This window comes from Phacochoerus africanus, chromosome 11, assembly GCF_016906955.1.
Source record: "Phacochoerus africanus isolate WHEZ1 chromosome 11, ROS_Pafr_v1, whole genome shotgun sequence".
Taxonomy (NCBI): Eukaryota; Metazoa; Chordata; class Mammalia; order Artiodactyla; family Suidae; genus Phacochoerus; species Phacochoerus africanus.
Genome location: NC_062554.1, coordinates 118,988,677 through 119,060,765, shown reverse-complemented (window position 1 = coordinate 119,060,765; position 72,089 = coordinate 118,988,677). Strand labels below are relative to the sequence as shown.

At 44.1% G+C, this 72,089-nt stretch overlaps 2 long non-coding RNA genes across 3 annotated transcripts; both read left to right on the top strand.

Annotated features, from left to right (window-relative positions):
• The first annotated feature begins 7,525 nt into the window (after nt 1-7,525).
• Nucleotides 7,526-14,744, top strand: LOC125110597 (uncharacterized). Its single transcript, XR_007130673.1, has 4 exons — nt 7,526-7,640; nt 9,413-9,485; nt 12,792-12,877; nt 14,684-14,744. It is a non-coding gene; the product is annotated as an uncharacterized LOC125110597 (long non-coding RNA).
• A 25,213-nt stretch (nt 14,745-39,957) lies between these two features.
• Nucleotides 39,958-46,540, top strand: LOC125111032 (uncharacterized). 2 transcript variants are annotated; one of them, XR_007130808.1, is made up of 5 exons: nt 39,958-40,328; nt 40,729-40,872; nt 41,286-42,179; nt 42,316-42,452; nt 45,771-46,540. It is a non-coding gene; the product is annotated as an uncharacterized LOC125111032 (long non-coding RNA). The 2 variants fall into 2 exon arrangements; XR_007130807.1 differs by lacking the exon at nt 39,958-40,328 and having other exon boundaries at nt 40,450-40,872.
• The last annotated feature ends 25,549 nt before the right edge of the window (nt 46,541-72,089 follow it).

Here is a 72,089-nt window from a genome sequence, read left to right as displayed (position 1 = left end):
CTGAGATTCTGTTAATTGGCGAGTTTCTTTTTGCCCCCACTCCTCATGAAGTATTTGCTTGGAGGAAGAATAGTTATAGGAAATCAAGAGGCTACATTCTCTTTAAAAAAACTGAGTGGTAATGTGCGAATTTGCGATCCTGCTATACACATACAATTTAATATTTATATAGAAACATTTAAACCTAATGTTCAGTAATTTGGAGGAGAATAAACCGTTAAATTCCACTGAAGTGTCTTTATCACATATCAGCATTCCTGCCTTCTGCCTAATCCCCTTACACGGCTATAAAACGGCAAACAAGCCTTGATTCCTCGGTCACCTATACACACCCCTCTTTCAGCCCTAACACAGGCTTCAGGTTGCTCAGGATCAGTGTCTCTGCTAACTTTTTTTCTTGCCCTAGAAATCTCCTTTGTCTTTGGTCTCTTCCTCTGAGCAACCAAGAAGAGCGAGAGATGGCATCCACCTCTTCCCTCAAATCAGAGTATTTGCTTCCCTAGAGGGAATATGCAAACCACTCCTGTGCTTGAAAAGAATAATAGGTGCGTTATTTGGGTCTCTCCATGGATGGGGGTTTCTCTGACACTTTTCTGCCAAAAGCGTGGAATGGAGTGCCGTTCCCCCTCTTCCATTTGCCATCTTAAGCTGGAAATTGCATATGGCCTGATCTGCATGTAATAGGATGTTAGGTACTTACCTGAGGTTGCCTGTAACCTGGCCTCCAACATTGCCTGCTCTCATGAAGCACCATCCGTTCAGATCCTTCAGAAATGGTTTCTTAATGAGATTTGAAGTTATTTTGAGTGAGGATTAGGAGCGTATTAAACCATTTTCATTGCAGTCTCACTCAGTAGCGGAATCTGCTTCCCACACTTTCTTCCTTTTTACATGTATCTCTAGGTAATGGTCCTTTGCGGGACCTAGGTCAGCCGTCATCTAACTCAAACTTGACTGACCCATGCAGACTGCTTATTTTTAATGTGAGATATTTCTTGGTCTTTATCTTGGAGCTAATTAAGGACCCCATTTTTTGAGAATCTCAAGAGAGGAGGATTCCATGGCTTCCCTTGAGGTTTCAGCCTAGGGTTTCACACTCTCAAACATGAGGAAGCTATTCCTAGGACTCTATACCCAAATCACTCACACGGCTCTTTAAGACTCTCAGCTGGTCCTCAGCGGAGATGGAAAACAGCTGCTCACCACCACCTGTGCCTGGAACGCTTCCATATTCTGGAAGCCCATGAAATCATGTCTCAGCTCATGAAATGAAGGCTTACAAAATGGGGTTTTCTTTTTTTTTCTTTCATCCCGCTGTACAGCATGGGGATCAAGTTATTCTTACATGTGTACATTTTCCCCCCACGCTTTGTTCTGTTGCAACATGAGTATCTAGACATAGTTCTCAATGCTATTCAGCAGGATTTCCTTATAAATCTATTCTAAGTTGTATCTGATAACCCCAAGCTCCCGATCCCTCCCACTCCTTCCCTCTCCCGTCGGGCAGCCACAAGTCTATTCTCCAAGTCCATGACTTTCTTTTCTGTGGAGATGTTCATTTGTGCTGGATATTAGATTCCAGTTATAAGTGATATCATATGGTATTTGTCTTTGTCTTTCTGACTCATTTCACTCAGTATTAGAGTCTCTAGTTCCATCCATGTTGCTGCAAATGGCATCATGTCATTCTTGTTTATGGCTGAGTAGTATTCCATTGTGTATATATACCACCTCTTCTGAATCCAATCATCTGTTGATGGACATTTGGGTTGTTTCCATGTCCTGGCTATTGTGAATAGTGCTGCAATGAACATGTGGGTGCACGTGTCTCTTTTAAGTAGAGTTTTGTCTGGATATATGCCCAAGATTGGGATTGCGGGGTCATATGGAAGTTCTATGTATAGATTTCTAAGGTATCTCCAAACTGTTCTCCATAGTGGCTGTACCAGTTTCCATTCCCACCAACAGTGCAGGAGGGTTCCCTTTTCTCCACAACCTCTCCAGCACTTGTTATTTGTGGATTTATTAATGATGGCCATTCTGACTGGTGTGAGGTGGTATCTCATGGTAGTTTTGATTTGCATTTCTCTTATAACCAGCGATGTTGAGCATTTTTTCATGTGTTTGTTGGCCATCTGTATATCTTCTTTGGAGAAATGTCTATTCAGGTCTTTTGCCCATTTTTCCATTGATTGATTGGCTTTTTTGCTGTTGAGTTATGTAAGTTGTTTATATATTCTAGAGATTAAGCCCTTGTCGGTTGCATCATTTGAAACTATTTTCTCCCATTCTGTAAGTTGTATTTTTGTTTTCTTTTGGGTTCCCTTTGCTGTGCAAAAGCTTTTCAGTTTGATTAGGTCCCATGGGTTTATTTTTGCTCTTACAAAATGGGGTTTTCTTGACTAGAGTGGGAGACTAAACCAGTTAAATGCTTGGAGACTTTTGGTAGCTATGATGACCAGACATTCTGAATTGCAATAGTAATAACATATTTATGGAGTACCTTGTGTCAGGCACTGGGATATACATTCTGTGAAGTATGTAGTATTATTGCAGCATTTTATAAGAAATCTGAAAATTCAAGAGAGAGATCAAGCAATTTGTTCAAAGGCACACAGCAAGTAAGGATGGAGCTGGGATTGGAGTCCAGATAGTCTGGTCTTTCAGCCATATTGACCTTGGCCATACATTTATTTATTCACTTATTTATCAAATATTAATGGAATGAAGTGTCAGGCATTGTGCAGCTTTCCCAACAAGATGGTATTCACACTTTAAGTAGTCAGTGAGGAAGACAGACCTATGAAAACAGACATAACTGCCTAACATGAGAACTGTTATACTTAAAAATATATTCAAAGGACTTAGTGCCTTTGATATCCCTTAATAATGTGGGAGTTTCATCTATTTATATAATTTGGGGGCTAATATGTTCAAGTTGTATTGCCTCTTGTAGGTTAAGATCAAGGTTAAGTTTGTTGCTAGGGTGTAGGATAGCAAATTTAAACTTTTGAGCCAGAGTGTACAGTAGTGTTAAGCTGCGGTGGGGGGGGCATGAAGTCTTAAGGAATAGGGTCATGGTGCATTCTGGTCCCAAGGGAGCAGTGGCATCTGAAAGGAACATGATCTAATCTACACCTGCCCAACTCCTGTCACAGAATCCCTGCTTGTTGCTTCCTGCTTTTCACAGGATTCTGAGGCGGAGAAGGACTGACTCTTGCAGGGGAGCTCTCCAAAAGGAAGGGTCCAAGCTGGGGAGTGTGTGTGATATTTGCGTGTGTGCAGATACACAGAGGCCATCGAGGGGGGACCCCTTCCCAATGTATCTCTTTTCACCTAAGCTCCACCGATAGACTTATTCCCTCTTCTTCACAGCTATCGTTGGTCTGGAGGACAGCCTCTCCAGTAAGCACCTTCCAAGTGGCTAATGCCATATATTTGTCTAGGGAATTCCATTATCAGAAGAGGCGATGACAGATCCTAGGTCAGTACAGCCAATCTTTGGCCTAGAAAGTTTTAGCTAGTTTATTATGCTCCCTCAAACTGGGTTCTTAGAAATCATAGACTTTGACTTTTGAGTTCTATGAGCTTATTTTGGAATCCAAACGAGAGTCACTATTTCCTTTTCATCCTTCCTGTTCTACAATCATGATTTGGGATCACAAGGAGACTTCCTTGCCCTGGAGTGGAAATAATTGGACCTGGGGGCTGTCAGATGTTATTTCCACTTCTCTGGGCATTTGGATGAAGACCCATGAATTAAGAACAAATCAGAGCCTCACTGTCGTGACTTCTTTATGTAATTTTTCAGCTTCTTCTCCTTGCAAACAACAACAAACCAGCCCCCACCCCCCAGATGGTGGCTGTCATCCTGCTAGCTAATGCACCTCAGAGGGTACCTCGAGTTGGGATCCAGCCGCGCTTGCTTGGTGCAACAGGTATTCAAACGACAAGCTGCAGATACACTGACATTTGAGAAATCAAATTAGTTTTTAAACGTACTGGAGTGGCTTGCCATTTAAAGGTAATTGATGCCAAGTCCCTAAAATAAAATCATTTACAAAGAAAACGATCACTTCCAATCTATCAGTCGCCCTGTAGTGGCGACTTTGCTGTGCTGGGGAACATACTGTAGGGAGAGCTAGGAGAGTGCTTTCCAGGCTCACATTCCCCAGTGGCTAAACTGGTGACTTGAGGTAAGTTCATTGAATTTCTCAGCGCCCCCACACTTCTTGGGGAAAAACTTGGATTTGCTCATTGAACAAATGAACTAGGACCTTCCTTGGGGTAGATAGGTGGAAACAAGCACTCGCTTTCCAAGAGCCCGCAGATGAGATGGGAGATGAAGGGACCAAGTATATCCCAGGGTAGCTATTGCTCCAGGAGCCAGTGATGTGCTGCAAAGGCCCCTGATGCTGCCTACCAGGGAAAGAGGTGATTGGAAGGTTCTGGAAGAGGTAACTTTATTGATGAAAAGACCATGGACCGGAGAGGTTAGTCAATTTTCCTAAATCCCCTTAATTAAAGTTTTGATGTTCAGGCTGATGGTGTTTTCCTTGGACTATAAGAACATAATTGAAAACATAATGCTTTTTTATTGTTACATTGGGAGAGTGTGTGTAGTAATAAAAACATCAATAATAATAACTAAGATTTTGTGCTAGGTATTGTTTCAAGAGTTTGCATGTGGTTAGTCAATAAATTCTCTTAATATACAATGAAGTGGGTATTTTGAAGAAAGTAAGCACAGAGTTCAAATAACTTGCAGAACACTGCACAGCTAACGATGAAGCCAGGAAAGCATTGTGTTGGGTGCTTCACATCTGCTGTTTTCTTTAATCCTTAAAACAACTCAAAGATGTGGCTTTATTAGCCTCACTTCACAGATGAGAAAAGGAAGGCACAGAGAGTTTAAGTAATTTCCCCTATGCCACACAGTAAGTGGAGGAGCTAGAATTTGAACCTATTTAGTCTGGCCCCAGAGTCTAGACCCTTACCTTCTGTTTACTTAGTTTAAAGTGATTGTATCTGTTCTGCCAACCCAGGCAGGACCACTAAATCTTTTTTTTTTTTTTTTAATTTTTTTGCAATGTAGTTTATTTATTTATTCATTTTGCTTTTTAGGGCCTCACCCGCGGCACATGGAGGTTCCCAGGCTAGGGGTCGAATTGCAGCTACAGCTGCCAGCCTATGCCGCAGCCATAGCAACTCAGGATCTGAGCTGTGTCTGCAGTCTACACCACAGCTCATGGCAACATTGGATCCTTAGCCCACTGAGCGAGGCCAGGGATCAAACCTGCAACCTCATGGTTCCTATTCGGACTCATTTCCACTGCGCCATGATGGGAACTCTCAAAATATAGTTGATTTATAACGTGTTGATTTCTTCTGTAAAGCAAAGTGATTTAGTTATACACATATATTCTTTCTCATATTCTTTTCCATTATGGTTTATTTACAGGATACTGAATACAGTTCCCTGTGCTATACAGTGGGACTTTGTTGTTTAGCCTTCCTATTACTAGTTTGTATCTGCCAATCCCAAAGACCCTCTCCTTCCCATCTCCCACCCACCTCCCCCTTGGCAGTCACAAGTCTGTTCTCTATGTCTGTGAGTCTGTTTCTGTTTTGCAGATAAGCGCATTTGTGTCATATTTTAGATTCCATGCATAAGTGATGTCATATAGTGTTTCTCTTTCTCTTTCTGACTGCAGGACCACTGAATCTTATTCCCAGGCTTATACTGCTGTCTCAGCTGGGCTGAGTCTCTTTTCCTCTGTTTCCTATAATGGGGAATATTACTCATTAGCTTAAGTGTTTATTCATATGTCTATTTTCTCCCATTAGACTTGTGACTTCTCAGGGACAGGAGCAAGGCAATTTACTCATCTTTAAGCTTCTAGCACCTTGCGCAGTGCCTATGCCTAATGAGAGCTCAGTATTCAAAATAGACGTGAAGGAATAGTTTCCCATCATGAAGACTTGAAAACTGTTGGTAAGGAAATATCCATAAATTATTTCTAGCCTAGAGCTTGCCTTGTAGGTCATCCTATTGTTAGAATTTGATCCATTTTTGTATCTTTAAAAGTTGAGACAAGTTGGTATATAGAAAATGCCCCCCCCCCAATCCATGAATGAATGAATGGCTTAGTAAGGGAAATATGGGGCCCACATTAGAATCATTGCAGTGTTGGGGAACCTGTTCATGGGAAAGATGATAGAGATTTTCAGAAGAGGGAGCCCAGGCTCCTTGAAGAGACCCCCAGGCAGGCAGCCTTTGTGGCAGCTAATGGAAGGGGGGGTGCCCGCTGGAGGTCATGGCAAGTGATATTCTGCATTGACAGCTCCTCATTTGACCCTCAGGGTCGCTTATTTCTGGCAGAAGCATTTCTTGGTTTTAGAAGGTCCTTCGCCCCTTTGCAATCTGTGTAATTGCTATTGGAATGCTTTGCCCTGGTAGTGGCCTAACTGGGTCACGTTTTATATCAAGGGCTTTAAGTTTTTTTTTTTTTTGGCTTTTTTTAGGGCTACACCCATGGCATATGGAAGTTCCCAGGCCTGGGGTTGAATCAGAGCTGTAGCTGCCGGCCTTCGCCACAACCACAGCAAAGCAGGATCTGAGCCACGTCTGCAACCTACACCATAGCTCATGGCAATGACAGATTCTTAACCCAAGAGCAAGGCCGGGGATCAAACCCACGTCCTCATGGATACTAATCAGGTTCGTTACCGCTGAGCCACAAGGGGAACTCCTCCAAGGGCTTTTACTTAATGCTGCATTTGCAGTTTTAAGGCTCCTACTCTTGGCACTGCCAGGAAACATTCTCATTTTCTGGACTTGGGGACGCCCTGACCCAGAGCTCGTTTTTTTTTTTTTTTTTTTTTTTTTTTATTCTTCCATTGTGTGGGGTGGAGATGGGATCCAGGGAGCCAGGGGTGTGTGTGTGTGTGTCAGGAGAGTCATCTAAATGCCTCTAGAAAGAAAAGCCCATCTCCAAGTTACCCTGCTCCAAGCACTGCTCGGATGGAGATTGCTCGGATAATTGCAGGATCCAAGGCTGTTTGCGTTTAGTTAAATTATATAGTCTTGCTCTCTGTGGGTTTTACAAAAAAGCCACCTTTTTATTATCTGCCTTTTATCAAGCAGAACACGCCCCTAGAGTTACACCCTTCCTCTCCCCACCACGCTACCCCAATAATGAGAAGGAAGCCATCTGCCAAGAAAACAAACACAATATAAAAATTACACAAATACATAATCCCCAACCCAGAAAGGAAGGAGCAGCTGCCACCTGGTACCCAACAGAAAACAGTTTTAATATTTACCCAGAAGAGAAGGTTCCCCAAATGGCTGTAATTCCTCCGTGGGGTGGGGGCGGCTGAGGGGAGGTCACGGATGGGAATCACCTCCACAGGATGAGTCTAAATAGGGACACGGTGGCAATCAATTCAGTGAGCTCATTGTTGCTGTCCCCTGTCACACGCTGCATTTAGGAGGCACTTGAGGAGGCCATCAATCTGTCACCAGGAAGGGGAGAGGCAGGGGGACAAAAGGAGGTAATTGGAAATCAGCGTCACTGGGGATGTTTCCTCCAGCTGGAAGTGTCGCTAGAGAAATATGAAGCGGAGCCATCCCCAAGGTAAGGTAAATGGGGGCTTTGGCCCCTGGCCTTGGGGAGTGGTGCCCGGGAGAGATGAAAATCTGCTCTGTCGGTAACATTTCAGACAAGCCTCTTTTCTTACTCCCGATCTGGTCCTCAGTTGGGATAAAATTTTCCTCCTCTTGCCTGAGAAATGCACCTTCTATTGGTTCAGTCAGGGCTTGCACCGATTTCTATATAACTTGTATCTAATTCCTTGATCGAATGCTCTCTGAGTGAATAGAAATGCAGTTATTAGAAATTGTGTGGTGCATAGAAGTGAGTCAAGCTTCCGTTTTATTGATACATCGGAGTGTTAAAACATCGATGCCAGACGATATGGCAGTTCTTTCTAAGGAAAAGGCAGTTTCCAGGGCTCTGTAAATCACAAGTGTCCTTAAACTGTGGTTGGGGAGACATGATATGGCAAAATGTCTACCAATAAAATGGAGTATTACAGCAAATTACCCAGTTTACACATGCAGGCAAGGCTGCGTTTCTCATGCCATGTTCGAGAGCCAATAAAGCTTGCAAATGTGAGGGGAGCCACTATTTCTGCCTCTGTGCAGCTGTTTATCAGCAGCTTTTAAACACATTTTCACATATTAATGAGGTGGCAGAGCAGTTCCAGAATTAGAACAGTGGGATGTATCACTGTCTGCCTTATCTGAAGAGGTGCCTGCTGTCAGCATTGTTACTGGGCTGTGTACCACGGAAGATGGAGATTTTCGTGGAAGCTGCATGGGCACGTGACTCCCTCCTTCCCCATGCCCCCAACCCTCTTCTCTCTGACTGCACCTGCAGGAGCCCTGCCCCTGCTATTGGCAGGGGGTCTTGTTGCATTTTGCAACTTTGTCTCTTTGTTTCATAATTTTTTCTTTTCTTTTAATTCAAGTGTAATGGACTTACAGTATTATATTAGTTTCGGGTGTTAAACGGTGATTCAGTATTTTTTACATGGTAAAATGTTCTCCACAGTAAGTTTAGTTACTGCCTGTCACTGTACAAGGTTATTCTGATATTCTTTACTCTATTTCTCATACTGTACATTACATGCCTGTGACTCATTTTATAATTGGAAGTCTGTACCTCTTGATCTCCTTCCCCGTTTCACTCATCCCCCTCTCCCACCCCCGACTCCAGGAAACCATTGGTTTGTTGTTCTCTGTATCTATGGATCTGTTTCTCTTTTGTTTTCTTTTTAGATTCCACATATAAGTGAGATAATAGGTTATTTATTCTTTGTCTAACTTATTTCGCTTAGCAAAAAGCCCTCTAGGTCCATCCGGTTTGTTGCAAATGGCAAGATGTCATTCCTTTTTTATGGAGGAGTGATATTCCATTATATCTGGCTATCTAATCTCACATCTTCTTTATCCATTCATCTATTGATGGATATGTTAGTTACTTTCATATCTTGGCTATTGTAAATAATGCTACAATGAAACTTGTTTCATGATTTATGTGTCCATAGGGTTTGATAATTCTTTGCTTCTCCATTTTTTAAAATTGTCTTTAGCATTTAGTAGTACAACATAAATGTTGAATGAATGAATGAGGGGGTAGGTTGATGGATGAAAATATTTGTTTCATCAAAGATACCCTTTGCAGGCACAGTCTACGTGTCTCTGTGGCTTCAAGGAGCAAAATAGGTAGGAGGCATGGTTTTCCTTGAATGTGCATAAAAAATGGTAAAATGGCAAGTAAGATCTCTAAACGAAGAACCATCTGAGATCTTACAAAGCATTTAACCCAGAGATTTCCAAACACAGGTCTGCAGCTGGGGCCAGAACATTGCAAAGCCTTTGCCAGTTTGCAATGAGATGAGAAAATACGGATAATGTGGTGAGTATTCCTGGATCCACATGAATTCTCTGCTAGAGTTCTGGGATTAGGCTCTTCCACTTTATGTGGCACTAAAGCGCTCTTTCTTTTACAAAAGGATGAGAATAGAGGATGATAGCATTTAAAAAAATGTCTTTACTTGGCAAAACAAAAAGATCCCAAGTCCTTCACATTTGGGGAGGATGGGAGGGGAAGTTTAATTAGTCTGTGAAATCTCAAAAGTCTGGAGTCATTGGATTAACTCATCTATGTTTTTTGAAAAAAAAACTCACCTGAAATCACCTGTTGGCTTTAAGTGAGACACTGAGCTGCTTAAAAGAATTAGCTCAGTTCAGCAAATGATAAGCTCCTCAAGCCCTACACACACCTCTCTGTCTGGTCTCTTCAGAGCAAGGATCCAGGCTGGACCACCTAAGTCTTGCAGTAGCGCCATCACCAGGCTGTAGGAGATTTCTTAAATCCAGGTCAGTCCCTATAGCAGAAGCACAGAAGCCAACACACTAGTGTCTAATACAGTCTTTTCTGCTGCAGATGTGGTAGCTGTTTGTCTATAGGTAGGCCATATGTGTGCTCCGACAACTGTGTAAACACAGAGTGCCTCTCTGAGCTATGAGAATGCTAGTTGGTGTGAAACATGGAGAAAAAAAAAAAGACTCTGCACAATCACATCTTTTTTTCTCCAAATTCCCACAGCTCTTACTGTCTATGCCACACAGCATAGCCCTTGGTTTTTACATTGTCTTCTGGGCTCTGGTTATTATTCACAAGTCTTATCTCCCCTAAAGAATGGGAACACTCTATTTGAATCCTGGTATTAATTGATGAGCTTTTTTTTTTTTTGGGGGGGGGTTACACAATCTCTTTTGGAGGCTGTTGGCCTCTCACGGTTCTACATATGTCACAGAGATCAGAGATTCTGTTGACCTGGTTTCCAGCCCTCGCTCTGTGACTGATGGGTGACAAGTTTGTGATTGAGCGTTGAATCCCCCAGCACCCCCTGTCGCTGCAATGAAATAAAGTACTGACTGCTTCACAGAGAGAAGTGTCATAGGCATTAACTGCCTAATGATGGTAAAACTCTTTGAGAATATAAACGGGAAACAGTATCATTATGGTTAGTACTAGTCTTCAGATTTTAAAGTTTTTTTTTCCTCAAAGAGGAGAGGCAGAAAGATTTTCTAAAAAAGAAATAGTGAATAGAAGGCTATAGTTTGTTCTTAATTCATGACTGACTTTGATCAGAATGGCATAAGCAGTGGGAATGCGGTTGTGAAGTCCTGAAGGTAATTATTTCTACTTCAGGGCATCGAGCCTTCTCTTTCTCCTCCTCCCATCAAGGAAAAGAGAAAGAAAGAAAAAGTAGGAAAGCTAATGCTCTTAAAAAATAAGATTTCCATATGTCAGTTCTAGAAATAGTGTTTCCTAAAAGCCCCTGCTACAAAAGAGGCCAAGCTGGGCAGACAGAACTGGCCTCAACCTTGAACGTCTTGCCATGGAAAGATCCAGAAGGAGAAGAGGCTGCAAGGATTTTTTAAAGCCCCTCCACTTTCTTAGAATTTCAAGAGTGAAAGGATTCATGAAGATTCAGTAATCCTTGTCCAGTGTTCTTTCCATTTGTGACAGGCATTGGTGGATCCCCAGTTTTATTAGTTTCCTGTTGCTGCTGTAACATGTGACTCAAACTTAGTGGCTTAGATCATCACACATTTACTATCTCAGTTATGGAAGACAAAAGTCTGAGAAGAGTCTTATGGAGCTAAAATGTAGGTGCTAGCAGAGCTGGTTCCTTCTGGAAGATCCAGGAGAGACTTTGTTCATTGCCTCTTTCAGCTTCTGGTGGCTGCCCATATTCCTTGGCTTGTGGCCACATCATTGTAGTCTCTGCTTCCATTATCACATGGCTTTCTCCTCCTCTCTATCAAATCCCCCTCTTCCTCCTTCTGATAAGGAGTCTGTTGATTACATTGAACCCACCTGAATAACCTAGGATAATCTTCCCATCTCGAAATTCAGGTCAAAGGAATAGCAAGTATAAAGGTCCTGAGGTAGAGATGCTTGGTGTGTGAGTAATAGCTATGAGATCAGCCTGCTGGGAGTAATGCAGGGGGAGGGAATAGGAGGAGAGTAGCTCACTGAGGTAGGGCCAGATCATATAGGATGTAGAGGCCAAGGTCAAGACTTGGGCCTTTACTCCAATTGAAGGGGAAACTACTGGTGGGTTTTTAGCAGTGAAATGGCTGACATGATCTGACTTACATTTTTTAAGGATCATTCTGGCTTCTAGGTAGAGATGAGACTGGGTGGGAGACAGGAAGTTCTTGCCATAATCTAGGCAAAAGGTCATGGTGGTTGGATCAAGGTGGTGGGAAGTGGTAGAATTCTGGATATATTTCCAAGGTCTAGCTATTGGAATCTTCTGATGGATTGGCTGTGGGGTGTGGGAGAAAGACAAGAGTAAACAATGGCTCCTAGGTTTTTGGTTTTAGCAGCAGGAAAATGGGGAAAACAGCAAGAAGAGCAGATGTGGGGAGAAGATGGAGAGTATGGTTTGGATATGTTAGGATTTGAGATGTGTATGGGAATTGCAAGTGGAGAGGTGCCAAGCTGTGCAGCTGGATTTGCTAGTCTAGTGTTCAAGGGAGAGGTTTGGGAAGTTTTCAGAAAATACTCAAAACCTATAATGTCTGGTTACTTGTTCAAGGACAAAGCCAAGCCCTTTATTATGACATTTAAGGTTTTCTATGGGTTGCCTTCAATCTCCTCTTTCATGGAGCTCCTACATCTAAGGCTTCAATCACTGACATTTTTCAAACCCCTTGCCTTTTCATGCTTCATTGTCTGTACTTGTGTGGTTCCCTCACTCTAGAATATGTATTGGTCCCTTGCCGTCAAGATCCTGTCCATCCTTCAAGGCCTGTGAGCCTCTTCTGGTTGCCATCATTTCCTCCTCTCTGCTGCCAGTAGACAGATGGTGTGTTCTCCACTCCCTTGTATCTGAATACTTGTGTTTTTGTCTGTATCTCTACAAGATTGTAAGTTCTACAAGATTGGAAGGACCATAGTTCATCAATTCTTATATCTCCAGAATGTCTCCAAGATGGACATAGACATGGGTGGGATCCTGAAAGACAGAATCGTCAACCCGTCAGTTTAGCCCTACTGGTTTTGAGGTAGAAATGCATGGGGAACATGGCCAGGTAATAGTACACTATTGATTACAACAAGGTGTTGGCCAAACCCCCATGTGAAATCCATAGCCTGGTGAGCTGGCTTCATTTGTGTGAATCATAGTTTCTTTGCTTACAGAAATGCTCAGGGACTCGACTAAAAACTGGCTTCCTTGATCCTTTTCTCTGAGGCCCACAGCCAAGACTTGACCACACTGTGTGGAGGTAAGAGGGCAAGGAAAATTGAGTATAATAGAGAGAAGGTCCAGGGAAATACAGGCTGGAGCAGACGCTGGCCTAAGTTAATCCCTGAGGCACTGGGGGACGGGGGTGGTAGAAAGTCAAAGGCTTAATTTATCCTACTAACAAAATATAAGGACATGATCTGTAAATAAAATCAGGGACTAAATGAGAAGGGGAAAGAGCAGGAAGGCATGAAAGAGCATTTGACTTGCTTATTGCACAGAATCTCCCACCTTGCCTTATGGTCCCCAGCACTCTAAGCAATGTCCCACTGCAGCACACCCTCTCCTTGGCAGTGAAGTGCAGTGAGGAGAGCTTGATCCCACCACCAGGGGGAGCCTGCCCCTACATCTAGCCCTGATTTTCACCTAACACATGCTGAATAAGGGATCACTGGATTTGCTGAATTGGATAAATCCCCAGGAATGCACATATGTCCCCAATGGAAAGACTTAGGGGTTACTGTGTGCCAATGGGAGCAAGTGAGATAAAAATCTACGATTCTCCTGGGATCCTCATTTAAGACATAGTACGTGTAGTGTGTAAGAGTGAGGGCTCTGGAACTGAGTGACCTTGGACAAGTTAACCTTCTAGGACCAAGATATGGTCATCCTCATCTGTAAAGTGGTGTGATGATAGAGCTCACCTCATAGAATTTTTTTTGCATTGACTAAATGAGTTAACACTTGCAAACACTTATAACTGTTCTGGTCACATTGTGAATGTTGGGTATATTCTAGCTATTTTATAAGGGTGGGTTAGTTATAGAATGGCAGAGAGTCATATGTCAGAGGATGTCTCTAGGTCTTTGTTCTTAAGAAGGTTTAAAATTTCTGAGGAAGAAAATCTAGATTTTACCACTGACAGTCTCTCTTACCTGAATATTTTACCTGAACATGCAGCCCTTATTCTGGCAGCAAAAATGACTCTTCTTATCTAGAGGGATAATCTTCTTGGAGCTGGTTTTGGGACTGTTATTTAGACAGCTGCATTTTGGCATGATCCCAAGTGAAATGTTTGAGCTGGCTCTTCCCTCAGGCTCGGAAGTCACCTGGTTAACATGAACTTCAATGGTCCTGGGATGCTCAGCTGGAATCTCTGGCATGTGTCATATCAAGCAGGTGGTCTGGGAGTAAAGGGACTGTAATTGGCAACAGTGATTGTTGGAAGGTTACCAAGGCCCAAGAACATTCTCATCAGCTGTGTGTGTGTGTGTGTGTGTGTGTGTGTGTGTGTGTGTGTGTGGTCTCTCTAGATGAGTAAAGGTGTCTTTTTTTTTTTTTTGGTCTTTTTGTCGATTTAAGGGCCACACCCATGGCATATGGAGGTTCCCAGGCTAGGGGTCTAATTGGAGCTGTAGCCACTGGCCCACACCAGAGCCACAGCAATGCAGGATCCGAGCTGCGTCTGTGACCTACACCACAGCTCAGGGCAATGCTGGATCCTTAACCCACTGAGCTAGGCCAGGGATTGAACCTGCAACCTCATAGATCTAGTTGGATTTGTTAACCACTGAGCCACGATGGGAACTCCTAAAAAATGTCTTAATAGGAATCTTTGTAGCAGTATTTTCTTTTATCAACTCTCCTGGCTTTCATTGTTCATAAATTCAATTTTGTCTTGGTCATTTGGGGATCTTTTTCATTACAGCCTTCTCCTCTTTTCTCTCTGCCATTACTGTTTGACCAGTTAGAAATGTGACCTGGGAATCCTACATGCTTCTCTGATGGTGTCCTTCTCACTTTTTTATTTATCTTTTTATACCTCATTTCCCCTTATTTCTATGAGGATCATCTTTAAGCCGTTAAAACCGTTCATGATAAGAGGATCTGGCAGGAGCAGAAGAACTCTTGGGTAAATAAAGATTTTGTTTTGCTCTCTGATTAATTCAAACCTCCCCTCTCCCCATATTCCAGTGTCAATAACTCCCATCACTTTCTGAATTCCAAGAGGAGGATTTACTTTTGAAATCAGAAAAAAAATCAATGCTGGAAAGCTTCTCTTTTTGAACCCTATTTAGGTAGATCCGTTATAATCTTTTATTTCCCATGAGAGATCTTACGAATATTCATTCGACAAATATTTACTAAGTGTCTTTTGGGGCAAGACCTAGTTCTAGTGCTGAAAGGGAATATCAAATATATAGTACATTTCGATCTCCCGTTCTATACATATGATGTAGGGTATAATCTAATGACGGGACCACAGGGAAGACAAAGTTGAGAAACAGTGCTCGAGGACCTCATGACTTCTGCTTGGTTTGTTGTAAAGAAACATCTTTTTCTTCTTACAGGGAGGAGATAAATTCTGATGTCACTGCAGTGTGTGAAGATGCACCCCTCCCCCAGGGTTCACGTTCAAAGGGGCGCCCACACTTAATGCTCTATCGAGGGCCTTGTGGCTCCCTGGCCAGGAACCCCGTGGGATATATTTTGCGGCTGCCTGTGGGGTCGCATGGCCCCTTCTGAGAAAGGGCAGCTGAGTATGAGGCATATCCAGGTTCCATTCCTGCTCCTCCACCTGCTGTGGACCTTCAGGTGAGTTACTCGATGGCTCTGAACCTGGTTAATCATGCGAAAAACAGAGAGAGTAGCACCTACCTCATGATGTAAAAATTCAAATGAGATCACATATGTACCATACATGGTACATAGAAAATGAGGAGTTCACATGAATTCCCTCTGTTCTTATACCACGATTTTCTTTTCTTCTCTCGGTTTCTCCTCTTTTTAATTTCCTTTCCTCTTGTAGTAGATGGTGAATGCCCAAATCATTTCAACAAGTCCTTCTGGGTTCCAGGCACATCTGGGGTTACTATCAGCCAGAACCTATCATCATTGCCAAATCGTGAGCTCCGCAGGCTGACACGTGGACCACATGAAGGGATTTTTTTTCTCTGTGCTAGGTGATGCTAATTGCCATCTGATCTGAAGCCAGAGTTGCTCTCCTTTGTTTAATAATTGATATCTTCTCTGAGAACACCAAGCTAAAGTTTAAAATTACAGAAAGGGATGATTTATCTAAATGCCAACACAGCTAAATGCAGCAAAATCACCCCAGTTCCCTTTGTGGGCTGCCACTCACTCACCACCCCAAACACCAGGTGGCAATTGAGGCGTATACATGTGGGACAACAAGAGAGCTCAGCTCGTGAGGTGTTAGGTCTCAGTCCAGCCTCACTCTGTGGGTGTCACCAGCTCATCCTGGCTGAGCGGCGATCAGGACTCACTGAAATGAGCCTATTACAGTCCCAGGTCTCACCTGGTGCTGCTCTGTTTTTTCCCGTTTACTCTTTCATTAAGCATTTACTGAACACCTACTGTGTGGCAGGTTGTCTGCTGGGCATTGTACACAGTTACAAAGCTTGAGATGGCTACTCTCCTGCCGCTCACAGTCTGGTGCAGAAAATATCCGTCAATATCAGTTATCCCGTTCCTTCTCCTCCCCATCCACGCATCCTAAGAAGCAACAACACCCTCTGATATTTTGCCTCCTTTGTGGCATTTTAGGAGGGGGGGGAGTAGAAAGGGTGAGGGACCATTTAAAGCATTTACAATGTGCAAGATATAGCACCAGGCATCTTATATCAAATATCTCATTTAACTGATATATCCAGAAGGAAAAGAGATTTATGATTTATAGATAGAAAGACCTGAAATTGTCAGGATTGAGACCTGCTCCGATTGAGACCCAGTTTCTCTCTACAAACACCTATTAGTTAACCAAGGACTGTTGCTGTTTGGTTGTGCTCTGGCTGCATGGAAAACTGAATCACGTAAGTTGACCTTGACTGCTCCCACGCCGAAGGAGACCTCTCCAATTCGGGAAGGCTGTGACAGCTGTCACTGAGGTGTCACAGTCAGAGCACAGTGAACATAAGCTAAACTTTGCACATTTGGGTCCCTCTGATAGGAAGGCTCTTTCCCTCCCTCGGCCTGGCCAACGCTCCCCACAGGAGAGGACCCTTGCTGCAGGACCCCCTTCTCTGGCAGGTGTCCCTCAGCCCTGTGATGACTCGGAGCACCCCTGCTCCCCGACATTCTCTTCCAGCCTTTCTGTGAAGCACAGGTCATCACCAAAGAGAACATATTTTTACACGCTTTTTTTTTTTTTTGCTTGTCTCCTGCCTCCCCCGCCCCCCATAAAAAATGAGCTCCTCAAGCCTGGGAATCTTGCCATTTCCGTTCCCGTTTATAATCTCAGCACCCAGAATGTTACCTGGCCTAGAGCAGGTGATCAATAAATATATGTTAAATGAATCAATGACCTGGTGCATGCAGTTAGGAAGAAATGACTGCATAGCCCGAGGATGGAGTGAGGTTTTCCTACTCTGGCAGGATCGGGGAACGTGCTATTTATTCGCTTGGCGTTTACTGTGTAGCTAAATTGTGCCTGGCGCAGTGCTAGGCTTTGGGGTAACAACTGTAATGAGACACGGTTACTGCTTTCAGAGGACTTAGTCTGTCGAGGGCAATGGACCCATAAATAATATTAAGGGCGATAATGACAATAGTTCGCATTTAATGGAGCGTGCTGCGGGCCAGGTGCTGTCCTGAGCATGTTTATGAATATTAACTCTTCTAATTCTTATAACAAAATGAGGTAGATAGGACTCTTACACCCATTTTGCAGATGGGCAAATAGAGGCACCAAGAGGCCACACATTCTGAGGCACGAATGGGGTGTGTGAAAACAGCTTACATTTTAACTGGGCACTTCCTTAGGGTGGAGGGGGCACAGGGCAGCTTTGACAGGCTTATAGGTAGTAGGTGCTCTCCCACTTCCATCCTCCTTGACTTTTTTTTTTGTTGTTTTTTAGGGCCACACCCGAGGCACATGGAGGTTCCCAGGCTAGGGGTTGAATTGGAGCTATAGTTGCTGGCCTATGCCACAGCCACAACAACACAGGATCCGAACCACATCTGCAACCATCACCACAGCTCACAGCAATGCCAGATCCTCACTGAGTGAGGCCAGGGATCAAACCCACATCCTCATGGATACTGGTGGGATGCATTTCCCCTGTGCCACAACGGGAACTCCCCCCTTGACCGGTTTTTATAATTGCTGAACACGTCCACCTGCCTCACTTCCATCCTCGCCGCTCTGGGCCTGGGCTCCCCTGAGTTCGCAGCAAATACTCTGCTTCTGACCCTCGTGACCCCTGCCCTTTTGCTCCTGGGTCTGCAGGCCCCTCCAGGCTCTAAAACAGGCAGGGTGGCTCAGCCCAGGCATCCCAGTTCCCCACGTGGTGTTCTCCAAGCGGTGACCTTAGACATCCCCCGCTGGGTCCTGCTGTCCTCTGCAGGAGGGGTGAGACTGTGACCAGCCCCAGAATCTCCATAAGGAGAAAGTTAACCCCAGGACCCTGCTCACCTCATCTGCTCTCATCCTACCCTCTCTTGAATTTTGGGTGACCACCCTTTGTGCGTCAGAACCCTAGGAGGTCACTTGTCTTCCTTGCCTAATGATGTGTTACAGAAAACAAGCTTCCATTACTTGCAAAAGTGTGACGGGAACATGAATATGAATAACTCCCATGGGTTTCCTGCAAACATCCATCACCATGGCTTAGAAGGCTTGTTCTGACTTGCTTGGCATGGGGGTAACTGCTCAGCAGAAAAATAATAAAGCATTCATGAACCCGGCTTAGGCAGAGCGCTTCCTGGGGCTTTGCATTGTGGTGCTCCTGCCAGGCTGAGGTGGGGAATGTGCTCCCTTCCACTGAGGTTTCATTGGGAAGATGTTTGACTTCGGTCCGGGACAGGACGTGGCAGCTGTACCAGGACCCAGTGCAGCTGGAGCAGGGATTTCTTTTATCGAAAAGAAAGTTCTCCTTGGTGACAGTGGCCTGGGGAGCAGGGGCACTAGATCTAAGCCAGGTCAGGTCAGGTGATGCTAGAATCCCAGGCTGGTCCAGCACAGATGCATAGAACTTTAGGGCTCAGAGATCATCATTTCGGATGCACCGAGGCCACAAAAGGCAAGAGAAAAATCAGCAGCAGGATTGGCCAAGAGGAGAGAATCGGGAGATGGCTGTTCCTTGGGGGAAGCTAGAGCATGGGCTATCAAGACAATGTCGCCTCTGTCCTCTGTTTAGGATATCCACTGACATTTGCTGACATAGTCTTCCCAGCAAAAGTCCCCTTCTCCTGGAAGTCCCCAAGTATCTGCCATTTTCTGCTCCTTGTGTCTCTTGATGCCTCTTAAGGATCTCATATTGTTGACTCAAGGCTGTGATGGAGCTCATTGGTTTCCTATCTCGGGCAGTGCTGGGGAATGGGTAGATTACAAGGATCCAAAGGGGATTCCTGGCAGGGCTGGGGAATGGGTAGATTACAAGGAGACTGGGGTTGAGAAACAAGATAGCCCTGTTTCTTGGGTTCTGTTGCCCTAGGAATCCCAGGTGATCCTTAGGGGTAGAGCTCCTGGTTCGATGGCTGTTCTAGAGCACTACACCCCAGGTCCCCAGTTGAAAAGGCATTTGTTTTAAGGTATATTCTAGTTCACAAAAATGAAATAAGAATCATTTGGATTTCCTAGAAAAGAGATCTTCAGTGTGATCAAGGTAGCATCTCTTTTGCTCAACTTTAGGTCAATCATTACATCTATGATATTCACTTTTTTTTCTTTTTAGGGCCACACCCACAGCATATGGAGGTTCCCAGGCTGGGGGTTGAATTGGAGCTGTAGCTCCTGGTCTACACCACAGCCACGGCAATGCCAGATCCAAGCCGTGTCTGCAACCTACACCACAGCTCATGGCAACACCAGATCCTTAACCCACAGAGCGAGGCCAGGGCTCGAACCTGCATCCTCGTGGATGCTAGTCACATTCGCTAACTGCTGAGCCATGATGGGAACTCCACATCTATGATATTAATGAAAAGGCTCATTTTCTGGGGCAGTAGCCTGTAAAATCTCCCTGTTATAAAATTAACAGCAGTGGGAAAATCTCTGCCATTTCTTCTAGCTGTCAGATTTTCTTGTAGTTGGAATGCCAGTATCTTGCCTCAGAGCAGGCTATGCAGGTGAAAGTCATGGAAATAGTCGTGGCTTTCTTCCTGAAATACTTTATTGCAGGTCATCCCCCGGCAGAGTTCTGACATAGGATGTGTTGGGTCACAGGGCTTCTGCCCAGGGCTATTTACTGGAGTGCAACTTGGTATCACCATGGAAAGAGTAAAAGAATTGAAGCCAGAAGATCTGCACAGTGAGCCCTAGCTCTAAAATTTGCTGGCTGTGTGATTCTCCCCTTTCTCAGCTTCAGTTCTCCCATCTGTAAAATGAAAATAAAAATTAAAACTGCTCGTTCTACTTTATGGAATTATCCTGAGGATAATATGAAACCCTTTATGGGAAATCATTTTAAAGACTGCACTGCTAAAGGGTTGTTGTTTCTGTTGGATATTGTATAGAAAGAGTTAGTTAAACTTTTTCTAAGAACATGCAAAAACATCCTTTGAACTATGGGCTTGTGCAATAAAGGTGTATAATCTAGGAAGGCTACTTTTCTGATTATAGCAGATAAACTTGGCTCTCTATTCACCATCTATTATTATTTTTTTTCTTTTTTGGCTACCCTGTAGCATATGGAGTTCCCAGGCCAGAGATCAGATTTGAACTGCAGTTTGTGACCTACACTGTAGCTGTGGTGACGCTGGATCCTTAACCCACTGTACCAGGCCTGGGATCAAACCTGTGTCCTGGTGTTGCAGAGATGCCACCAATCCCTTTGCGCCATAGCAGGAACTCCTCATAACCTATTCGGACACCCCTCCTTTCTCCTTTGTATTTATTTATTTATTTTTATTTTTGTCTTTTTCCCTTTTCTAGAGCCGCTCCCACCTCATATGGAGGTTCCCAGACTAGGGGTCCAATTGGAGCTGTAGCCGCCGGCCTATGCCACAGTCACAGCAACGCGGGATCCGATCCGCGTCTGCAACCTACACCACAGCTCATGGCAACGCGGGATCCTTAACCCACTGAGCAAGGCCAGGGAGGAAACCCCGCAACCTCATGGTTCCTAATCGGATTCGTTAACCACTGCGCCACAACGGGAACTCCTCCTTTCTCCTTTGTAAAAGAACCTTATTTTGCTGTGGATCCACCCTCATCAAAACCACATATTTTAGGGGAGGCAGGCTTTAACCCAGAATCAGGCCTTGATTGGTCTAAGCCAGTGGTTCCTAAACTTTAATGTGCATCAGAATCACCTGGAGGCCTTGTTCAACCATCAGTTGCTGGGCTCCAGCCCTGGAGTTTCTCATTTAGTGGTCTGGGTGGTGGCAGAGAATTTGCACCAGGTGATGCTGATGCTGTTGGTCTGACGACCATACTTTGCGAGGCACTGTCTGAGCCAATCGGGGTGGATCCATCCTCCTTGCCAGTGATTGGTTCGTTACAGATACAAGACAGCAGCTCTGCCCAATGAGATGTGAGACGTCTTCTGGGGGCTTATGGGAAAGGGTTTACCGCCCTTCCAAAGAGACACAGGAAAGGAGCTATTTTTCTACTTCTGAACACTGTCTCTGGATGGAACCCCTGGGACTGCTGTAGGTATTCTGGGACTCCGAAGGGGGCAAACCTAAGGACAAAGTGGACCCTCTGAGAATGACCAAGCAAACACGATGTCAAACCCCTGGGTCCTTAATGATGTCACTGGGTTATCAGGTTAACTGGGAAGCTGTGCAGCCTTTATTTGTTGAGCCATTTACTTTCAGTCAAAGGCAACTTAGTTGATAAAGAGATGTTAAAATTTCTGTTATGGGGACATGGGTGTAAGTTATGGGACAGGATCCCTGAGCCTTACTGGAGGCAATGGGAGATGCCTGGCACAGGAGATTGCCCTCAGCCATGACCCCTATACCTACCTCAAGGTCTACCTATAGGGAGAAGATTCAGGAAGGACCAATTAGGAATGGCTGGTGGCGGTGCGCCAGTCAGGGTGTGAATGAAGAGTTCTCAACCTGGGAGACGTGATGTATTAGAATAGACTGAGAACACGTACTGGGAGGAAAGGCATGGCAGGTGCCTAAAGAACAGCAACTTTTGGAGGGTTTTGTGCTCTGACAGGTGGGAAGTGAACCCAGGACTGGAAAGAACAGCTAAGGAAAGACAGGCTAAGAGAATCAGATCTGGGAAGAAGAAAATAGACATCAAGGTGGCTTGGGAGCTTGTGTGCCGATTGTGACATTATGACAAATGATAGATTGTTTTCTACTATTTGGACACCAGGAAAGCTGTTCTCAGTTAAAAGGCAACACGGGGGAGTTCCATTGTGGCTCAGCGGTAACAAACCAGACTAGTATCTGTGAAGATTTGGGTTTGATCCCTGCCTCGCTCAGTGGCTTAAGAATCTGGCATTGCTGTGAGCTGTAGTGTAGGTTGCAGACATGGCTTGGATCTGGTGTGGCTGCGGCTGTGGTTGTGACTGGTAGCTGCAACTCCAATTTGACCCCTGGCTTGGGAACTTCTGTATGCTGTGGCTGTGACCCTAAAAAGGGAAAAGGAAAAGAAAAACAGGCAATTTGGGTTCCTGAAATGGCCTTTATCCAGTGGTTTATATGCCATCAGGACCAGCCAGTGATTTCACAATAATTACTAAGAACTCTCTTTTCCTCAAACTCTAGGACTGTTGCAACTGTGTTCTTCCAACACCCATGGGCCTGATCTGTGACTTTTTCAGTGTTCATCCTGTTGCCTTCCTGTTACCCTCCCGAGTGTCTTCAATGGGCCGGTATTCTACCAACCCCACCTGCAAACCTTACCTTCTGTGGTGCTGCCTCTGCCCCTCTGCTCAGTGCTAGGTTCAAGGGCCCCTGGTCTCAGCATTGGTGATGCAACAGTGAAAAGGCAGAGCCTTGATCTCCTCCTTCAAAAGAGACACAGGAAAGCGGCTTGGTCTAGGGCAGTGCCATCCAACAGAAATACAAGCCACAAATGCAATTCCCATGTAGTTTTAAGTTCTCTAGTGGCTATATTAAAAAAAGTAAAATGAGGGGTTCCCATGGTGAGTCAGAGGCTTAAGAATATCACTGTGGTGGCTTGGGTGGCTGCAGAGGTGTGGGTTTTATCCTGGGCCCAGGACAGTGGGTTAAAAGATTGGTATTGCTGCAGCTGCGACAGTGAACACAGCTGTGGCTCAGATTCACTCTCTGGCGTGGGAACTTGCATATGCTGTGGGTACGGCCATAAAAAATGAAACAGTGATATTAATTTTAATGATATACTTTATTTATCCCAGTGACTCTCAACCAGGGGGGATTTTGCCCCCTAGGGGCATATGGCAATGTCTAGCAATGTCACTTGACAAAGTTGTTAGGCAATTTTTATTGTCACACCTGGGAGGGTGTTAGTGGCATTTAGTGGAGGGTAGCCAGGGATACAGCTAAACAGCCTATAATGCAGAAGAGACAGCCTCCCACAACACAGAACTGTGTGGCCCAGGGAGTTCCCTGGTGGCTTGGGGGGTTAAGGATCTGACATTATCTCAGCTGTGGCTCTGGTTACCACTGTGGTGTGGGTTCCATCCCTGGCCCTGGGACTTCAGCATGCTGTGGGTGTGGCAAAAAACCCCCCAAAAAACCCATACTTATGTAGCCCAAAATGCCAGTAGTACCAAGGTTGAAAAACCCCTATTTAACCCAGTATATCCAAAACATTTCATTTTAATATGTAATCAGGAGTTCCCATTGTGGCGCAGCAGAAACAAATCCAACTAGGAACCGTGAGATTGCAGGTTTGATCCCTGGCCTCACTCAGTGGGTTAAGGATCTGGCATAGGTGTGAGCTGTGGTGTAGGTCCCAGACTCGGCTTGGATCTGGCGTTGCTGTGGCTGTGGTGTAGGCCGGCAGCTGCAGCTCCAATTCGATCCCTAGCCTGGGAACCTCCATATGCTGTGGGTGTGGCCCTAAAAAGATAAAAAGACAAGAAAAATGTAATCAAATATGAGAGTTCCTGTTGTGGTGCAGCAGAAATGAATCCAACTAGTATCCATGAGGATGCGGGTTGGATCCCTGGCCTCACTCAGTGGGTTGGGAATCCAGCATGGACATGAGCTCACAGACGCGGCTCATACCTGAGTGGCTGTGGCCAGCAGCTGTAGCTCCAATTCAACCCCTAGCCTGGGCACTTCCATATGCCTTGGGTGCAGCTCTAAGAAGCAAAATGTATATAAAAGTCATAAATGTGATATTTTGCATTTTTTAAATTGTTATTTCCCCAATACAATTTTTTTTCCTACTGTACAGCATGGTGACCCAGTTACACATACATGTATACATTTTTTCCCCTCTCTTTTGCATTTTTTAAAATTCTAAGTTTTAAGGTCTGGTGTGTATTTTACACTCATAACATATTTCAATTGAGGCCAGCTACGTTTCACTTCCTGAATTGCCATGTGTGGCTAGCTGCTCTAGCACAAACATACAACCTCAGTTTCCTGGGCACGGCCAACATGGTGAGATGCAAAGTCCCACTACCTTTGTGAGACCCGCAGGTTGCAGATTTGGGATAAAAGCCTCTCACTCAGCCCCTCTCACTTCATTCTTAGGTAAGAATGAAGATACATTCCAAACAGCATCTATCCAGACTCTTGCATTATTTCTCTGCAAAATGTCATCAAGAGGTTGTAGCTTTGTATTCTCTTGAGGCAAAGGTCAACATACCCCCCTGGGAAGGTTATGGAGAGAGACTTGGCTTCATGCAGCCTTGAGGATTTAGATATTGATCACTAAGGCTTTCATGTAGTTAAACAAACAACCAGGCAACACCCTTTGCCTCCCCTGAACACTATGATTTTTCCCTTTTGAAAAAAGAGAAATAAAGGTTTTCAAGTTAAAAAGAAGCTGATCGTGCAGTAATCAGGGCTTCAGAACCATCCAAACTGACCTTGGTGCAACACAATGCACTTCGTAATCCCCCATTTGAAGGCTTTGCAGCATCTCATTAGTCTGGAGTCGCAGTACAGATAACTCTGTATTGAGTGAGTAATTAAATGTGACACAGAAGCAGGCAGATGGATTAGCAACACACCCAGGGGTCCCTCTGAGGGGCCTTTCCTGCCTCTGCTCCTGAAGGAGGGTCTAGGCAGGCTTAGCAGAGCTCTTGCCAAGGTGATCCTGGTGCAAAGGCGGAGCAAGGTTTCTCGCGTTATCTGTGGGTGCCAGGGCCACCTGCCAACGACAGGATCTTCTGGAAGCCGAGCCCTGCCTATGAAGCCACAGGGTCACCTCTGCGGTGCTGCTGATCCTTTCTGAGCAAAGGCTGGGAATCTGTCCTCGGCGTTCCTGAGCAAACTGCTCATTCTGTCTTTAGCAGGACAAGGGCCTGCCGTGCTTACTTGAAGTCAGAGTGAAGAATGCTTGCCATCCTTCCAGAGCCTTCTGAAACAGGAGCATATCTGACACAGCCAGGCTTTGTCTAAAATGAAGGAAGACAAAAAGAGCATTTTCTCATTTTTACAGTGTCAACATGACATTTTCATAGAATCGAAGGTCTGGAGAGAGACTCACGTTGAGAGAGACTGCTTTGTTTCTAGAAAGGCTTTCATTCAGTTTTCCCACACACCTGAAAATCTACCCTATATTTCAAAGTCCACCAGGGAAGGAGTTTATACAAATCTTTTTGGAAACAAATTCAGAGTCTCGTCAGCCCTCGGTGAACATATATTGAGCAGTGACTTTGTGCGAGGAATTATTTAGGAGCCAAGAGATTAAAGGAAAGAGAAGACAGCTTCTCTTTTTAAGGAGCTCATGAAAGAGACATAAAAGATGGGGTAACAAATGCCAGAGGAGTGGCACAGCCACAGAGGCCCATAGGAGTTGAGGAGAGGAAACAGATTTGGGGCTGGGATTTTTTTCCCGGAGTAGGGGACATTCAAGTGGGTCTTCCGGGGTTGGAGACAGAGGAAGAGCCTGGGGCAAGGAAATGCTAGCTCATGCTCCCCCATCCCCTGCCCCCCTTTTAAAGTTCAGTCCCTGCCGTGTTTCAGCAGCAATGCGAGGGACCACAGCTGCAAGTTGCATCAGACTCGAGCCCAGCCTCTAGGAGCTCATAATGGACTAATATACATTTGCAGCAGCTGGATCTTCTGTAGTCTTCCTCCCTTATTCAACAAATATGTACTGAGCATCTGTTCTGTGCCTGGTCCTGCTCTTGATGCTAAGGGTACAGTGGGAAACAAGACAGACTCAAGCCCTGCTTTCTGAAGTTGATGGTCTAGCGGGGTGGGAATGAGCAATCAAATAATTACAATGTGATAAGAATGATAATACGGGGGCTAACAGGTGCTCTGTGGGTATATAGCAGGTATTCTTCTCGTCCGGGAGGGAAGGCTTCCCTGGAGAAGTGCTGTTAAGCCAACAGGTGAGTGCAGAATTGAGCAAACCAGGTGAAGCAGGAGAGTGGTGCAAGGGGAGAAGAATGTGCCTGTCAGAAGGAAAAGATGCCACGCTGACAGAAGGTGGTGCTTTTGAGGAACAGAGAAATGCCCAGGATGATGACAGCAAGGAGGGAGATGAAGACTGAGGGTTAAAGCAGGCCCTTCCTGGGCTGGAACGTGACCCCAGGTGCCTCTGGCATGATGGTCAAGCCAAATCGAGGCTGGAGTTCCCGCTGCGGCTCAGCGGGTTAAGAACTTGACATAGTGTCCATGAGAAGGAAGGTTCAATCCCTGGCCTTGCTCAGTGGTTTAAGGATCCAGCGTTGCTGCAAGCTGTGGTGTAGGTCGAAGATGTGGCTCAGATCTGACGTTGCTGTGGCTGTGGTGTAGGCCAGCATCTGCGGCTCCTATTCGACCCCTAGCCTGGGAACTTCCATATGCCGCGAGTATCGCCTTAGAAAGAAAAACAACAAAAAACAAGTCAAAGCTAAAACGAACAGCCTCCCTTCTCCCCCAGTGACAGGTGTTGAGAGGAAGCTGCCACAGGGCACAGTTTTGGAGGGCAGGCGAAGACCCTGTGGATCCTGTCTAAGGGTCCCTGCCTGACCCCCGCACCTGCTGCCACCCCTTCTCCCCCACCAGCCTCTCCGCCCAGGACTCATGGGTGCCCTCCTCCTCCAAGTTCTCCTCCCCTGGACCCTGGGTTTCTTCTGACCGTGAAGGAAATGCTATCAGACCTTGGATGCCTGGCACCCAGTCCTTTCAGTGAGTAGGTTTCTGCGGTGCCAGGAGGGGTGCCTGGGATCAAGTCTTTCTTCTGGTGGACTGAGCCTCGAACACCTGGCAGTCACAATGCCATGAGTTTCTTCATAACTTGGCTTCTGCCTCAGTTTCCCTGCTTAATATTCCCGTTAACCTGCTCAGGCTGGAGGTCTGCCCAGAAACTCCAGTCCCCAATATTCACTGAGTACCTGAAACAGTGTCAGGTGGTGAGGACGGCATAAAAAATAAAAAATAAACACCCTTGAAGACCTGGCCCATGATTGCCTACATTCAAGTGTTTGTAATAATTTAATGTGTTGAATTATCATTAGTATTTTGAAAGTGTGAAAGTTGTCTTTTTCCTTACTTCAAAGGAGAAGATGATTCTGATTATAAATATGACACAAGTAATTTCATCCTGTAAAAAAAATTTTTTGATCTTGTAGGTGCCAACAATTGCTTCTTTCTTTTTCCAGTTGACAGAGTGCAGTTTTAATATTCATTACATTTTTATGTTATGAAATCCACATTAGGTAAAAACTGGCACTGATTCCAGAGATGGAACAGAGTCTAAAATTCTTTCCTTTTTTTTTTTTTTTTGGCAGCACATGCAGCTTGTGAAAGTTCCAGGGCCAGGGATCAAACCCGCACCACAGCCGTGATAACCCTGGATCCTTAACCCACTAAGCCACCAGGGGACTCCCAGAGTGCAAAGTTCTTTATTTGACACTGAAAGCCTCTCACCATCCAGCTCCAATGTCTTTCCACTTCTTCCCACGTTCTCTACCCTTAGGCTTTCTCCTCTATGTCAAGCTTAGCCGTCCCCTCCACCTGCAGCATCCTTCCCCTTCATCTTCACGTGTCTTCCTCTTGCACAAAGACCTCTTCTCTTGCATTTCCACTGGCTTGCCCCTTCCCTCCTCCGGCTCTGAATTCTTCCCCTACCCCTGGTTCCTCATTGTCCATCTTCTTTATCATCTTACACTTGGACTTGTTCTCATAAATCAGTATGTATAGCTAACATCCATTTTTGCTTTTGTTTTTTATCTTTTTAGGGCTACACCTGCAGCATATGGAAGTTCCCAGGCTGGGGCAAATCAGAGCTGCAGCTGCTGGCCTCACCACAGCCACAGGAACACTGGATCCTTAACCCACTGAGCAGGATCAGGGATCAAACCCACATCCTCATGGATACTAGTTGGGTTTGTTACCGCTGAGCCCCTACGGAAACTCCTAACATCCATTTTTGAGGTTTAGCCTAGAGCTCTGATGATAAAATATCCTCCCGATATACAATTAAACTGGTTCCTTTTAAATTGGGGAAATATGGAAAGTATGAAAAACACAAAGGTCTCCACCCACTATGGAGGTAGGGTCAAGAGTGCAGGCAAGTTCCTTTGCCTCTCTGAGCCTTAGTATTCTCATCTGTGAAATGGAAACGATATACTCTGTCTCACTGGCTTATTGTGAGACCAGGACCCATGTGTAAGATGCTCAGGAGAGTTTCTGGCAAGCACTCAGCAGTCCATACTTGGTAAGTATTGTTATTATAATAACCATGGTAACATTTTCAAATGTTATTTTGTCCTGATATTGCCATTAAAAAATTCTTTGCAAATTCCAAACCAACGATCTTTGAGGCAAAATTTGGACCTATTCCCTTTTCAAGCTATGGACCACTTCTTTCTCAGGGTGGAGAAACCTCTTCTTTTATAGTCGAGAAACATTCACAGGTGTTACCAGGATGTGGCGCTAATGTACTTGGCTCTCTTGTTTGTGTCTTCAGAGCTTGCAGAGCAGCTGAACACAGTCATTTTGCTGTGAAACCTCGGGTTCAGTCACTTGACTCAGTAACAGGTGTTGTTTATAGCACTCAAGTTCTTTCCCGGAATCTTTTCATGTTTGTGCCGTGGACCATGTGCTAAGAGTCCACACGCACCACGTTCGGTCACAAGCGGCAACCAGTGGTAGGCACGGTCTTTGGTGTAGACAACGAGGTGGAAAGTCTGGGTCGAGTGAGGACTGCTTATGTCACCCAGCCTGGGCCACCGAGCCTGTCAGGATAACTGGCTCACATCCCGTTAGGGAGAATCACCATCCTAATGGGTAGTTAGGGATGGCGTTCCAGTTTAAAGGCTTTCATGGGCCGTGAAACCTAGTGAATAAATAATCATTTATCAGCCAGTCACTTAGAGGATGCTGCACGGAATGACGTTCCAGCACTTCGAAATGCACAGAAGCCATATATCATAATGGAGCATAAAAGCTACGTGCGAACAGGCCGTAAAACTGCACAACTGTTTACCTCAGTGAAGGTTTTATTTACATGCCCTCCGGCAGATACTTACATGTGTTTCACACAAGGCTGCTGATCACGGCTTCACGCCAAGCCTACATTGAGTAGATGTGTCTTGGGTAGACACCAATTGCAGTGTGATTTCAGGGGCTCACGGAAGGCCTCTCTGGCTCCCTCCAAAACTCATTTTGCCTGCTCGATGCTGAGAATTTCTTGAAACCAAGGCCTTAGTTCTACAATTACAGAAAATTCAATTTGACAGGTTCAACACTGGATTCGATACAAAATACCACGGGATGCACACATAGCCAACATTTATGGTACTGTGTTCTTTACAGGGCACTCCCACCTGGGGAATCGCCTTTTTCGTCAAACAACCCAGGAAATTGAATCATTGCCTCCAGCAATAAGCTGAGATCTGTAACTTGAATCAGTAACTGGAGTCTGATGCTTCTGAAGTTGCTTCCTTAGTGCTCTTTCCACGAAAGCAGGCTCTTGCATTAAATGCCCTACAGAAGAAGTTCTTGACTTAAACTCACACCGTCCCGAGATCCGGTTTTGAAAGGTGGAGACGTGGACGAGAGTCGGGTCAGCGGTCTCCCCGGGCCCTGTTCAGCTGGGGCAGACCTGGAGGAGCCCCTCCTCTGCAGCAACGCCCCCGCCGGCTCCTGGGATGGTCCTGCCCAGGCTGACTGGTAAGTAAGTGCGCACACACTTCCTTTAAGCTCTGCGGAGTTGTTCCCCTTCCACCCTCCATTCCCTGCTGGGATTCAGGTGATTCACAATGTTGTGTTAGTTTCAGGTGTGTAGCAGTGATTTGGTTATATATATTATATTTATAAATATAAAATAATATTATAATTATTACATATCAAAATTATTATGTATTATATTTATTACTATTATATCTATATTATGTATTATATTTATTACTATTATATCTATAATATTATATTATATTATACTATTACTGTTATATAATATTTATTAGTGATTATATAATTATAGAATATTAACTGTGTATTATATGATCAATTATACAATGTAATTATATTAATTATATATTGATATAATTGATATATATTTGAATATAATCGATATAATATATTTATATTATATTGTATAATATATAATATACATATTATATGTGTATATTAATAAATAATACATTAATATATGTGTATATTAAATATAATTATATTAATATAATATTAAAATATACTATATATTATATTTATATAATTTAATATATATATATGCACATATACATGTACATATCTGTATGTCTCTCTATATTGTTTTTCAGATCCTTTTCCATTTTAGGTTATTACAAGTTTTTGAACATAGTTCCCTGGGCAATACCGTAGGTCCTCGTTATTTATTTTATATGTAGTAGTGTGTATGGAGCCCTCTTTGGATCTGCACTCTCCTTGGCTGAAGTCCTGGAAACCTGCTACTTCCTTGCTGGTCCCCTGCCCCAGGAAGCTGTGCCCTGTCCCTTTGGGTTCCACCCTCAGCTGGGGTTTTGTTCCTCTGCAGTGCCCTGCCAGAATTGGATGCTGATTGTTGTTGCTTTTTTCTCTGACTCCTGCTATTGCGGGAACTGTCCATTGTTCATTATTCCTTACTCATTGAACATATTTTTATAGAGAACCTACAACGGATAAGACAGAATCCAGAGTCGAGTCCCCTCAGCTTTCAAGGTAGCCCTAATGTTGCCTTACAGCTGGGCCTTTTTTCTCTAAATCTCCCATCCACTGTCAGCCACAAGAACTGATGGCTTAGTCAGGGCACTGAAGGGGCTGGAGGTGAGGCTAGGTCAGGGTCAGAACATGGGAAGTGGTTTCTAAGAGACCTTTAAGATGACATGAGAATTTCTTCATATCACAAGGCCTGGCTGGCCCTGATTCCAGGTGAGTCTGGGAGTGAATGACTCTGCTGACTGACAGCCAATGAGCCAAAGAGGAAGTGGGATAATTTGCAGAAAAGGGTGACAAGGAGTGACCTTCAGAGTCTTTGTTTAATGACATTATCTTCGCAGGCTGCAATCCTTCAGTTTCACAGATACCTGTGGCAAGGCTTGAATGGATTTTATCTAAATTTCTGCTTTATTTATTTCCCTGCTAGCTTCATTTCTAAAATCACCTTTTCTAAATGACAACTCAATCAATTCAATAACATGCAATTTTACCCAGTAGGAACCTATTCCTGTATCCCCCCTCCTACTGGTACTTGTCGGTTGCTTCCATGAATAGCCTGTGTGTGTTTCAGAGTCAAGATAGTTTCATCCTAGACTCCCTGAGGTGGAATGATGCTGAGAGATGGACACAGTTCTGACCTGAGCCTGAAGATGCTTGCTTTCCATTCTTTTCTCTCAAGCATCTCTCGTTCATCACAGCCTGAGCTGCTAGCTCACGTTCAATTTCCCATCAGTTCAGTTGTGTTAAGGAATCATTGGCTTGATCAGCTTCATTTTAGCAGCTTTCTGAGATGCTAGGATTTTTTACTTTGTTTCTTATGCCTTTGGAACCTTGCCAAAGTAAATGAAAGTAAAATACACATGTATATTTTGGCTTTGTTTTCCAGGGCTGGGTAGAGCGATGGACAGGATTGTATTATTAGAGGAATTAAGGAGGAGATGGGCTGCACACATTGGTCGATCCGCAGAGTCTGTGGGTAATGACCTGGAAAAAAAACCTGCTGATTGAAAATTTGAAACATTAAAAGCTTTGAAATCAACGGCATCTTTTAGAATTTCAATCTTCTGTCATTTGCTCAGAGTCCAGGCGGCAGTGGTCTGAGCACAGGCCAAATTATCAATCACAATGAATGGGGTTTGCTCATGGCCTCCGTTGTTTCAGAGATTAAACACTTAAAAAGGCTGCAGTAACTCTTCCTGGGCACCAGAGTGGTCATCATGGTAGAATACTCCCTGGACTTTCATTGATTTAGAATTTGCATTTCCCATTCTTTGCAAATGATCCTCCAGGTTCAAAGTATACTGTAATTCATATTCTTGTTGAAGCATGAATTAGAATTGCACTGGCTGGCTGGGATGCTGGGGTGCAGTGTGGATTACATGGCTGGTCTGACACTGCCCCCCCACTACTCAAAGAAGAAACGTTTTTCCCTCATTGTATATACATATTATGGGGGAAATGATGTGATATAGTGGTTCTTTGTGAATTGGGGGATTCATAAAGATATTTACTCATGAGTGTCTGGCTGTACTGTCGGTGTATCTTATTGTAATGAAGCAGAGTACAGGTAGGCTTTTCTCCTCTGTGGATGACTTATCTGGACATTACAAAATAACTTATTTTGTAATCAGTATGTAAAGAAAAAGGGCTGCTGAGCAGACAATATAGATGGCCCATGTCTTATCTGCAGTAAAACTCATGCTCTTAGCTTGAAGGTGGATCTCCTCAAGCCCTTCTTGAGAATAAGCCTCTCCCCTTTTTGCTGTAGAGTCAGCCTCAGGTACAGAGTTGAAATCACCATCCTAGGGTGCTCATGGCCTCTGCCTGTTTACTATGGCCCATGTTGGTTATTTCATTTTATTTTAGTCTTTTTAGGCTGCACCTGCAGCATATGGAAGCTCCCAGCCTAGGGGTCAAATCCAAACTGTAACTGCCAGCCTATGCCACGGCCACAGCAATACCAGATCCCAGCTTCGTTCGCCGCCTATACCACAGCTCATGACAAGACCAGATCCTTAATCCACTGAGGGAGGCCAGGGATCGAACCTGCATCCTCACGGATGCTAGTCAGATTCGTTTCCGATGAGCCACAATGGGAACTCTGGTTAGTTTATTTTAGTATGTTCCCCCTTAATGCCCATCCCTACACTTACCATCTCCCTTCGTGTGTAGAAAACATGTGATATGCATACCAATGTGTTTAGAATATGCTATTGAAATGTATGACGTTTAGAATTATATAATGGTATTTAAGTATGTATACTTCTATATATACATGTATATTTTGCTTTTTACTATTTCCATTCATCATGATTTTTCAGGATTTCTCCACATTGGTGAATGTGCATGTGGTTAATTCTGCTGCTGCATCTTCTTCCTGAGCATGTGTCTGCCGTGTTTTGCTTACAGACTCAGTTACAGACACGATTGTTGGCTCGATGCTTTGCTACCACAAACAATGCTGGAAGGATCCACCTTTATTTTGCTCCCATCTGGTCCTGGGTGAGTGTTCCTGGTGAAAGGTGACAGGGTTTTAACCTTAGAGTAGTTTATAGGTCATAGGATTCTTGCATATCCTGTATCATCTCACAGTCCTGCTACCTTACTCTCTGGTGACTGTCAACTTCCGTCTTCTACAGGAGTGAACGAGGCTTCCGATAGCCCCACGTTCTCATCCATCTAAATTGGCATATTTCTGGGTATTAATGATGTCAAGCATCTCTTCATACATTTATTAGTTATTTGGATTTCCCCTTCTGGGAATTGTCTGGTCATATCCTTGTTCATTTTACTATTGGGTTTCTTGCCTTTCTCATCAATTTATTGGAATGACATATGTATTTTAGACATTGATTTTTGTCGTTTTTAGTTGATAACAATTTTCTTCTGAAATCTTTTAGCGAAGAGAAATGGCTTTTGATATGGCATATGTTTTATCTTGGAATAATTTTAGATTTATAGAAAAGTTGTAAAGATAACCACAGGGTATCCCCATGTCACTTTCTCCCTAATGTTAACATCTTATATAACTTGACGCATTTGTCAAAACCAAGAAATTAACATAGGCATAATAATACTAATGAAATCACAAATTTATTTAGATTTGATCATTTTTTTCATTGATGTCCTTTTACTGTTCAAGGATCCAGTCCAGGATACTACATTGCATTTAGTTCCCATCTCCTTTATCTCTCTCTCTCTCTCTCTCTTTTTTTTTTTGGTCTTTTTAGGGCTGTACCTGTGGCATATAGAGGTTCCCAGGCTAGGGGTCAAATTGGAACTGTAGCCACTGGCCTATGCCACAGCCACAGCAATGGCAGATCCAAGCCATGTCTGTGACCTATACCACAGCTCATGGCAACACCGGATCCTTAACCCACTGAGTGAGGTCAAGGATCAAACCTGCATCTTCATGGATGCTAATCAGATTCGGTTCTGCTGAGACACAATGGGAACTCCTCCTTAAACTCTTTTGATCTGTGTTAGTTTCTCAGTCTTTCCTTGTTTTTCATGGCCTTCTCAGTTTTGAAGAACACTGGTTAATCATTTTGTAGAATGACTCTCAATTTGGGATTGATTGCTATTTTCTTATGGTTAGACTGGCCTTATGCATTTTTTGGAAGAAGTCCACAGAACCAAAGTCCCTTTCTTATCACATCAAATCAGGCGGTAGGTAAAATACCAACACGGCTTATCACTGCTGATGTTAATCTTGAATTCTTGGTTAAGGCGAAATAGGCAGTTTTTCCCACTGTAAAGTTAATTTTTTTTTTCCTTTCCATACTCTATTCTTAGAAATGAGTCACTAGGTTCAGCCTCCACTCAGCCAATAATGCAAGGTAAAATCTAAAAGATATCAAAAGAGAGGTCCAAAGAGATGGCAGTGAAGCATTTAGCTCTTTAAAGAGATGAAAAAAAACCCATGAATGTATCTTCAATAACCTGATAAAAACCAGTTGAGAGGGAGACTCACTTTTCATAACTAGGCCACCAAAGAATTTAAATTCCAAAAGCAAGGGATATTTATATTAAAATTTATTCACAAATGATACCCTACTAAGTGAATTTCCTAGAGGTTTGAAAGAATGATTATGACTTTGAAAACATCTTCCCACAATCTTGACTCTATGAATTAAATGTAAGCCTCACGAACAGGTTTTCATCTGCACTATACACAGCTGTACTTGAATCTCTCCACGTACAGATGACTAGTAACAAAACTAACCTCAAGACATGTGTTGACATGAGAATTAGCTGGTAGAAACCATTGCAAAGCACTGTGGAAATCTTAAGTGCTGTGGAAGGAGGTCAGTAATGGCTCTTGGCTTCCCTCCAGTTGCTCCTGAAAGGGAGAAGGAGTTTGATGACAGTTGAGTGACCATTTAACCTGCTAATCAGGTACCTGGCAGGATGCCTGGCGATAAACAGAAGAAGAAAATGTGCAGAAGACAAAGGGAGGAGCAGCAGAAGAGATCAGACACCAGGCTTCTCATCCGGGGCACCGCAAGCATTTTGAACAGGACAGGTCTTTGTTGAGCAGGACTTACCAGTGTGTTGAGGATACTTGGCATATTCTCTGGCAGAACATTACAGAGACAGAGACTAGGAATCTTTAGGAAACAGTACTGCCAGGGGGTATAGAGGGAGCAGAGTTTGAAGTGCAATTAATGATGAAACTGAAAGATTTAATAAAAAAGGCAGTGATGCTTTAGTATTTGAGTAGATTTCTGCAAGGTAATTCATTTTGCACAGGGATGCCAGACTGTTCTTAAAATTGTGCTTTCATTGCATCATGGCTCTGCTCTGAAGCCTTCAGGGACTCCCTCTGCCTTACAGATGTGGAGCACAGTCTGGATTTGACATTTGTCTTGCTTCCACAGCTCATTTCCAGCACCTTGCCTTCCATTTTCTTATCTGGACTTTTCCAGTTCTGGTGAATAGAACCTGACAAAAGAACCTCGAATAATCCAGAATGACCCCAGATGAGAAATGAACTAATGTTGAAGTCTTTTGTGACTAAAGATTTTAATGAAGCATTTCCAATGGAGCCAACACCCAGGCTTAGTCTTTATTGCTCTGATGTTGGTACTTTTTTTTTTTTGTCTTTTTGCCATTTCTTGGGCCGCTCCCGCGGCATATGGGAGGTTCCCAGGCTAGGGGTCGAATCGGAGCTGTAGCCGCTGGCCTATGCCAGAACCACAGCAACTCCAGATCCGAGCTGCATCTGAGACCTACACCACAGCTCACGGCAACACTGGATCGTTAACCCACTGAGCAAGGGCAGGGATTGAACCCGCAACCTCATGGTCCCTAGTCGGATTCGTTAACCACTGCGCCACGACGGGAACTCCCTGTTGTTGGTACTTTTGGCAAGAGCATCCTCAAGTTGCAGGAGTTATCTTTCCCTTCGCAGTTTCCTAACTTAAAATCACCTTGCCAGTGTTCTGATCACAGTCCTTCTATCTGGACCACAGATATTTGTCCTGTACTGAGTCTTTGCTTCTGTAGTTTCCTCCTTCTCTTCCATCTGGTCTTCTTCTTTGTAGGGGCTGTCATTTCCAGGGGGCTAAACCTCAGTAGTAGATGCTCCAATTAAGCACCAAGATCTTTTGTCACCTGAGAAAATTGTCCATTTGAGGCTTATGGGTCAGAAGTTAGGTGTTTTCTTTGTGATCCTATTTGTATGGTTAACCTTCTATTTAGCGTTGTCTAAAAATTAAGGTATCTGTAATGTTGCCCAGAAAAAAGTATTGTATAAATCCACATATTCTTAGGATTTCTTGCTGATAAATCAAAGCTTGGCTTTCATTTATGATAGCAATCTTGGACTCTTTCATCTGTCTCCTCTCTTCTCTACCTAACCAATCCCTTAGCCTGATGACTGAACCTTCTAAATAGTTCTGAAATGAAAACTGAAACTCTTTCCAATCCGACCAACAGGTGCTTAGTTCAGATTCCTACTCCCTCTTGCTCGTATGATTGCAAGTAATCATGAAATGGTCTCACTTCTAGAATCCCCACTCTCAACGTCCACCCCTGAGAAAACCCTCTTACTTCCACTCAAATCCAACTTTTACCATATTACTCCTCTGCTAGAACTGTTCAATGTTTCCTCTTATGTTTGAGGATAAGGGTTAAAAGACTTTAGCCGTTTCATGGTCTGGTACCTGTTCATTTTCCCAGACTCATTTCCTCCTCCTCCTCCTCAACCTGTGCCCTCTAGGGACGGAAGATGACCACAGTTACAAAATCACACTGTATTTTTTCATGAATATATACCTTGTTTTTTTTTTTTTTTTTTTTTTTTTGCTTCTTAGGGCTGCACCTGCAGCATATGGAATTTTCCATGCTAGGGGTTGAATCGGAGCTAGCAGCTGCTGGCCTACGCCACAGCCATAGCAACTTGGGATCCAAACCGTATCTGTGACACACACCACAACTTGTGGCAATGTCAGATCCTTAGCCCACTGAGTGAGGCCAGGGTCGAACCCGTATCCTCATGGATACTAGTTGGGTTCATTACTACTGAGCCTCAATAGGAACGCCTAGGAATATATGCTTTAAAAAATGCTATTCTTGGGAGTTCCCCAGGGGCATAGCACTTAATTATCCAGGATTGTCATTGCTGTGGCTCAGGTCACTGCTGTGGCACGGATATGATCCCTGGCCAGGGATGCCAGGCTGCATGCCATGGGCACAGCCCCCAAAATGCTCTTCTTTTGTGAATGACTACTTATCCTTCAAGATGCACCTGGAGTTGCCACCTCCTGGCGGCCCTTCCTGATCTACCTGTCTGGGTTGGATGCCCCTTCTCAGTTCTCTGCAAGCTCCCTGTGCTTTTCTCTGCTTTAACACATATCCTACTGCATTGAAGTGAAGGGTCCAGCTGCCTGTCTTCTCCACTTGACTGTGACCTGGAACCTAAATTCTGTCTCTGATTCATCCCTACCTCTACAGCCTCTAGCACAGTGCCTGGCCTAAAACTGATGTTCAGTAGAAGTTTTCCAGAAGGTTGAATTCAACTTTCTCAACTTTCTAAGTGAGAGAGGCCAAAGGAAAGTGTGAAGTGCAGAAATAGCTTGTGAGTTGAGGTGATACTGACAATTCAGACATTTCAGGCCAGAAGACACCTATTTTTACGCTCTCTCAACAAAGGGTTAGACCAGATGATTCCATTTGACCTCTGACCTCTCCCCTGCCGACCTGGGAGAACTGAAGGTAGGCTACTGAGTGAAGCAGGTTTGGGGTCCTGCTAGGGGCTGACTTGGTGTCATCAGGAGAGGGTGAAGGCAGGGCCTGTTACTGAAGCCTCCAGGGAATCGGTCTCCTGCCAGGGTGGGTACTGTTGAGGGCTGTTAGAGTGTGTGTGTGTGTGTGTGTGTGTATGTATGTACCACACATGGGCACATGGTGGTCATGACAACAGGCATGGGGTTTTGAAGAAGCCCCAGGGCAAACAGGGAGCCATCTCAATCAGCCTGATTGTAAGGTGTCTGAGCCTTTGGTGATGGAGGACTTGATTCATTAATTCTAACAGTTCATATTTTCTCCAGCACCGTCTGTGTGCCAGGCAATATTCCAAGTCGTTTGTGTGCACTAACTCATTTCATTTTCACAGCAACCCCAGAAAGCAAGTATTCATTGTCTTCATTCTATTTTATTAATTAATCTTTTTTAGGGTTGCACTGTGGCATATGGAGGTTCCTCGGCTAGGGGTCACATTGGAGCTGTAGCAGCTGGCCTACACCAGAGCCACAGCAACGCCAGATCTGAGTCGCATCTGCAACCTATGTCTTAGCTTGTGGCAAAGCCAGATCCTTAACCCACTGAGTGAGGCCAGGGATTAAACCTGAGTCCTCAGGGACACTATGTTGGGTTCTTAACCCACTGAACACAGGGGACCTGCCTTATTGTCTTCCTTTTAGAGATGAGTAAACCAAGGCTCACAGAATTGAAGTGATGTGCTCAAGATCCCCCAGCTGAGAAATGTCAAGGGCAGCAGCATCCCAGGCAGTATGACTCAGGAGCCCAGGTCCAGGCTAACCTGTCCCAACTATTCCATCCTGCCTGTCGTGGACTGTCATGGGCCAGAGCCAATGCCACTCATTCTCTGGGAGGCCAGTTCTGCAGCTGGTTGTTAGGAATGACAAAGGGGTGTTGATCTTTCAGGAGATGTGGGGACCCCCCAACTCCCGTCAGCTTTGGGGACCCTGGGCAGCTGAGCTGCAGCCCAAGGGGAAGTCTCAATGACAGCATATGCTGACCTGTGATCTGCGAGGCAAAGCTGTAATCATTGGCCAGATCACAGGCTCCCACTGTAACTTCCTGCCCAGTTAGAGGGCAGACAGGAGGCTGGTAGTGAACCCACCTCAAGAGCACCCTTGCGGTGGCACCTGCTGGGGCCGGATGTGGTAGTGGAGCAATACAGCCACAAAAGGGATGCTGAGTGCCAAGAACTGGGCCAGGACCCTACGAATGTTGACTAATTGTCATACTGACCTTGCCAGGTGGATGTTCACCCTGTCCACTGATATGGATGTAGTCTCAGGGAGGCTAAGTGATGTGCCCAAGTTACTGAGCTGAGATTTGAATCCAGTTCTACTTGATTCCAAAGTGCATATTTTTGACCTATGCCCACTGCCCTTCCTATTTAAGGCCTATTTTATTTTCCCCTCCTCTTCCTTCCTTCTTTCTTTCTTTCTTTCTTTCTTTCTTTCTTTCTTTCTTTTTCTTTCTTTCTTTCTTTCTTCTTTCCTTTCTTTTCTTCCTTCGTCTTCTTCCTTCCTTCCTTCTTCCTTTACTTCCTTCCTTCCTTCCTTCCTTCTTTCTTACTTTCCTTCTTTCTTACTTTCTCTTCCTTCCTTCCTTCCTTCCTTCTTCTTTCCCCTTTCTTTCTTCTCTCCTTCCTTCTTCCTCAATCAAATTTCCTTTGGGATCATTGAAGGAGAGCTGTGGCCTGTCTCATGGACGACTCCATGAGAGTATTTTCCCTGGATCTGGGGGTGAGTATCAGATTTGAGGGGATCATGACGTGTCCCGTAAAAAAGTGTAAAGTTCACTTTTAATCCCTAGGCGTCTTCAGTAGGAATTCTCCTTGGGGTCTGACTCTTTCCTTTTTCAGCTTTTTCACATGCTTGGGAAGTCACTGTGTGAGAAGAGATGAGCACACAGAGCTCTGCACTCCCCTGTGGGGCTGGAAGGGCCGGTGGGAGCCACAGCCGGCTGGGGGCCGTGAGCCTGACTGTGCAGACTCTGCTGTCAGTGAGGGCATGGAATCCTGAAGGCAAAGGGTATTCAAGTGTGTGTGTTTTGGGGTTGGAGAGTGAGAGAATCATTATTGTTACGTGAATTATTCTGAAGTCCTATGTGGGGCGGTGGGTGGGGTTGGCGGAGGAGACTGAAGGAGTGGGGACGGTGCATGTGGGGCTGAGATTAGACAGTGGAAGGGGAATGGGAAGCTAGGGACTGATGGGAAAAGCATTAAGATGATACAAAGAAGAAGTAAGAGGTGCTTGATTTGGGGGAGTGGTAGTGCTATGAGATGAGAAAAGTCAAACCTCATAACGGAACTGGGGAAATCAGAAATGGGAGCTCATTTGGGGGAAAGAATGTTAATTTGAAATATTCTAGCATTTTGGATTTTTAGGGGGTGTTTTGAAAAGGGGCTGGTTGGAACTATTTCCAATGCAGAGATCATCCTTGCCTATCAGAGAACTGTAATCTGGGACATGTGAATCTTTTACCCATCTCTTCGAGACACCTGAAGACAGAGCTAAACCTTCTGTTTCCAGTGATCAGGGGCTGGATGAAGCCAGCCTCAGGATAATAAACCAGGTAATTATCTCCATCCTTCCTATGACAATAATGGTGTCGAGGCAGGCAAAAATTCATCAGAGGCACCTTCGCAAGCCCCCGGGGAGACTCGTGATAAAGGGGCTGATTGTCAGAATCCGCCTCTGCAGCATTACACTAGGGTGGTGTAATGATGGCCAAGGGCTACACTGCCTCCAGAGTAAAGACTAGTGGAGATGAAAAGGAGAAAGACACCTCCATCCTCGCACGGTACCCTACCGAGTCTGCGTGGATGGTCCCGGTCAGTAATTAGAAGCAGTGCAATAAATGTTGGAAGAAACTTCTGTAAATATTCTAGAGGACAATGAAATTAGAAGTAATAAGCAGATGGGCTTTTATTCAAGGCAAATCGTGCCAGATGGATTCAGTACCTCCTTTTTTTTTCTTGATAAAAGTACAAAGTTGGTGGATGAAGGGAAAATGGCACTTTTGATGTCATATGTTTGAAGATCGTTAAAACATTTGAGTCTTCCAAGAAGTCTGATTTGCAGAATTGGCTGAGAATGCCTGGAATAGAAGCACACACCTGACAAAAAAGTTGGATAAACGCTGCTAATTGGGCGAGAGAAAGTGCTGGAACACTGAGCTGGCAGACCAGCCTCAGGAGGGGTCTTCCAAGGCACCATAGCACTTTGGGCCTTAAAGATCATTAGCTCCAACCCTCTCAATTAAGGATAAAGAAACTCAACCTAAAGGAGACCATGACTTCACACAACCAGGGCTAGAACAGTTGTAACTTGACACTTTGTTCTGTGGTGTAAGTGCTGGGTCTCCGCTCCACCCAGCATCTCCCTCATCTAGGAAAGGAAATAAATGGGCTCAAGTTCAATTCTGAGAGGATTCTAAAGAGAGATGATATCGTTGCACCCTGTGCAAACAAGGCCTGAGACATACGCCTCCCCGGAGGGGGTGGGCCTCGAATTGGAGGTGATGGTCGAGAAACACCTGGGAAGGTTCATTCCAGGCCATGCTCCCGAGGCCCCTGTGCAGTGTCCAGGCCACTTTCAAGGATATTAACTCACCATGGCCATGAAGGCAATGCTGTCTGTTTTGCGGGTGAGAAAACAACAGAACTCGAGGAGGTTTGGCGATGTGTCCAACTAAGGTCTAGCGTGTCAACGAAGGTCCAAGTGAGCCTGGAACCAAACCACCACGGAAGCTCCCATCCTCCCATTCCCTTACCCAAGTTCGGTGAGGCCCAGACCTGCCTGCACCCTGGTTCTTCCAGAAATCTCCTTTCTTCCTCTGCCGGGCCTTTGCTCAGCTCTTGCTCTTCTGCTGTTCCCCAGGTACCTGGCCTTCCCAGCTTTATTGCATTCTCCCCATTCTTCATCAAAACGTATGGGTCATCTTTCCCATTTCTGCTGAGCTCTGTGCTCAGCCTCCTGTCACCCTAAATGCGAATTTCCATCATTGCCTTTACAGGTGATAATTTCAGCTCCCAAGCATGCTTCCTCATTTGAGAAACAAAACACAGCCGTGATGCCTAGTGTATTGTGACCTATGTGGAGGAGCAGGTGTGACCATCACTGAGTCAGTGCCTAATAAGAAGCAGCCACTGGGTATGTACCCGTGAAGAGGATTGTAGGTTGGGAACTTTCCTCAAGACCCCCTCAATAGTCCTTCCTTTCTTATGCAGAGTAATTTATTTCTTCCAAACTCATATCTGAGCACCCTGACCCTATGCATTCAACAGGGGACCCTGTGGTTACCAGGATTAGTCTTTTGGGTGTGTGGGTGACAGGGCGAATGCGGAGGGAATATTAACAAGTAATTTTGTTTCTTTCACACGTAATTTTTTCCCTGTCAGGGTGTGGAAGAGTTTTTGCAACAGGCAGTTTTTTTTTTTTTTGAAAGAAGAGTGATAAAGGAAAAAAAACAGAAGAAAGCCTGTTAGCATTTCCTTCCCTTGCTGACAGATAGCTCTCTGGCCTTCATTTGTCCAGGTTTTCTGCTCAGTGTGACCCATGGGATGACACTCTTAATACAATTCTTGAACTTACTTTTTTTAACCTTTTTTTTTTTTTTTGATAAAAATTCTCAATGTGTCCTTACTAGGAAGCCCCCTGTTTACCATCGGCTATGAGTTGAATATTTGCGTCTCCTCCATATGCTCAGGTTGAAACCCTACCCCCCAGGGTGATGGTATTTGGAGGCGGGGCCTCAGGGAGGGGATGAGGTCGTGAGGGTGGAGCCTCATCCATTGGGTTAATGCTCTTCTACAAGACATCCCAGAGTGACCCCTCATCCCTCTGCTATGTGAGGCACGGCCAAAAGGCAGCCATCTGCGAACCAGAAAGTGGGTCCTCACCAGATCCCGAATCTGTTGGCACCTTGATCTTAGACTTCCCAGCCTCCGGAACTGTAAGAAATAGATTTCTGTTGTTTACAGGCCATCCAGTCTATGGTACTTTGTTATGGTGGCCTGAAATACCATCTGATGATTATAGTATAATTATTTTCCTTTACTTACCTTACATGGTGGTATAGAGAGGGCACAACAGTAAAAAAAAATGTGCTTTTCCTCCTTCTCCTGAAATGTGAGCTACTGGAAAGTGGAGTGTCTGGGCATCATTTTTTTTGTATTTTTGTACCCCTTCTGCCATGTGGGAACCTTGGTCTTAATCTCTCTGTGCTGCAGTGGGTCATGGGTCTGTTGGATTCAGTGCACTATGACCTGCCTGAGGGCAGGAAGCATCACTTAGTTATCTTTATAGTGCTTGATGTAACAGGAAGGCATTTAGTAAACACTTGGGAATCATACCTCTAAATGTTGCTCAAACGTGTCGTCACACATCCATCACTAGCAAGCATGACTCAGTACAGTGCCAAGTATATGCCTTTCATCATTTAATTTGTTCCTCACAATTCTGCAACATAGCTCTTGTCACTATTAGTGATTTACCTCTTTGGTAGCTGGTAGCAGAGTCAGGAATTGAACTCAGGTCCCTTTACTTTGTTTTATTAATCTGTATTCAGGACCTGTGCTCCTCATTTAATAATGATGCAGTTACAAAGGGCTTTTTTTTTTTTTTTTTTTTGTCTTTCTGTCTTTTCTAGGGCCGCACCTGCAGCATATGGAGGTTCCCAGGCTAGGAGTCTAATCAGAGTTGTAGTCCCCGGCCTATGCCACAGCCACAGCAATGCAAGATCTGAGTCATGTCTTTGACCCACACCACAGCTCATGGCAATGCCAGATCCTTAACCCACTGAGCGAGGCTAGGGATCGAACCTACAACCTCATGGTTCCTAGTCAGATTCGTTAACCACTGAGCCACCATGGGAACTCCGGCTTTGGACTTAAAAAAAAGTTAATTTGGGGGGGGGGGGTCATGCCTGTATCATGCAGATTCTTGGGCCAGGAATCAAACCCAGGACTGGGATTGATCCTGTGTCACAGCACAGATCCTTAACCCACTGAGCCACCAGGAAACTCCCAGCTTTTGATTTTTTAAATGTGACAGTCAAGGGGCTTCTTTGCTTTAAGACACAGTAAGAAGAAGTCACAGATTCTGAAAAGGAAGACGAACTGGCATTCATTGGCAAGGGGGGCGAATCTTGTCCTTGAAAGTTTTCCTCCAGGACTGTCTCTCTAGGGCCTCCCACTCCCTGTGCCTGACCTGATTGACTGTGGCTGGTGGGCAGTTTCAGGGTTTGCCTCACTTCTGGGTTCAGAAGCTCCATCTCTTCCCCTCTGCCAGACCTCCGTGAAGTTACTTAGCCTTATATGTGCCACACCTTGTATTGGCCCCCTGGATACCCTGTGAACAGATGCAGCTTTTCTGCATCTTCTAGGAACTTGCAGCCCAGCCAGGGAGGTGGAGAAGGAGACAAGCAGGTTCTCTGAGGAGGTGATTATAGGGAGCTGCACAAGTACCAGGTCACATCACTCAGCCTGGGGAGCTGGGGGATGCTGGCTGCAGGAAGTGGCCTCTGTGCAGGCACGGCAGGGTGAGTGGTTGGCTGGCCTGGGGTAGGGCACAGGGAACAACCTAGACAAAGCCCTGGAGACCTTAGAGGGCATTTTACATTTAGAAACTAAATTTGGCTTTATTTTCTTTTGATCCAGAGTTGCAATATTTCAGGAAAAAAAAAAATCCATCTCCCCACCATGCCCCAGTTTCACCCAATAAGGCCACGGTACTTATTCTCTGGCTCCAAGATCAAACACTCCATGTCCTTCCTCCACCCCCTCTGGTGGTGTTTGCTGGGGTCCAGGTCTCTCAGGTACCCACTCCTATAAGGAGGTCATTTATAACTGAAATGCTCTATGCCCCACCTGCTTCATATAAAATGCAGCCTCAGAACAAGTTATATTACATCCGAGGGAGTTCCTGTCATGGCTTGGTGGTTAACAAACCTGACTAGCATCCATGAAGACTCAGGTTTGATCCCTGGCCTCTCTCAGTGGGTTAAGGATCCAGCGTTGCCATGAGCTATGGTGTAGGTTGCAGATGCAGCTCAGATCCCATGTTGTTGTGGCTGTGGTGTAGGCTGGCAGCTGCAGCTCCAATTGGACCCCTAGCCTGGGAACCTCCATATGCCACAGGTGCGGCCCTAAAAAGGCAAAAAAAAAAAATTACATCTGAGACCTGTTGGTATACTTATCTGGCATGTATTTTTACTCAGTGACAAGTGGGTGCTTAGAACTAGGCTCTGGTATTCAGTTTAGATGTGTGTGTGTGGGTGTGTGTGTGTGTGTATCAAGCACATAAGGAACATCCCAATTGGCTTTTAGTCAATTATCATGTTTCCTCTTAACCTTCCCATGGCTAATAGTAAGCAAATCCTAAATATTTTTTTCTCTTAAATCTTTCATCGCAATCCCCATTTGAAAGTTCATCTTTCATTCTTTTTTTTTTTCTGTACTTCTTTGATAGGTTTGATTAATGTCTTTAGAAAAAGGATAGTTTTTCTTACCCCATAATTGGCATTACTGCGGAGGGAGCCAGAAGCTAGAGCTGATGGAAGAAACCCTGGGACGGGGTGTCTTCCTCTCCTGTGGGACCTGCAACGCCTCGCAGAGCCAGCAGCAATGCGCAGCCTCACTTGTGCAGAATCGTCCAGTCTGTCCTCTTCCTACCTTTGCAGCTAAAGATAGAACTCCTTCTGTTTTCTCTGATTCGAGGAGCGGTCTCTCCAAACATCCTGCCTGTTGTCCCCAAAGCAGATCCACTCCTCACAGCGTGAAATACTTTTTCTGGTTTTCCTTTTCTTTTTTTCCCATTTTTCTCCCCCAGGTTTTGCAAAGTAACTGTGAAACCACCTCCTGCAGTGGAATGAATCTGCCCAGTGGAATGAATAGCCCAAGGGATATTTTTTTACCCTGAATGACAACAGCTCCTCTAAGAGCGAAGTTTCTCTTTGCAGAGCTATCTTACTGTTATTTGGGACGGATGGACTGTCAGGCTTTTCTGCCAGAAGCAGAAATGCTAATCAAGCCTTGAGCAGGATGGGACCGGGACTCAAACTCCTTAAGGTGGCTGAGACCCACGTGGACGGCGGGTTTTGCTCAATCTCATTTGTGTAGGTCCTTCTGGAGCTGCGGCCTGTAAGAAACTCCGGCCGTCTGGAGAATGTAGTTCTAACCGAGCTCATGGCAGTACATTTTTCACCAAATTACATTAGCATATAAAACCTGGGTTATTGATTTCTTCTTTACTTGTTGTGGTTTCTGGGCAAAGTCCAAGTTTATAGAAGCCAAGAGAATGTACATATACTTGAGAGTTGTCTATTTGTTTTTTTTTGTTGTTGTTCTTGTTCTTATTTGAGAGACCCGGGACATGATCCATGGAGGTGGAATGACTTTGCATTCTTTTTCTTTTTTTTTTTAATCTTTTCTAGGGCTGCACTTGCAGCAGATGGAGGTTCCCCGGCTAGGGGTCAAATCGAAGCTGTAGCCTCTGGCCGACGCCACAGCCACAGCAAGGCCAGATCCTTAACCCACGGAGGGAGGCCAGGGATCCAACCTGCATCCTCATGGCTGCTAGTCAGATTCATTTCTGCTGAATCACGATGGGAACTCCTGACTTTGTAGTCTCATTTTCTCCACCTGACACCCCCACGAGGCAGCACTTGAACCTTCCATGGCACAAGCTTCCGTTTTGAACCCAAACTGAGAGGGAGGAACAGGCAGGTGACCATTTACCGGTGGGTGACGAGAGGTGCTGCCCTTTGTTAAGTACCGAGTGGGTGTCAGGCAGTGATGGCCTTGTACTTACAATATCTCCTCTGGGAGATAATGTCCTCACTTTTGAGATAAGGACATTCAAGCTCAGTGAGGTTAAGTGACTTATTTCGGGTCCCTTAGAACCAAGTGCAAGAATGGTGGCTATTCACTTTGGAAAAACAGTCTGGCAGTTCCTCAGTAGGTTAAACGTAGAGTTACCATAGGACCCAGCAATTCCATTCCTGAGTATGTACGTACCTAAGAGAAGTAAAAATGTATATTCATGGCCATACATGGCAATACAAAGCCTATACACCAGTGTTCACAGCAGCATTGTTCATAATAGCCAAAAAAGTAGAAACAACCCAAATATCCATCAAATAATGAAGGACAAAGAAAGTGTGGCCCATACATAGAGTGGGCTATCCTTTGTCGGTAAAAAGAAACGAAGTATTGATCCATACTGAGCCTGAACTTTAAAAACTTTATGTAAACGAAGTCATTCGCAAAAAACACAGATTCTTGCATGATTCTGTTTATACAAAACGTCCAGCATGTAGAGAAAATAGATCAGTGGCTGCCAGGGGCTGTGTGTAGAGAGCTTGGGGGAAATGGAGAGTGACTGATAACGGTTGCAGAGTTTCACTTTTGGGTGATGAACGAATCCCCCAGAACTGATTCTGTTTGCTTCTAAATTGCTTCTAAATTCTAAATTGGCTTTAAAATGGATTGTGATGATCATTGTACTACTCTGTGAATATTCTAAAGACCATTGGCTTGTATACTTTAGATGGGTGAATGGGTGATAATATCTAAATAAAGGTACAAAAAATTGGTGGCTATTGCCCACTGTGTTTCTAGGGAGAGGCCATACCACTTGGATTGGGGAGTAACCAGAGATCTTTCTAAGAACAGAGGCCCAGGTACCAAACAGCAAGCAGCAGCATCTAGCTTTGAAAGTAAATGCAAAATGCCGGGCCCCGTGCTAAGCACCTCACATACGTTATCGGATTTCATCATCACACTAACCCCATGAGCTTTGTGTTACTTTTGCTCTCATTTTCTAGGAGGAAATTGAGGCTTAGAGAGGCTTAGTAATTTTCTCAAGGTCATGTATCTGTTAGGTGTTACAGCCGCCTCTACTGAATAAAGACCTTGGAAACAACTGTGTTGATCTGTTCAAGTCCCAGCATCATTTGGTAGCGGTTAAGAGAGGAGACTCTGCAGCAGGATGGTCTGGATGTGAAACTGCACCTTCCTCCTGGGTCCTGTGTGCATGTGAGCAAGTTGCTTAAACTCTGTGTTCCAGTTTCTCCCCGGCATAAGGGGATAGTGAAAGTACTGAACCCACAAGGTTGGCGACAGAATGAGATCATGTGTGGGAAGCATCGAGGACAGCGTGTGGCACAGAGAGAGTGCCCAGTACCTGTGAACGCTTATTAAGTCTGGTCTCTGTTGGGCGGTGGGAAGACAGGTGGTGGTTCTGCTCTAGTCTAGCGGGGAAGGCAGCTGTAGACATAATTGAAATCGGGAACAATGGTGAGAGTCAGCAGAAGGCAGAGCAGAAGATCAGAGGCGGAGGGACCAAGGAGGCAAGAGGACCCCTTACTCTTGTGGTCCTAGATCTTTGGTCTTTTAGGCTCTGTTGGGAGAACGTGAACAGCAGCAGGGTTTTCCTCCCTATCCTCTAAGGTTTCAGGCATTTGTAAGAATTATGAAATGTGGTCGGGGAATTTCATGATTGGACTTTTCCTGCCAACTTGGTAAAATTTAACGCTTGAAGGGGTAGAGCAGAGAGAGTAGAAAATGTCTTTGGGCTTCTTGCACAGTTACCATTAGTTAGAGCCTTAGGCTAACACAACAGATCCCTGCTACAGGAACCTTGGGAGTATGTATGTTGGAGTTTAGCTATTTATTGATGAGCATCAACTGTAAGACTTACAAGTAAATGAGTTTTTGTGAATGTAATGGATACAAGTTGAGGGAGCGAGAGGTGGGGGGAATGAATTCAAAACGGAAGACTAGGCTTCCAAATAAGAAGGGGCAGAAGGGAGAAGAAAATAAATGCAGAGACCGTGTAATGCACACACTCCTTGCTTCCCAGCAGTGCATCCTTTGGGTGCATGACAAGCATTCAACAGATATTTGCTCAATCTGAACAGATGGGTGGTTTACATTCTAGTCCTACATTGAGGATGACCTCTGTGACCTCCTCATTCCAGATTTAAGTTGACCCTGTGGGAAATTACTCAGGAAATCAAGCCAGAAGTGAGACCCCCTTTGTCAGGCCTTCCCTCAGAGCAGTCCTCGATCCTTGTGAAGATTGCCCCGGAAGACTTAGAGGGAGATCTGGGAGCCTGCCCTGGTTGCAGCTGAGAATCACCTGGGGAGTTTTTCAAACACCTATCTGCTGGGCTGGCCCTCACCCCAGACCAATCATATTAGGATCTCTGGGGGGTGGAGCCTGGGCCTTGGCAGGTATCGTTTCAAATCCTCCCCAGGTGATTTTCATAGGATTCAGGGGTGAGGAGCAGGGACTAAGGCATCAGTGGATGGGAGGGCTGGTGGTATCTGCCAGAAGTCTGGGTATGCAGTTGGCCAGAGGTAAACCGCAAGTCTCGCCTGAATGAGCGTGGAAGGGTCAGTCACCTTTTAGTTTTCCAGGGTCATTTTCCCAGAGGCCTCTGTGAGCCTGAAGACGTCTCTGGCGGAAGACATCCCAGCCCAAGGAGGATGCTAAGGCTGGCTGCAGAGGAAGGAGGTAAGCTGTAGAAATAGGAATGGGCACTGAACTTTGCACAGCTTCATCTCTATAATACTGAGATTTTCCTTAGCCTGAGAGGCGGTGCCAAGGGAGGGGTGAGAGGGAGGGAAGGGCAGGCCCAGACCTGGTCTCATGCATGGAACCTTGCTGGGCTGGCTCAGCAGGAGGCTGCAGAGTTCTCTGGAGACACTGCTCCCCGCAGCAGCGCTGACTGTGGGCGCCCTGGGACTCTTACTGCCGCTCCCTAATGAGCCCATTAGGATGATCAAAGAGTCACTTGAGAGTTGTTGGGAGCCCCTGGAAGCTTCGTGGAGTGTGTCCGTGACCGTGGGAGCACAGGCATCGTGCCCTGAACCAAACTGCTGAGGGACCATTTGCTTCTCTTTTCAACAGGACTAGGCTCTCCATCAGCCAAACAGCTCTGAGCGCTCCTCTAGTTAGCAAACGGCACCCCAGGAAAGATACCTGGTTTCTAGAGGCGGCGTGTCTCCTTGGAGACCTGAGCTTTCCCTCAGGGAAGGATGTTGTGGGACCCGCGGTACTGAGTTTGGGGTGACTGGGGGAGAACAAAGGCTCGGGGGAGGAAATTTTTCATTGTACTTGAATCAGCATCAACCCTTCTCCAAAATGGGTCTGGGCTCACCCTGGGCTCTGCTTCCTGCTGTCTGCCGCCTTCTCCAGAATCTCTCTGCAGCCCACGCCCCAGGCCCCCTCCTCCCCCGCCCCCACCTCCCTCCAAGGATTCCATCTCAACCATACTCACTTGATGGAATCCGCACAAAAGGCGCATTTATTACTGACAGGCTTCTGTATCTTGCATAGTATGTCCCAAGTAGCCAAGACTATAGCTCTCGAAAGTAGTTTCACAGATTTAAGATGAAGAAACAGTATCCATACAGTTCTGGAGTCAAGGAAGTGTGATAATCAGCCAGTTAAAAAAAAAAAAGACCGTCGGAGAGTGGAATTGTACTCACTAGAGCTGGCTTGGACTTTAGATATGAAACGTTTGATTTATAGATTCTATTTCACTCTGATAGAAAACTCTGCTTACCCTTATTGGAAGGTCGAATGTGTTGGGTGCTTTAGCTAAGGTAGCTGTTAAAATATATTTCGCATTCAAGGAAAGGGGCCCTTGTTATTCACCATGTTCCTATTTTAATTATGATTTTCCTGGCATCATTTTTAACAAGAATAACCTAAGGCCTGCAAGGAATGCGTCCCCTCATCAGTTCTTAAACCTGCCCTCCCCACTCCAACCAGCTGCCCTCGCTCCAGCTCCACAGATGAAATGCGATGGCAGGACTGAGCAATTACCTGGCGGCTCTGAACGGGTAGTGTCAGCAGTCAGTTCGAATAGTTCCATTACAAAAATCCCTTTTTTCCCACCTTCTTCGCCCTAGAGAATGATCACTTTAACTCTTGCTGCTCCCCCCACTTTGTGTGGCAGCCCCTTTTCTTCTTCCTCCCTACTGAGGGTCTTGGCTCCCCCGCCAGCCTAGCCCTCATCTCCACTCCTCTTGGGAGAGGCCTCTTGTTTGTCCTCCCTGCACTGAGTGGAGTCAGGATTGAGCACCCCTACCCCATGAATGCTCCTATCATCTTCCAGGTGTAAGCCCAATCTCCCTTGGCGTCTGAGATTGTGGGCTCGGGCTTCTTGAACTTCCCTCCTGTTGAGACTCTTTGGGGACCATGCTGGCTCCTTGGACATGTGTACACATGCGTTCCTGCCAGCATCCCTCACCGAGGGCTGATGCCTGCCCCTCGTGCAGCCTGAGGGGGGGGCCCTGCTCCCAGACACAGACCTCACAGCCATGGGCACACAAACCCACAGGCTTTCTGAGAACAGCTGTGGCCCTGCTAACTGGGGTCTCCAGGGGACTTCTTCTTCACCAGCAGGGTTGAGCACTTTTTTGTGTCTTGGTTGGAGACAGTCAATCCCATGTTGGGCTGATCCCCCATTGTCGGCCACATCTGTCCCTCCCGGCCATCTGGTGACAGGCCCTAAACATCTCTCCTCAAGGTGGGGCAGGGGAGGGATAAATTAGGAGTTTGGAATTAACATATACACTCTACTAGATATAAAATAGATAACCCATACGGACCTACTGTATAGCACAGGGACCTCTACTTAATATTCTGTAATAACCTCTCAGGGAAAAGAATATGAAAAAGCAAATATATGTACTCACAATATATATATATATATGCGTGTGTGTATATATATATATATATATATGCATATCTGAATCACTTTGCTGTACACCTGAAACTAACACAACATTGTAAATCAACTATACTTCAATCAAAAAAAAAATAAAATTAGGAGTTTCCTCGGTGGCACAGGGGGTTAAGAATCCGACTGCAATGGCTCAGGTCACTGTGGAGATTCAGGTTTGAGCCCCAGCCCAGTGCAGTGGGTTAAAGTACCTGGGGTTGACAAAGCCGTGGTGTGGGATTTAATCCCTGGCCCAGGAACTTCCATGAGTCCTGGGTGTGGATATAAACAATTAAAAAATTTTTTTTAAATAAAAAATTTTAAAATATAAATTAAATCTCTGGCATGTCTTGCTGGAAATATGAGCCACCACTGTCTCACAGTTCTGGAGCCTGGACCTTTGGGATCAAGGTGCTGGCAGGACTGACTCTTCTGAGGGCTGTGAGGTATGGTCTGGTCCAGGCCCCTTTCCTAGGCTTGTGGATGCTCATCTCCTTCCTGTGTCTTCACATTGTCTTCTTTCCATGCGTGTCGATATCTGTGTCCTGATTTCTCTTTTTTATAAGGACACCAGTCATGTTGGATTTGGGATCCACTCTGCTCCAGCATGACCTCATCTTTTTTTTTTTTTGTCTCTTTAGGGTCACACCTACGGTTTAGGGAGGTTCCCAGGCTAGGGGTTGAATCAGAGCTAAAGCCAATGGCCTACACCACAGCCACAGCAACGCAGGATCCTTAACCCACTGAGCGAGGCCAGGGATAGAACCTGCGTCCTCATGGACACTAGTTGGGTTCGTTAACCTCTGAGCCACGATGGGAACTCCAAGTTTGATCTCATCTTAACTAATTAAATCTGCAATGACTCTCTGTCCAAATAAAGTCACATTTTGTGATATGGGGGAGGGGTTTAGGACATCGGCATATTGTTTTGAGGATTGGGGGGGGGATGCAATTTCACCCTTAAGCATAGGCATCATTTTATGGGGGCAGTGATGATAGTGAGAGGTGTAAGTATGTTTCCTGTGGACCCAGTGAGCGGGGAAGTAGTTCTCTTTTCTTACTTTTTAGGGCAGATAGCTCATCAAGACAGCTAGTTTTTACCAAGCAGTAACTATGGACCAGGCACTGTGTGTATTTCTTGAGCACTGACTATGTGCTGAGCACTACCCAGTGTTTTATGTGCACGGACACCATCCTGTGAAGAAACTGAGGCCCAGAGAGGTTAAGTAAGCAGCCCAGCTTCACACAGGAAGGGGTGAGAAGCAGATCAGGCATATTTTCTAAGAACTGGATCACTTACGCCTTCTCTCCCCCATCTCCTGCAGCACCAGGCTCTAACATCAAGGATTTCTCTATTGTTTTAGACCCCTGCCCCTCACAGGGCATGGCTCCCAGAGATGACAACCTAAGGAAGGAAGCGCTCTTAAATCAGGCCCAGGATGTCCTGTTACTTCAGGCTTTTCATCTCCGTGATCAGAACCTCTGCCCCTCTGTGCCCTTAAAATAGGCACCTCCCATCCATCTCAGGTCCTTCTTTTTTTTTCTTTTTAGGGCTGCACCTGTGGCATATGGAGGTTCGCAGGCTAGGGGTCCAATTGGAGCAATTGCTGCTGGCCTATGCCAGAGCCACAGCAACGCGGGATCCGAGCAGCATCTGTGACCTACACCACAGCTCACGGCAATGCCGGATCCTTAACCCACTGATCAAGGCCAGGGATGGAACCTGCAGCCTCATGGCTCCTAGATAGACTCGTTTCTGCTGCACCATGGTGGGAACTCTTCAGGTCCTTTTTATTGCCTTTGCTGAATCTTTTAAAAACTGTTCTCTTACTCATTTGCTAACTTGTTAACCGTTGGTCTTCCCAACAGAGTGTGAGCCCCATGAACGCTAGGACCAGTGTTGCTGGTGGTTAGCACCCTGCCTGGACCACAGAGGCATTCCAGAAAGACCTTTAGGTAACATGGGTTCTGCTGCAGATCAGGCAGATTTCTTTGGATCCGACTCAAAACTGAGATTTTTTTTTTTTTTTTTAAGTGCAGGGTACAAAATGACTCTAGTAGCTCATACATGAGATAATTGAGTAAAAATGAGACACTTGGAGCATCACTGCTGGTCCCCAGCACAGCTGTGGAGGACCCTGAAGATGTGACACTCTGTAGCAAAGTCTTCTTCCAGCAATTATTGATAATTATCATCCTAAGTGAAGCAAAGACCCTTCTACAGTGCTCACAGTGTAGCTACAGGTTTCAATTTCACTTCAAGCATTGATTTCCCATCCAGGGCCCCAGTAGCCTTTTTTCTTCTAACAGCGGCCCTCTTCCACTGCTTTGTGAGAACAGGCTGCCTATTGGAAGCAAACTGGACTCAATTCACATGAAGGGGAGTCATTTCTGGAATCTGCACCACTCAGGTGATGGAGCAGGGCTGGAGACTGGGGTTGGAGGGCCTGTGCGCTTACCCCAGGCCCCGGGTAGCTCACAATTTCTTTGGAGATTGAGTGTCCTCATCTGGAAAAAGGGATAAATAATTTCTGCCCTGCCTGATTTACAGGCTGGGGCAGGGTTTAATTAAGATAATGCACGTAGAGGCGCTTCTGGCCCAGCCTGTACACATGTAAGGAATAATTACCTGTGAGCAGCAAGGCAGGGCAGGACAAAGAGGAATGGTTGTATCTGCCTGACTTGGGCTCAAATCCCAATCCTATTGCTTATTAGCTGTGACTTTCATTATTGAATAACCACTGTGCTTCAGTTTGATCATCTATGAAATGGGGAGAATAATATCAACTTTCCATGTTTATGAGGCATGGTATTTGAGAAGCTCTTGGCATGGGGTGCCATAGGAATAGTTTTCCTATGTGCTTTACTTCGTCACTTAGAGAATGCCATTCTTTCAATTTTCTATTGCTGTCACAGTACATTGGCGCCGATTTAGTGGCTTAAAACAACACCGATTTGCTATCTCACAGATATGTAAGTCAGAAGTCCAATGGGCTTGGCTGCTGTCTTAGCCTGCCTGGCTGAGATCAGGGTGGGTGGAATGGCTCTGAGAGATGATCTGCTTCTAGGCTTATTCAGACTGTTGACAGAATTGAATTCCAGGTGGCTGTAGGACCGAGGTCCCCATTTCCTTGCTGGCTGGTGGCTGGGGGGTTGTTCTCAGCTTCTAGAGGCTGCCCAGGCTGCTTGGCTTTGCCCCCCTACCCCCACCCCAATGCCTCCATCTTCCAAGCCAGCGATGGCTGATGGAGTCCCTCCTACATCAAATCATCTGACTTCCTCTTCTGCCTCTCTCTTCCCCTTTAAAGGACCCGCGAAATGACGCTGGGCCCACCCAGAGAGTCCAAGATATTCTACAGCCATATATTAGGCTCCCTTGGCCACATAACCATTTTGTGCCAATGTAAAATATCCACAAGTTCCAGGGTTAAGATCGTGCACATCTTTGGGGGCCATTATTCTTCTTACCACGACCCTAGGTTGATATCCTGTTACTTCGTTTGTATTAATGACGTCTCCTCAAGATCTGATATTCAAAGTACTAGCTCCATGCCTGGCCTAGAGTAAGCTCTTGACTAATATTAGTTTCTATTTTTGCTACTGATATGCAGATGACAAGGTGTCTTTTATTTTCTCCACACATCCTAGCAAACCCACCTGGCTGAGGATCCCTCTTCTACTAGCCATCCTCAGTTTTTTTTTTCCAGATCCCAGCCAGCCCTTGCCCACCAGGCTGGGTTCAGTGCCAGTCCTCTGTGTTTATGAATCATGGGACTGTTGTGAACTTTTCTACCAGACTCTAAACTTTTTGAGGACAAAAACGAATGCTTTTACTAGTATCATTCGGTAGGGTGTCTGGTATATGGTAGAGGTTCAATAAATGTTTATTGACTACATGAATGATGAGAAAATCTATTACACCCTTAAAAATAATTGATCAAATAATTACAGTTGGAATGTATCCTTTAAGCATCATAAATATTGGAACATTCACTGAAGAAGAGGAAAATGTATGTACATGGATGCTGTACTTTCTAAGACAGTGGACTTTACACAGAGCTTCTTGAGAAATAAATACAGGTTGGGTTTGTGAATTGTCTAGGCCCAGCTCTTGTGGAAGAAGCTGTTTTGAAATTGCTGCAGAGCTATGGTTATGATTGCTTGGAATTTACTGAGTGGATTTTTCATTTTTTTTTCTCTGAATGCATCAGAGAAAAAACAAACATGGTATTGACATAAAGCCACATCATGGGAGTTCCCATGGTGGCTCAGTGGCTTAAGAACCTGACATTGTCTCTGTAAGGGTGCAGGTTCGATCCCTACCCTCACTCAGTGGGTTAAGGATCCAGCATTGTTGAAAGCTGCGGTGTAGGTCACAGATGCAGCTTGGATCTGGTGTGGTGGCTGTGGCATAGGCTGGCAGCTGCTGCTCCGATTTGACCCCTAGCCTGGGAACTTCCATATGCCACAGGTGCAGCCCTAAAAAGAAAAAAAAGAGAAAGAAAAAGAAAAAAAGCCACATTGGCTTGGCTTACTTCTTATTTGCTTATTTACTAGGACTTATTACAGCTCATGGCAAAATCGGACCCTAGTGTTATTTCTCTTGGAAATTCACAAGTAGCTCTTTCTCTGCTCATTTTCTCCATTTTGTGAAATGTCCTAACAATATAGCAAAGAGACGATTCTCCATAATGATCCAGTAAGAGTAATGGTCATAGAATGGTATGTCTACTGTTGTTGCATGTGTGTCCATTTTCTGTATTTTAACATTTTGTCTCTTTCCGTTTGTCCCACTGACTCCAGATCCACTGACTCCTCTTGCCTGGGCCTGGGTCCCTTCATAGCTGTTTTGAATTTGGCTGGTCCTTTTGCAGTCATGGCTCCCACTCAGGGACTTGGGTCTTTTGACATTTATTTTTAGGTTCAATATAGTCTCCGTTATTTTAAAAGAACAGTTTTATTATCTGAAACAAACAACCACAAATAAAAAAATGGAGCCAAATCACAGGCCTCAGGACCCAGATGAGGAATAAAGAAAAATTGTTTAGAGCCATAAATGCTTTCTTTGCAGGTTTCTTTCTGTCTATTGGGCTCGGGTACGTTTTCTGCCATCACAGACCAGTGATTAGGCGTCCGATTATGTTGTGATGTCATAAATGTGCTGCCCTCTGTTGGAAGTCTGGGAATGCTAATTTCCTCTGGGCTCAGCCTTCCATTTTGGAACCAGAGTCCAGCTCAGGTGTGAGGCTTATAGGTGCCATTGAACAGTTTTAATGAAGTCATTTCTCAACTGGCCACCCCCTCTGACTGACCGCCTTTGCACAATTACTTTCAATTCAGCCAAAGTTTATTGAATAGTCACTGTGTGCCAGCCATCCTGCAAGGTACCTAGTAAATGCACAGAAGCCTTTCAAATCACGGTCCATGATTCAGGAAGCTTATGACTTATACATGAATAAGGAGAATGGCAAGCTGACTCTGTGTAGTTCTATAAATCCTAGGAATTTTAAGTGTTACGGGGGTAGTGGCACAGCCAAGGAGGATTAGGACTTCGTTTTAGACCAACGGTTGGCTCCATGCCTGACCCTGCGGTAGATGTTTCTTCTGTGTGGTATTTGTGATTGTGGGAGGTGCTGTAATTAGAACATGATTGGAGGTGTCAGGAAGGGGTGTATAGGATGGGAGGCAGCCAGAACCTCATTGGCATCTTCCCGTCCTATTCCCACTCTGAGCATGAGTAGAACCACGTGGGTGACTTTAGCTGCAGCTCAGTGCGGTGGCAGCATGACCAGGAACAACATGTAGATGGAGCGTCCAGCAAGACCTCGTCCGCTGACAGACATGACAGACTGACGTGCCACACGTAGCAGTGCTCAGAGAGCCTGTATGTGTTTATGCGATGGTCCAGCTTGCTGAGGATGAAGAGTAGCAGCTCAGGGATGGCTGGAGAGAAGGTGGGAGAAGTGGGTGGAGGGGTCACAGAGGAGCAACCGTTAGGGCTTGGGTTGTAGGAAGAGTCTGCCTTCCATTCTAAGGAAAGGGGATGCCATGGGCAGGCTTTTGAGGAAATCTGTTTTTATTTATTTATTTATTTATTTATATTTAGGGCTGCACCCATAGCATGTGAACGTTTCTAGGCTAGGGGTCAAATTGGAGCTGCAGCTGCTGGCCTATGCCACAGCCACAGCCATGCTGGATCTGAGCCACATCTGTGGCCTGCACCACAGCTCATGGCAATGCCAGATCCTTAACCCACTGAATGGGGCCAGGGATCAAACCGGCCTTCTTATGGATTCTAGGCAGGTTTGTTACTGCAGAGCCCCAGCGGGAACTCCCCGATGCTGTGATCTGTGAAAGTAAATGAAGCAGTCAACCAGGGTGTTGAATTGAGAATGGACACCATCGGGGAAAGGCAGAAGCAGAGACACCAGTTAGGAGGTTCTTTACATAATTCAGGCAAAGGATGATAGAGGCCTAGATCAGGGCAGAGGATTGTAATTAGGACAAGGGGTCAGATTGTGGATAAATATTTTTTCTCCTTACACGATCTTTTTTTTTTTTTTTTTTTTTAATTTTACTGGAGTGTAGGTGACTTGCAGATATTGTATTACCTTCAGGTATATAGTGAAGTGAATCAGTTATACTTATGTCCATTCTTTTTTCCCAGTTAGGTTATTACAAAATATCGAGTAGATTTTCCTGTGCTTTACAGTAGGTCCTTGTTAGTTAGCTATTTTATATACAGTCATGTGTAAATGTTAATACCATCCTGAGAATTTATTCCTCCCCACTATGGTTTCCCCTTTGGTAACCGTAAGTTTGATTTTGAAATCTGTGAGCTTGATTCTCTTTTTATAAATAAGTTCCTTTGTATCATTTTTTGTTAGATTCCACATATAAGTAATATCATCTGGTCTTTCTCTGTCTGACTTAGTCCACTCAGTATGATAATATCTAGGTCCATCCATGTTGCTGCAAATGGCATTATTTCAGTCTTTTTTTGGCTGAATAAAATCCCATTGTATTTATGTACCACATCTTTATTGAGTCTTCTGTCAGTGGACATTTAGGTTGCTTCCATGTCTTGGTTATTGCAAACAGTGCTATGAACAGTGGGGTGCGTTTTTTTTTTTTTTTTTTTTTTAATTATTGGTTTCTCCAGATAGATGCCCAGCAGTGGGATTGCTGGATCATATGGTAGTTCTGTATTTAGTTTTTTAAGGGACTCCCATACTGTTCTTCATAGTGTTTGCACCAATTTACATTCCCACCAACAGGGTTCCGTTTTCTCCACACCCTCCCAGAATTTATTGTTTGTAGACTTTTTGATGATGGCCATTCTAACTGGTGTAAGGTGATACCTCATTGTAGTTTTGATTTGCATGTCTCTAATAATTAGTTATGTTGAGCATCTTTTCATGTGGTTTTTGGCCATCTGTCTGTCTTCTTTGGAGAAACCCACTGAGCCACCAGGGAACTCTGGGTACGTTTTGAATGTAGAGCTGATGGAATTTGCTGACGGGCTAAATACGCAGTGTGAGAGAAAGAGGGGAATCAAGAATGACATTAAGATTTTTGGCTGGGTGAGAAAACTCTAATTGGAAGAGATACATCCTCCCAATGTTCATAGCATTATTTACAATAGCCAAGACATGAAAGGAACTTAAATGTCCATCAACAGATGAGTGAATAAAGAAGATGTGATACACATATGCAATGGAATATTACTCAGCCATAAAAATGCTGAAATAATGCCATTTGCAACAACATGGATGGGCCTAGAGATTATCATACAGTTTGAAGTAAGTCAGACAGAAGAACATAAATACCGTATCATTTATATGTTACATCTAAACAAATGCTACAAATAAACTTCTTTACAAAAAAATCAATAGATTCACAGACATAGAAAACAAATTTCTGGTTACAAAGGGGAAAGGGGGTGATGGTGGGGAGGTTTAAATTAAGTATATATAAAATAGATAACTAACAGGGACCTACAGTGTAGCACAGGGAGTTATATTCAATATCTTGTAATAAACTGTAACAGGAAAGAATCTGAAAAAGAATATATGTATCTGAATCACTTTGCTGTACACCTGAAACTAACACAACATTGTAAATCAACTATACTTCGATTTTTAAAATCCTAAAAAAAAAGATGTTTGGCCTGAGTAACTGGAAGAATGAAGCTGCCATGAACTGAGTTGGGAAAGTCTGAGGGAGGAGGTTAAGGGAATATTAAATTTCAGATGTCTCTTAAATATCTCCCTGGAGATTGTGAGCAGGCAATCTGGTGCTCAGAGAAGTGTGAGCTGGAGATGCAAACAGCTTGGTTGGCATGTACACAGTATTTAAAGCTAGGAGACTAAGTGAGGTCACCCAGAGCACGAGCATAGGTCAAGAAAAGAGAACTAAGTACTTGAGCCATGAGATTCATTTAGAGTCATGCTCGAGTTCTCCCCTCTGACAGTCCCTAAAGAAATGAAGCAGGTTGAACTTGTCTTTTCCCAATTTATTTGACCATGGAGCCTCTGGTCCCCCTGCATAACTGTGGAATTCCTGTTCCATTGAACATACTTTGGAAAAGGCCACATCAGACATGGGGGGTAGCCTAGAGCCATAAGGGGAGGACCTTTCCATGCTCTGCTAAGGAGTTTGGACTTTATCTTCCAGGTGGTAGGAAGCCACTGAGGGGTTTTAAGAGAAGCAATGTGGAAGGTGGTTTAGGTAGGGGTATCTGAAGGAAGAAGATAAATCAGTGGTTGATTGCAATAGCCTAGGTGAAAGATGGTGAAGCCCCGAATATAATAATTCAGAAGAGAAATACTCAGATGCAATGGGTATTTAGGAAGTTTAAAATCTACACGATTTGAAAACCAATTAGATACAGTAGGTGATGAAAAAGATTCTATGATAACCCTGAGGGTTCTAGGTGGGTTAGGACTTTCTACAATTACCTGCATCCCTTAGAGAGGTCTATCAATGCAAGCTGCAAACCAGCATTCCATGTAATTAACTTTTATTTTTAACATGGGTCAAGTTATATTTTATTGTACAAGGGAAAATGTGAATCGATTTAATGTCCAGACAGTGCTGCCTTCCATTTTTGTCATTCATACAGTTATATTAACTTTTTATTAATACAAAAAACATTTAAATTGGTACTTAATAGAGTGAGTGTGATGAGCTGTTTGAATGTGCAAGGGATTATGATGGTATTTTCTTTAGCATTAATAGTTATATTTTGGAATATGTGTGTTCTAATTTTTTGTATGCAAAAGACAGATTTAAAAAGAAAGCAGATTATACTGACTAGAGAAATGTTCCTAGGAGTTAGGTTAAGGGCCTTGACTATATACCTGGGTCCTATTCTCGAACACACTGAGAAAAGTAGGAGACACTCCAATATTGCTTTTTTTTTTTTTTTTAAAGTCATGCCTGTGGCATATAGAAGTTTCCAGGCCAGGGACTGAATCAGAGCTGCAGGTGTGATCTGAGCTGCAGCTGCAGCAATGCCAGATCCTTTAATGCTCTGCACTGGGCTGGGCACTGAACCTGCACCTCTGCAGCAACCTGAGCTGCAGCACTTGTATTCTTAACCCACTGAGCCATGGTGGGAACTCCTCAATATTGCTTATTTTGGTGGTTCTATGTGCAGAATGCTGGCTGAGAAATGCTGACATTCCTCTGGCTGCTCCAGAGACCCTGGGAAGAAGAAATGCTTCTTTAGGGTAGTGCTGGTATGTTCACAGCCTTTTTTCTTTTTAAATAACCTCTTGCCTGCAATGGTGGCATCTCTTGAATAGCTTAGGCTACAAAACCTGAACAGAGAAGTGGAACCAGGTTGTTTAGGGTCATGCAAATGTTGCATAATATATCTTGACTGCTAATGAAGCACAGAAGAAAGACTTTCTGTTTGACCTCTAATCAGTTCTTAAGAAAAAGTGAACATATTTTTTGGTAGTATATACTAGTTCTGTTTACAAATATTTCTGGGTTTTCTTCCCTCTAGGCACATTGTAGGATTGAGCCTCCTGATCTACCCTGTGAAAGACTGGTCATGTGACTGATGTCAGCCACTGAAATGTAAGTGGAAATGACATGCATCACCCCTGGTTGAGAGTCAGCAAGACCTAGCGTGCAATTTGCTACATACTCCTCATGGTCTCCAGTGATGCTCCAGATAATGGAGACTCTGTTAGTTTTTGTTTCTGAGTAAAGCAGTGTGGGGATGAGTTCCTAGAGGATTTGCAAACTTTATTACTTTATGTGACTGAGATTTGGAGCTTGTTTGTTATCAAGCTCATCCTGACTAATACACTTGTAATCCTTTATTTACTTATTTTAAAATACTGCTTATATTTTCTGATTACCATATGTTCATTGTAGAGAATTTTGAAAACACAGAAGAATATTAAAAATAAGCATCCACTGAAATCACCGACATAGAAATAATTTTTGTTAATATTTTGATGTATTTTGTTTCTTTCTCTCTCTTATATATTAAGAAAATTGGGGCATTCCAGTTGTGGTGCAGCAGAAATGAATCCGACTAGTAACCATGAGGTTGTGGGTTGGCCTTCCTCAGTGGGTTAAGGATCCGGCATTGCCATGAGCTGTGGTGCAGCTCAGGTCCTGCATTGCTGTGGCTGTGGTGTAGGCCTGCAGCTGTAGCTCCAATTGGACCCCTAGCCTGGGAACCTCCATATGCCATGGGTGTGGCCCTAAAAAGACAAAAAAAAGAGAGAAAGAAAATTGGGATCATGTATATACACTATTGCTTTTGTGCTTCATATTATAGCAGTAGTCTTTAAAATATATAAATTTGTTGCATAATATTAATTAGTTAAGGAATATTATAATCTGTTTTTATATTTATGTATTATATATTTAATATTTACATTATGTAATTTATAATAAACTAATCTTTCATTTTTGTGCTTTTTCTTCTGGTATATAACATTACAGTGAAATATTTGTGCTCATCTGTGCTTGGATGGCTGCTTATTTCTTTAGAGTAGATCCTGGAAGGGGAGTTATTGGGCCTGGGAGTATGCATACTTTAAGAATTTGCTACATATTGCAAAATTGCCCAGGAGAAAGGTTGTACCAATTAACACTCCAACAGTGGGAGATGGGCCATCTCGCCACCCCTGTTGAGTCTTAGGTTTCCTTTTAATCTCTGTTAATTTGATAGGTGGAAATGCTATCTTGTTGTGTTATATTTGCATTTCTTTGATTACAAGTGATGTAAAACATTTATTTCATATGTTTATGAGTCATTTGCATTTTTTTTCTTCTGGGAATTGTGTAAATGGATTCTCAAGCCCCCCAAACACCAAACCGTTAAACTGAAAGCAACACAGGAAGTCAGCAGTGCCCTTCTGTTGCCACGGAGCCTCAGCACAGTTTTGAAGTGGTGTTGAACAGGCTTCTCTTATTCCCTCTCATCATTCTTGTTTTGATGATTTTCTCTCTAGTCATCTCTCTCCACAGCCCATGTCTCCTTCAAGCCTTGGTCTCCCTCCCAGCATCTTATTGCACCAGGCTGCAGTCATGGCTAAAACGAAATTTGGGAGAGAAAAGGACGAATGTGACCATAGTTAGTTTTGAGTGGTACAGCATTATTATGGCAAAATCCATGAAGTGTCCCCCTTATGAAGGTCCCTCCCTACCAACTGGTATGTTCCCATGGCAAAGCGACAGTGGACAATCTGCTCCGAAAGGGTCAGTGATTAAGAGCCCGGCCTGCTTCTCTGGCTTTAGGCTTGAACCTACTATTCTGGGTGATAAAGCTTAAATTATTCTTCCTGGAAGCACTCTTGTTTATTTCATAGACATTGCATTTCCCCCCAATTGTCTATTGGTGCTTTTAAGAAGAGAGAGGGAGGAATCTAAATTTTCCCAAAGTGAGTGTTACTTTTTAGCTAGTGTGAGATAAAAGACAGATTGAAATGGAGCCAGAGGGACCTGCCCTTCACCCTCCATCTTCATCGGAGTTGGAAGCTCACATTGGTATGTCAGGCAGCAGCTGGCAGGCTCTTTTATCATCATTAATTGTCCGCTGAGTTGTCATGAGGAGAGACTAGAATTCGGGTTTAATTACATCTGTATCATCTCTGATAAAGTTCAGGAGATTCTAGTGGTGCAAAACAGGCACAGGCCAGTGATGTGCCAAGGATACTCTGTGAAGCAGAAACCATGTGTATCCTTGAGGGGAAGAGGTGAATTTACTGAATTCCAAGGGATGTAAGGCTTTAGCAAGGCTAGGCAACTCTCGTGAGATTTGGTGATGGAGGAGAGGGGGAAGGGAAGCTGCTAGTGGCATTGAGCTTGTTAAGGGTAATTTGGTTTCTGTGGCACAGGTGTAGTGAGCCGTCCCAGGGAACAAGCAAAAATTCCTTCAGGGAAATTTGCTTGTTTTTGTGGAAACTAACCTACTGCCAGTCAGGGAGCAAAGAAATGCATTTGGTTTTGGAGAAAACAATAGCATACCCACTCCCGGTTCTTTTAAGAAGCCATAGGTTTCTTTGGATGGTCTCCGATTTAGTTCTGGAAATACATGCTGGTGCAGAGCAAGGCTTAAGTGACAAGGAAACTGGCTTTGGCTAAAACGAGAACTAAATCACAGCTTCATGGAAATGGCGAGGGATAGGCAGGATGGGAGCTGAGTGTGTCAGCAGCTCATAGTTTCATGAAATAGTCAACAAGTGCTAAGAGCCTTTCCCGCACTGTGACAAAGGCCCTTCTGCCCACTGTAGCCACACAAGGTCTCATTCCGGTCTCTTATCAGCCCTTGGGGACCTCCCTATCTGCTTCTGGTGCTTCTGCTATCGAAGAACACCTGAACCTTGTGCCTCAAATGAAGCTTTAGTCCCTGCTTCACTTCTCTTCATTAAAGTAGGGATCTTGAGCTTAAAAATGTTAACCACTTGGCTTCATCTTAACTCTCAATTCCTGAAAGAAAATCTGAAGCCATTTCATGAGCTATCTCCTATGGAATTAAGTGTTTTCAAAGAATCATATAGATTGGCCATCTGGCCCTCTGCTTTTCAAAAGGATAATTTTAGAGCTACCCCCATATCTTAGGAGGAGCAATTTATTTTAGTCTTTAGGCCCTCTTTCAGCATTAAAAAAGAGTAGATTACATAAATGCAACCTGAAAAATCTAAAAAGAATCGTTGTACATGGGTGTATGTGTCTCTGGACACAATAAAAGGGTTTGGCCCTCATTCTAGGTCTCCAGTAAAATGGTGGTCTTTTATATTAGGCCTCTCATACAAGCCACAAAACTCATCTTTGCTCTGATTTTTATAGCTGGGTACAAAACTCAAAGGAGAAAGTTTGGAAAAACAGGTAAATCAAATTCAGAACTCTCAGAATTTAAAACATATGCTGATTAAGCATAGATACATGAGGATTAAGATTGAATACAAGAAGGTATATATCTTATATCTCTCTGTGTCTTGACCTATCTACATCAAAGTTTATGTGTGATTGTGTCTTTAAAATTTTTTTATTAAAGTATCATTGATTTATAATTTTGTGTCAACTTCTGCTGTACAGCAAAGTGACTCAGACCTACATACATATACGTTCTTTTTTAAATATTATTTTCTCTCACGGTCTCTCCCAGGACATTGGATATAGTTCCTTGTGCTATATAGCAGACACCTTATTGTTTATCCATTCTAAATGTAATAGTTTGCATCTACTAATCTGTGATTGTAAGTTTCTTGAGTCAGAGGCTCTATATTTGTACTTCTGTCCAACAATACCAGGCAGAGTAGATGCTCAGTGTACTGAATATGTAAAGTATGGAATGTGTTAAACAGCTTTTATCGTTACCATATGCCCTGGTGGGCTAATCATATTAACTGAGATGTGGGCAGAAGTAGAAGTGGGTGTGGTGTCCAAGGAACTGAACTATGATTGAGTCAGTCCCACTTCAAGGAACCCATCCGGGCCCCATGTTGCTGCAAATGGCATTATCTCATTCTTTTTTATGGCTCAGTCATATTCCACTGTATAAATGAACCACATCTTCTTTATCCACTCCTCTGTCAGTGGACATTTAGGTTGCTTCCATGTCTTGGATATCATGAATAGTTCTGCTATGACCATTGGGGTATGAGTATCTTTTTGAATTATAGTTTTCTCTGGATCTGTGTCCAGGAGTAGGATTGCTGGATCATATGGCAACTCTATTTTTAGTATTTTAAGGAATGTTCATACTATTTTCCATCCCCACTGCCTTTCCAAGTCCACTCTGTGGGACTATTTTCCCCTCTGTCATCCCAAAGAAATACAGGCAGGCCTGATGACTCTTCTGTCCAAATCAGAGCAATGCAAATAGTTCTTCCATCACTATAAGTCACACATCGTTATCTTAGGATGGGTATTTATATACCTAGCCCCACATTCTAGATAAACTAATTTTGTTAAAAACATGTTTTTCCCCTTCTCCCAGTTCAGGCTTATTCCAGGCAGGAAGCCACAGTCAGGGAAATGGAATATTCTTGACTTCTCTTTCCTCACTGGGCACTTCCAATCCTCCTTCCCTATTCTGCTAACTCTTGGGTTCTGACTACGGAGATGGTATATCCTAGTACTCAGGCTGGTCTCAGATACTTATTATTAATAGTTCCCCCTTGCTTTAGGATTCTCCAGAGAAATAGAATCAATAGGATATAATATATATATATATATATATATATATATATATATATATATATATATATATATGTTAAAATCGGTTTAGGCAGTTATGGGGGCTGGCAAGTCTGGAATTTGTGGGGCAGGCAGGCAGCTTGGAAACACATGCAGGGTTTCTACGCTACAGTCTTGGAGTAGAATTCCATCTTCTCTTAAGGCTTTACTATCTGGTTTTTGCTCTTAAGGCTTTACTGACCGGATGAGGCCCCCTCATTACTGAGGGTACCATCCTTTACTTAAATTGGCTTATTTTAATTGTTGCCACAAAACACCTTCACGGCAGCCTCCAGGCTAGTGTGTGACCGAACACCTGGGCGTCATCACCTAGCCACACTGACTTGGGAGCCTTCACACAGTTTCCTTCTCAGATGTCTCTCCATAGGTAAAATAGCTTAATGCCACTCCAGCGCTGACTCCTCCTGAGAGCACATGGTGAAGAAGGGGCAGTCAGACCTCAGAGAACTTCCCTCTTGATGGTTCCTCCAGGTATCCTGTGCTGGTACTGTTGGGCTTGGCAGGTGTTGAAACCCAACGCTTGCTCTTAGAGACACTTTTTAGGCTCACTGGAGATGTTGCCTTCCCCCCCTCACCACTCAGGATCTCTATTCTTGGTTCCCACAGCTCACAGGCATCTCCATTCCAGCAGCCCCGGGACTTGGCCCCAGCACATTGGATTCTATTTCACACTGTCCAGCTGGTAAGCCCACATCTCACCTTTGATTTTACAGGTGGTTGTTGGGTGTGTGCACAAGAAGAACATACTAGGCTTTCTGAAGAGTCCTTTCGAATTAGCTTAAGTGTGAGGTGGGGGCAGAACCCCTTCATCCCTTATGTACATTTTTGTTGGGGGGGCTCAGTATATAGACAACTCTTAGCAAAGGCCTTTTCCTCTGTGTGTGTGTGTATCTATATCTATCTATCTGTCTATCTGTCTGTCTGTCTATCCGTCTGTCTGTCTGTCTGCCTATCTATCTATCTATCTGTCTGTCTGTCTGCCTATCTATCTATCTATCTGTCTATTGTCTATCTATCAATCCATATTTAGTTTTATTATATACACACACATCTTGCAATCTTACGCCTTTGCTGTGAGTGAGAGGGTTAAGGGTTGATTAATTTTTGCTTACTTCTTTGAGAGTCTGCATCATGGCAAAGTGATATCTGTGTTTCAAGATTTTAGCCTCAAGTCCCATTTTACTATTTTGTACAGAAGCACGCAAATACACCTTCCGCTGTTCATGGATCTTGGAATATTGTCCATCCACAGAACTCCCAGTAACAAAGGGGCCTGGGGGATTGTGTCTCACTCTGCCCCTCTTTGTTTTCTCTTTAATACTTTCCCCAATATTTGTCGTGACCTCATTCTACCAGCAGGTGTGTGTATGTGTGTATTTGGAGGTGGTGGGGATTGGGGGGCAGTGTATGACACTCTGGAAGGTGAAGAGACTAGGTCTTCATAGTCCTCTGAGTTCAACCCTGGATCTTACATCAGACAGATGGTCTGGATGCTCTGTAAATCTAGCAGTAGGATGAATGCTATTGCTGGTATCACCCTTTGCTACAAAGGCATTTAAAACGAGGCCCCAGATAATTAGGATATCAAATAACCCTATTGCTCTTATAATACTAAAATATTGAATATTTAAAGGGTAAGCAGCCTTGAAATTTGTAATGGAAAGCAAATACCCCATTAAGGAGTGTGAGGAGCCCTAGCCTCTCAAAAACAGTTGGAAAAGTTTGAAGAATTCATAAGTCAAAAGAAGCTGGGTTGTATTCATAAATATGCAGAGCTTCGAGTAATAAAATAAGGGCCAATTCAGAGGTCTATTTAAGAAGGTGACCAGAGCATAATTAAAGTAACTGGCTTCAAGGCCAATTTGGAATTCTGTCTCTAGGAAAATCGTTACTATGAGATACTCACAGACAAGCCAGGGAAAATGAGCACACAAAACTGCATTGAAGAAGAAAATAAGCTGAGGTGGTTAAGGGAGCAGATTCTCAAGTGAGAGTGAACAGATCCTGGTTCAGCCTAAATAATTTATGGCCTGGGTGGCCCTAGGATATATGGAGAACTTTCTCTGCCTTAATTTTCTCACATGTAAATTGGTACCCATCTCACAGCGGCGGGCGGGGGGTGCAAGACTGCTAGCAGTGTCTTGATACGTAGTGAGGGCCAGTAAACACATTATTATTATGTTTAGAATTTTTTTCTTGTAGAAGCACCAAAGTCTAATAGGAAGATGAAGACTTCCGACAAAGAGAAGTAGTAAAAAAAAAAGACCAAGCTCTAACAGAGGAGCTCAGATTTTCTATTGATGGGATTCGATTATATAGTCAGAGAAATAAATAATTCATTCAATTTCAGATATAAAAGAGACAAAAGTATGCCAAAGAAAGTACTTAAACTGAAAGGCATGACTTTCAGTTTGCTCTGATTTTTCAGTGTTTACTGAATCTCTTTTCTCCAGAAGAAATGGAAAAAAAAAAAAAATCCCACACAAGTTATTTCACCTTCTGATTATTTTGTTTTATATGGGTTTATAGATATACCTGTTAGAGACACAATCCTTTAGTTACGAAGCCGTGACCCATGTTAATTAGAACAGACTATGTGCTGTAACCAAGAAACCCCAAACCTCACTGACGTATATCAACAGAGGTTTACTCATGTCTTGCACCGCAGCCCACTGGAAACCAGGCGGCTCTCCTCAACGACTTTCCTCTAGGATAGATGTGGTGACCTAGACCCATTTTATCCTGTGGCCCCCATGTGTGCTATGGCCTTTTTGGTGTCCTCCACTGGATCTTCAGTTTCCCTAGTTGATGGGTGAAGACGTGATATAGGGATGATAATGTAAGATGCTTTATATCCAGCTCAGAAGTGGAGAATATCATTTATTCCCATATTCTTTGCCCAGAATCTGGTCACATGGCCCCAGCCTAACTACAAAAGAAGCTGGGGAATGTAGATTTCCTGTATTCCCATGATGGGAAAGAGGGACTGGAGAGCATTTTAAAAAGTTTCATTGAAGTATAGTTGATTTACAATGTTGCATTAATCACTGATATATAGCAAAGTGATTCAGATACACACACACACACACACACAAATTCTTTTGTCATGTTCTTTTCCATTGTGGTTAATCACAGGATATTGAGTGTATTTCCCTGTGCTATACAGAAGGACCTAGTTGTTTAACCATTCTGCCATTCTATATATAATAGTTTGCATCTACTAATCTCAAACTCTCAGTCCTTCTTTGCCCCACCCCTTTGGCAACCTCAAGTCTCTTCTCTATATCTGTGAGTCTGTTTCTGTCTCATAGATGAGTTCATTTGTATCGTATTTAAGATTCCACATATAAGTGATATCATATGGTACTTTTTCTCTTTTTGACTTGCTTTGCTTAGTGTCATAATCTCTGGGTCCATCCATGTTGCTGCAAATGGCTTTATTTCATTCTTCTTTATGACTAAGTATCCCATTGTATATACATCTTTATCCATTCATCTGTCCAAAGACATTTAGGTTGTTTCCATGTCTTGGCTCTTGTAAATAGTGCTGCTATGAACATTGGGCTACATGTATCATTAAACTTTTTTTTTTTTTTGTCTTTTTGCCTATTCTAGGGCCGCTCCCATGGCATATGGAGGTTTCCAGGCTAGGGGTCCAATCAGAGCTGTAGCTGCCAGGCTACACCAGAGCCACAGCAACACAGGATCCGAGCTGCATCTGCGACCTACACCACAGCTCATGGCAACACCGGATCCTTTACCCACTGAGTGAGGCCAGGGATTGAACCTGCAACCTCATGGTTCCTAGTCGGATTTGTTAACTACTGGGCCACGATGGGAACTCTAGCATTTTTTTATTATAGTTTATTTAAAATGTTCCATCAATTTCTGCTGTACAGCAGAGTGACCCAGTTTTTTATATATATATATATTTTCTAATATCCTCCATCATGTTCCATCACAAGTGATCAGATGTAGTTCCCTGTGCTCTACAGCAATATCTCATTGCTTATCCACTCCAAATGCATGTATCTTTTTGAATTACAATTTTGCTTGAATATTTGTCCAGGAGTGGGATTGCTGGATCATACGGCAACTCTATTATATTTCAATTTTAAGGAGCCGCCATACTGTTCTCCATAGCGACTGCACCAATTTACATTCCCACCAACAGTGTAGGAGGGTTCCCTTTTGGAAAACATTCTAGTTAACCTCTGCGCGTGACTTTTGTTGATGGAGAATTAAGAGTTTTTGTACTTGGTAAGTTTTTATAGGATGGGTTACATTAGGGATTTTAAGAGGTCTTGGCCACTCGATCAAGGCAAAAGCTTTTGGTACTTCAAAATGTGAATATGTACATTAATCTGCAGAGTAGTGAGGACCTCTCTGAGTAGAATGGCCCTTGATCCACTGATCCATTTTGCTTCTCTAGGTCAAGATGCTGAGGAAATGGCAGTAAACATATGCTTGCTTGATACTATCTGGACCCTTTTCTGATAAATTGCAGAGGACGTTGAAACCTCTTTTCCTCAGGTTGATCAAATTTAACTTGATGTTAACTTGATATTATGCATTTTCCATGTTTCCTATCTAGAATTTCCCCTAACATGCTTCCATGTTTACATTTAAGTCTGGATCATCAACATGGCCCTTCCCCTGTCTTCACTCAAGGATTCACCTGTCAGATACAGAGTATCTATTATGAAGAGACAATAAGAATAATTTTTTGGCTATATCTTCAGATAGTAAGGTGGCTTTTCCTTTTTTTTTTCCAGCTTAATTTTATTTTAGGGTGGCTTTTCAGAGGGGTAGACACCTTCAGTTTGTGAAACAATATATTCAGTAATAGTAATTTGTAGAAGCAGAAAACACTGTCCTAAAGTAATAGTAATACTATGTGGCTGCAATCTTCTCATTTGTGTAATTAGCCCCATGAGAGGATGGCTGAATATGGTGAACTGTTGACCAGTCTTGAGAGGAAGAACTTAAGCCTGCCCTCACAAAGTTTTCAAATGCCAATTGGGCTGTAGGATAATGGTTTGGCACCATTTTGATCAAGGCTGGCTTGTCTGTGACCTTTAACCCCTCTATTTCTTTGTTTCTCCATCTCAGTCAATGGTAAGCTGAACAAGATAATCGCTATAGTTCATTTCAGCTCTTAGAGTTGATCATTTGTCCTTTCTGTCATCTAACACACTTAAGGAATGGCTCTTCCTACTTCTCCTTCCCTGCCCTGGTGTGAGCCTAAGAAAAAGCAATCTAGTTTTAATGTTATTGGAAGTCAGACATATTATGAAGACAAATCTGTTGGAAAAAAA